Here is a 72,089-nt window from a genome sequence, read left to right on the forward strand (position 1 = left end):
GCGCGTATATGCAGAGATAGAACCAAGGGTGTGTGGCCATCGCGTAGAGGTTGGGGGTCCCCCTTGTGAAGTGCTGGGTTTAGTGGACGTGGTGACTCGGGCGCAGCTGTGGCTGGCGACAAGCGAGCTGATTATGGGTTGGTGACTGAGAGGCAACAGTGGGGCTTGGCATTGGAGCAGCAGCTGCTGGGAGAAGCTGTCTGGCGAAGGGCCCTCTGAGCACGCCTTCGGCAGCGTAGAGAGTCGAGGGCTAGTGCTGTAGAGGGAAATTGCCGTGACACCAGAAACGTGTGAAGGGCGCCGGATGCAGGGCGATGAAGGTGTTGTGCAAGGGGGCTGTAGGAGCCGCCTCTGGCAACTGAGAAGGCCACAGCTATACGCAAGAGAAGAGGGACTAGCAAAGGCTGGGGAGTCACCTAGGAGCTGTTGCGACAATTGGAAGTGCGTAGCGAAGCAAAGGCAAGAGGGCTGGCTACTGGTTGGCTGGCAACACTGTATGAGAGAGTTGGGTCGTCTTGGTGGTTCCAGAGATAAGGGATGGCGACTGTGAGGCTGGCGACTTGCAGAGAGGCCGCCTAGGGAAACTGATAGGGCTGGTGGACTGCTGGACGTGAGTGATGTGCTGTAAAACAGAGAAGAGGCTGTGGTTGCGGGTATGGTTTTTGGCTGGCGGTGAGACCCAAGTGCGAGAGGGGGCCGCTTGGAAGAGAAGGACAGCCGACGGGCTGGTGAGTGGTGTAGGCCGCGTAAGTGAAGACTAGGACTGAGGTGGTGTGGCCTTGGTTCGGTTAGTCAGAGTGGACAGCGTGTGACTGTGGACAGGTGATCTACGAGGGTTGGTGTAGGCCGCGTAGGTGAAGCCGACAGTGGACAGAGAGCAGGGTGCCGAGTGAAGTAGAGAGAAAGGTTGGTGTTGCTGCTTGGTGGTGGGCCGGTAAGCAGGGCAGATAAGCTGCTTGGGTTTGTTGTGAGGCTGGCAGAGGATCAGCACACAGAGAGAGAGAGAGATGGTGGTCAAGTAGCTGCTACTGACGACACATGCAGAAGTGATGGGCTGCAGGTTAGCTGGTGTGGGCGCCTTTTGAAGTGATTCATTCTGGTGTGATTGGTACAGCAGGAGGGCGAGAGGTTCGTGGTGATTGGGGATGTGGTGTATCCTCGGCACAGTGTGACAGGTCTGAGTGTTTTGTTTATGGTTGTGTGAGTAAGGCTTCTGTGTCGAGAGAAGCTTGTATGAAATGTTTTGATTGGGAATATATTGCTGGGTGTTTATCTTGGTCTATGGTGCCCCTGTTTTATGCTGTCTGTCTGGCGTGGGTTGGGTGGTGAAGTGTGAGAAGCGTTCCAGCTGGTGGTGGTGGCTGGTGGTGCCCCCGTTCGTGTGTGTGTTTCCAAGTTTGCGAGGTGGAAGGGCTATAGAGGCAGGGTTTTCTTTCTTTTTTTCACCTCACACCACACATATGGCAAGGTTTATTGGGGGTCTCAACAAGTATGGGAGTATTGTTCTTTCGGCCGTGGCAGTTCAGGGATGCTCTTTAGTGTGGGCAGATTTCCCAACATCATTGATTGTGGATCCGGATTATCCCGTTGTGCCTAGATGGAATGCTTGGATGAAGGACCTTCTGGTTGCAACATGTGTGTTAGCCAATGAGTAGATGAAGTGGATGGGAAAGGTTTCGGGCCACATTCCATTGCTATTTCAGAGTGTGATTACTGCAACAAGAAAGAACCCAATCTGATAATGGGTAGGGACTCTAGTAATGGAGGGTTTATATTGATATTTTGAATCATCAATTGTAGTTTGCATGACATTGTCTATTGTAAATTGATATTTTGAATCATCAATTGTAATGTGCATGACATAATCTATTGTAATTGTTTCATGCATGGAGAGAGGGAGAGAGAGAGAGAGAGAGAGAGAGAGAGAGAGAGAGAGAGAGGAGGGGTGTATCTTGTACCTTATATGTGATTACTGCAACAAGAAAGAACCCAATCTGATAATGGGTAGGGACTCTAGTAATGGAGGGTTTATATTGATATTTTGAATCATCAGTTGTAGTTTGCATGACATTGTCTATTGTAAATTGATATTTTGAATCATCAATTGTAATGTGCATGACATAATCTATTGTAATTGTTTCATGCATGGAGAGAGGGAGAGAGAGAGAGAGAGAGAGAGAGAGAGAGAGAGAGGAGGGGTGTATCTTGTACCTTATATGTTAATTTTGAGTTGCATGGAGAGAGGGAGAGGGGTGTATCTTGTACCTTATATGTTAATTTTGAGTTGCATGGAGAGAGGGGGAGAGAGAGAGAGAGGGAGAGGGGTGTATCTTGTACCTTGTATATTAATTTTGAGTTGCATCAAGAGAGATAAGGATCTAGCATAGGGGTGTAAAGAGATAGAAAATAAGACAGGTGGGTTTAAAAAGAGAGGGAGAGCATGGATGTAAGAGTGAGATCGAGAGAGCAACGGGGACTCAAAATCTTCTCTACTCAACTGACACAAACGGAGTCAGCACTAACCCAAAACGAGATCCCCAATCTTCAGACTCACACACTCAGTAGATTCATCTCCATAAACCTAAAGAAAACAACATCTTCATATAACAGAAACATCAAAACAAAGGACATCACAAACCAAACTCTGTCTGCTTCAGATATACAAACACGTCATTGTCTCAAAGTTCCTGAGACCTAGCATAAACATAAGAAGGTAACACCCAAGAAACTCAAGGATCTCCCTCAGGAAGACCCTGGAAACATCACTTCAAAGCTTAACCTTCAAACAGCTCCAGTCAAGAAGAAATCAAAATGGAGCAAGTCTCTAGCAGAGAAGCTTCTCAAAGAGCCTAGGGGGCACATGTATGTTCTCTATCCAACTCTATGTTCTCTAGCTCACCCTCTACTCTGATCCAAACAATCCTTCTTACTGCATTATCTTCTTGTCTACAAAGCTTTAACAACTGCAGATACTCCACCTACTGCAACCTTCAACAAAACAAACCAACCTACAGGAGACACTCTCCACTACAGTCACACTCTCCACTACAGTCACTCTTTGCACTCTCTCATCTCTTGTCAAAAATCCACTCGAAGAAAATCCACTCGGAGAAAATCACCAAAATCTTCCCCCAATTCTCCTTTTTTTCTCATCACTGCCTCAATTCCTTCCATAAAAAATATCACTTCTCGTCTTCTCCTTCCAAAACCATTAGCGCTGACTACCCTTGTTGCCCATGCACTTTCTATTTTCAATTGCGCATCAGCGCATATCTAATCGGCCATGCAACAGTAATCTTTCCTAAGGTTTCAATCATTCATCTACATTTTATTATCTATTGGGGGTTGAGCATTTTCCTTGAGCACAAAAAATCTTATCATAGTTTGCAGAACCTGCCTGGTTTCAACCACTTATTTGGCAAACACTCTATAAAAACCCTAAAGCTAGCTCAAGTTCTTTCTGGTTAGTCCTCCTCTCTTGATCAAACGAGTACATCACCATCCTCCAAAGCTATCCAACCACACCAAGCCATCCTCCTGTGTTACCATATTATAGTAGTGATGTGTGTGAACACACTTAGGACCGCCGGGGCACTTTTTCCCTCACTAGGAGGTTTTTTCCCCCGTGCATTGTATATACGCCCATTATCTTCTAGGGCTTGTTATCTTTCATTTTTGGGCACTCATAATACACTACTGTGTTGTGCTCAAGCTTCCTCATCTTCTTGAAGTTGTGTGTGCATTCCTGCAACCCTAATTCCAACAATTGGTATCAGAGCAGGCTTCCTCCTCCCGGGCAGCATCACCGGCACCTGCCGCTTCATCTCCTCCGATTGCAACGAGGTTTCACGAGCGTCTGCAGGTTAGTATATGCCGTGGGAGAGCCCGTAGGGCTTGTTTTTTTCAGAAATTTGATCTGAAGTCGTTTCGCCCTCCGTTTTTGCATTCCAAGTACTGCGCAGGCAAAACCGTCCTACTGTGCAGATTTTCTGTCAAGATTAAAATCTGCAGGACAGGTGCCCATTCGTCTGTTTTGGGCTGTGCTACATAGCACAGGTCGATTTTATACAGGTTTACCTCTTCCAGACAGCATTTACATCTAGTAGTGCAGTCATTGGCCATGGCTGACAACAATGATGTATTCCGCATGTTGGCTGCTGAGGATAAGTTGGATGGCACCAACTATCCATTGTGGGCATATATGATGCGACATGTATTGGTAGCAAAGGGGTTATGGAATATTGTGCAGGGTATTGATGCACGTCCTATTGTGGCTGGGAATGCTGCAAACACATCAGAAACAGGTACTGTTGATGATGGTGCAGGCACAAGTGCTGTAGCAGCTGTTCGAGAACCACCACTTTCAGCAGAGCAGATTCGTTGGGATGGTAGAGATGCGCAGGCTCATGCCTTGATTGCGCTGTCTGTCAAACGTACCATTATCCCACATATTCGCTCCTGCAGGACTTCTAAGGATGCTTGGGATGTACTTGCCACATTGTATCAGGCAAGAAATGAGGCTCGTGTTGCTTATCTCCGAAAACAGTTGGAGAATGAGCATATGAACGAAGGTGATTCTATGGATAGCTTTTTGACAAAGATCAAAGATTTCAAAGAGCAGCTCATTTCTGCAGATGAAATCCTGTCAGACAGTTCACTTGTGCAGACTGTTTTGAATGGTCTACCAGATTCTTATCAGGGTTTTGCTTCCACTCTTCGCTTGATGATGAAAGGCAATCCCAATGCCTTATCATTTGAGGAGTTAGTTTCTGTTTTGCTGCAAGAAGACCAGTCAAGGCAAAACAGGAATAGTATGCGTGTCGCAGATCAAGCTTTCGGTGCTAGTCAGAGAAGCGGGAAAGGTAAAGCTGGCTTTTCTTCTAGTAAGCAGAAATCTGCAAATGCTGCGCAACCAAAGAAGGAAGACAAAGATGAGAAGAAGGGTGACAAACAGAAGACATTTTGCAAGTACTGTAAGGGAAATGATCATGTCATCAAAGCGTGTCCTAAGCTGGCTGCGAAAGAGGCTAAGAAGAAAGAGGCTGGTATGGCTGTTGCAGATGCCTCTCCTTCTAACAATGAATCTGCTAATGTTGTGCTAGATACAGAATGGGCATTCAATGCGCAGTGCAGTTATGACCCATCTTTGCATGACACATGTATGTCTGCAGTAGATTCAGATGTATGGTACTTTGACAGTGGTGCCACTAAGCATATCACCTCGCAGCGCAGTTTATTCACTTTCCTTGAGTCTGCTCCCACAGGGAATACTGTCACTTGTGCCAATAACTCCTCTTATCCCGTTAAAGGAGTTGGACAGATTGTGCTGAATGTTGCAAATGGCAACACCTTTACACTTTTTGATGCATTGTATGTGCCAGGGATCAAAAAGAATCTGCTGTCAGTCTCCGCATTTGCCAAAACAGGTTTGGTTGTAAAATTTGTGGATGACAGATGTACTGTTCATGATCTCTCTTGTGGTGACATCATTGTAGCATCTGGTTCACTATGTCGAGGGCTGTATAAGCTCAATATGGATGGCAAATGTGTAGAGGATTCAGCATGTGCTATTATGGATACGCAGGCTATTTCAAATGCAAAACTGTGGCATGCACGTTTTGGTCATCTGAATTTTGCAAGTTTGCTGCGCCTGCAGAAATCTGAAATGGTGTCTTCTTTGCCTAAGCTTGAGGCACCTGTCAAGCATGTTTGTGAGGGCTGCATATTGGGTAAAATGCAGCGTGCTTCCTTTCCCAAAGATGGATCAGTGAGAGCTGAACGCAGATTGCAGCTTGTTCACAGTGATGTTTGTGGTCCCATGCAAACTCCATCATTTGGAAACTACCTTTACTTCGTGACTTTCATTGATGATTTTACCAGGCATGCATGGGTATATCCTTTGAAGGCAAAGTCCGAAGTGTTTTTGTGCTTCAAACAGTTTTTGGTTATGGCTGAAAATGTGTCAGAAAGTAAGATGGGCACCCTCCGTTCAGATCGAGGGGGGGAGTATATGTCTTCAGAATTTAATGCATTTCTGGCTGAGCGTGGGATAAAACACCAATGTACAGTGCCGTATACACCACAGCAAAATGGTGTGGCTGAGAGAAAAAACAGGTCTCTCATGGAAATGGCAAGATGTATGGTTAAGAGTCAAAGTCTACCACATGGTTTTTGGCTTGAGGCTGTCATGTGTGCCACTTATGTACTAAACAGGTGTCCCACCAAAGCATTACAGGTTGTCACTCCATATGAGGCATGGCATGGCCGCAAGCCATCTGTTGGCCATTTACGTGTTTTTGGTTGCCTGGCATATGCATTAGTGCCTGTGCAACATCGCAGAAAATTGGATGACAAAGCTGTCAAATGTATTTTTGTTGGATATAGTGCTGAGAGCAAAGGCTATCGTTTGTATCATCCACAGACAAAGCGCATCTTGGTTAGCCGTGATGTTGTTTTTGTGGAAGATGCAGTTCAGCCCTTGGTTTCATGTACTAAGGAGACAGATATCAGCTCACGTGATGTCTATGATACATTGTTGCCTCTTTTCAGTGGTGCACAGTCAAGTGCAATACCTCATGAGGCAGTTTTTCAGCCTATGCAGGTTTTAAATGATGGCACAGATCAGCCTATATCTGATGCAGATGTGCATGATGCACTTGAGGATGAGAGACAAGAGATTGAGGGCTCTAGGAATATGCCTAGATGGCTGGTGCAGACTTTGCGTGACAGCAAGTTGGATGCCCCTTTGTCTAGTCGCACTCGTTCTGGCTCTCATGGTGCCTCTTATGCGTCAGATTGTTATGCATTGGCTGTTTCTAGTATGTGCGATGAAAGTGAGCCTGTTTCATTTGATGAGGCACAAAGTTCAGAAAATTGGATGGCTGCTATGCAAGCAGAATACGATGCTATTATGAAGAATGGTACATGGTCTTTATGTGACTTGCCCCCTGGCAAGAAGGCCATTGGCACTAAGTGGGTATACAAATTGAAGCGTAAGCCTGATGGCACAGTGGATCGCCATAAGGCTAGGCTTGTTGCAAAAGGTTATGCTCAAGAGAAGGGCATTGATTTTGATGAGACTTTTGCTCCCACATGTCGTATGACCACTGTTCGTAGCATCTGTGCATTAGCAGCTCATAATGGTTGGAATGTACATCAGCTGGACATAAAGACTGCGTTCTTAAATGGAGATTTGCATGAGGAGGTGTATGTATCGCAGCCTCGTGGTTTTGTTCAAAGAGGGCAGGAAAACAAAGTGTGCAGGTTAAAAAAGGCTTTATATGGTTTAAAGCAAGCTCCACGAGCTTGGTATGAAAAAATACATGCATATTTGACTGCACATGGGTTTCAGAATAGTCCAACAGAAAGCACTTTGTATGTTAAATGTGTGGATGGTGTACATCTAATCATTGCTCTCTATGTCGATGACATGCTGCTCACAGGACCAAATGAGAGTCATATTGCTGATTTTAAGGCTGATTTGAATGCCTCTTTTGAGATGTCAGATTTGGGGCATTTGCATCATTATTTGGGGATACAATTTAAGCAGTGTGATGGAGGTATTGCTTTGTGTCAGACAAAGTATGTTGAAACATTGTTGCGGAGATTTGGCCTTGAAGACTGCAAGCCTATTGCTACTCCAATGGAGACAGGTTTGAAGTTGAGTCTTCATGATGCTGGAGATCACTTTGATGTCACACTCTATCAGACAGCTGTTGGTTGCCTCATTTATGTATGCATTACGAGGCCAGACATTCAGTTTGCAGTCTCACAGGTGAGCAGATTTATGCATAGCCCAGGCATTAAGCATTGGCAGGCAGTGAAGCGTATCTTTCGCTATTTGAGTGGTACACAGCATCTTGGGTTGTTTTATCCCAAGGGGGGATCATTGCCGCCAGATTTACATGCTTTTTCAGATTCTGACTGGGCTGGTTGTTATGACACACGCGTGTCCACGAGTGGTTTTTGCTTCATGCTTGGAAGCTCATGCATATCATGGTTGAGCAAGAAGCAGCCTACTGTGGCCACTTCTAGTTGTGAAGCTGAGTACAGGGCAGCTTTCACAGCTACGGTTGAGTGTGTGTGGCTCAGACGCCTTATGGCTGATTTGGGTGTTGGGCAGCCATCTGCCACCACCATCTTCACTGACAGTCAGAGCGCATTGGCAGTTGCGCGGAACCCAGTGTTCCATGCTCGTACGAAGCACATTGAGGTGCACTACCATTATGTCAGGGAGAGACTCTCTGCAGGAGAGATCAGTTTGGCTTATGTGCCAACACAGGATAACCTTGCAGACCTTTTCACAAAGGCTCTGCCTCGTGAGAAGTTCGAAGCTTTTCGCAAAGCTTTGGGCTTACTCCCTTTTGTGGATTCGTCCACATAGCTAGACACTTCCCTATACATGAGTGCTAGCTCTTGTTCACCGCATCACTCCAGGGGGGATTTGTTACCATATTATAGTAGTGATGTGTGTGAACACACTTAGGACCGCCGGGGCACTTTTTCCCTCACTAGGAGGTTTTTTCCCCCGTGCATTGTATATACGCCCATTATCTTCTAGGGCTTGTTATCTTTCATTTTTGGGCACTCATAATACACTACTGTGTTGTGCTCAAGCTTCCTCATCTTCTTGAAGTTGTGTGTGCATTCCTGCAACCCTAATTCCAACATCCTGGATCAAAGAACTGTGCACAGTCTTCAGACCATCCCTTAGTCTTGTCCCTATCATCTGGCTCTATCGCACAAACATAATTACTATCCTGCCCTCTTCCAACCCTTCCAGTCCTATCAGATTTGTTCCCTTCGTATGACTCAGAAGTACATCATTGTTGCACACCTGCACATAGCTCCAAAACTATACTCTCATGTTCCCAAAAAAACTTTCTTGCTTGCACACACACATCTCTATCCTCTCCAACATCAATCCCAACTCCCGTAACATCCTAAACATTTTCAAACAAAGAGCCCAAATTAAAGACTTGTTGCACCTCCTGGTCAGCATCTACAACTTCCTCATCCCACAGTCTAGTCACAGCATCCAAAAATTTATCATCTCCTCAACACATACTCTAGTATTCACAAAGGCATCAACGAGCTCATCATCACTGTCACACACTCTTGTATCCACAAGGGCATCTGCCTGCTCATCACATCCTTGATCCACAGACTCTTTAAACAAATCAAAAACACCCTCCAAAGCATCATCCCACTAGGCATCCTCATCCTTATCCACACCTTGGCAAAGTAGTGCGTATAGTTTCAAACCAAAACACCTTCACAAAGTAGTACATATAGTTTCAAACCAAAACACCTTCTTATAAACCTTTTTAAATTGTTAAAAACACAAAAGTTCATGGTTCTTCAACCATCTCTAATTAATATAATAATTAAACTTGTTCACTTATTTTACATATTTTAATATAAAGTTAGCCTCATAAATGACATCCGTAAGACTTGAAACTCTTAGCACCTTTTTATCATAAAAGTACCATAATAAAGGGGTTTTGTTACATGCAAAATTTATTTATTGAAAAATATCCCAAAAAATGATTACACATCATTCCAATACAAGCATTATATTTGGTAGTCCGCCCTATTAGTTATTCTAATTTATTTATAAAATTACAATGTGTTGAATATTGTTAATATTATAATAACACATAATGTATTTAAAAAAAGTTGATTTAACTATTTTCTAAATCTATATTTTTAACTAAAATTTATAAATAATTATAGATTATTATATTTATATCACTCATTTAGGTAATATTAATACATTTCTTAATTTTTATAATTTTGTTAATACATATTTACCTACCCTAAAGCTCATATTTATTTTCATGTACTTTCTTTAGTTTGTTTATTTGAGGCTCCAAGTTATTCAAGCACCAAATGTTTTTGATTACACATAGTAGAATTGATAGTTTGTTCCCCATCACATGAATACATACTTTTTAAAGCCTTATTACTCATTCATAGTTTGTTTCTAGTCACATGCATACATGCTCTTTGAAGCCTTAGTTCTCATTCATAGTTTGTTGCCAATCACATGCATACATACTCTTTAAAGCCTTAGTACTCAATCCCATCAACTTGAAATATTTAGAAAAGCCTAGAATATGATATTTCTTCCAAAAGAGGGTGGTCAATTAATTTATTCCATAGAAAAGTGTCTACACACACTCTTGATAGAGGTCAAACCACACCAAAGCATAAATATAGCACATGGCTATATGCCTTTCCTCATAACTACATTCTTTGTTGCCATTATAGAGTATTTAAAAAGTATGTTTAGATTATTGCAAAGAGGGATATACACATTGACCATGACACATGGCTCATTCATCCATGACACATGGCTCATTCATCCTTCCTCATAATTACATTCTTTGTGATCCAAGGTATGAACTTAGGGTAGGTAAATATATATTAATAAAACTATAAAAGTAAGAAAAGTATCAAAACTCAATCAAAAAGCCAAATGAGTAATATAAGTATAGTAATCTATAGTAATTACTAAAAATTATTAATAATATATATTTGCATTGGCCATGTTAACAACTTCTTTATAGATTATCTATTGTTATAATATTTATAATATAGATTAATAAATTAATTACGATAACTATTTAGATTAAAAACAAAAAAGTACATCAATGATAGGGTGGATTAGCATATAGAATACCTATATTATATATGAAAAAGAGAATGATAGGGTGGATTAGTTCAAGAATACATGAATTAGATTATAAACAAAAACGTGCATGAATGATAGGGTGGATTATCATACAAAATGTTCTTGTGTTATGTATATAAAAGAGAATGATAGGGTGGATAAGTACATGAATGACAGGATCGATTAGCATATAGATTACTTGTAGTATATATAAAAAAGAGAATGATGTAAGATCAATATTTTTATTTCGAGATTGTTTTCAATAAAAAATGTGTATGTGTAAGAGAAACCCCTTCGTTATGGTACCTAATAATAAAAAAGAAGTTCCTTAATGGCATAAGACTTTGAAGTCTTACCAATGTCATTTGTGAGGCTAACTAACTTTATGTAAAAGTAGTAAACTGGTTTAATCATTATATAATTTGGAGATTGGTGAAGAACCATAAACTTTTGTGTTTATAAAAAATATTTACAAGAAGGTGTTTTGGTATAAATATATATGCACTCTACTTTTCATTAAAATTTATACAAACGTGTCTTGGAGTTAAATGCAATCTTTAAACGTGTCTTGGAGTTAAATGCAATCTTTAAATAAATAAAAATCATGGATCACAGAGAATGTAATTATGAGGAAAGATGAATCAGCCATGTGTCATCCTTAATGGATCTCCCTCTTTACAATAATCTAAACATACTTTTATAAATACTTTATACTTGCAAAGAATGTAGTTATGAGGAAAGATGAATCAGCCATGCGTCATCCTTAATGGATCTCCCTCTTTACAATAATCTAAACATACTTTTATAAATACTTTATACTTGCAAAGAATGTAGTGACCATGTGCTATATTTATGCTAAATGGGGTGGTTTGACCTATATCAAGAGTGTGTGTAGCCACTTTTCTGTTGAATAAATTAATTGACCACCTTCTGTTGAAAGAAATTATCATATTGGAGGCTTTTCTAAATAATTCAAGTTGATCTGAATGAGTACTAAGGCTTTAAAGAGTATGTATGCATGTGATTGGCAACAAACTATGATTGAGTACTAAGTCTTTAAAGAGCATGTATGCATGTGACTGGCAAAACAAACTGTGAATGAGTACTAAGGCTTTAAAGAGTATGTATGCATGTGATTGGCAACAAACTGTGAATTCTACTAATGTGTAATCAACAACATTTGGTGCGTGAATAACTTGGAGCCTCAAATAAACAAACTAAGAAAGTACACGAAAATAAATATGAGCTTTAGCGCAAGTAAATATGCATTAATAAAATTATAAAAGTCAAGGAAGGTATTAATAATATTACCTAAATGAGTGATATAAATATAATAATCCATAATTATTAGTAGATTTTACTTAAAAATATAGATTTACAATAGTTAAGCTAACTTTTTTTCAATAGATCATGTATTATTATAATATTAATATTCAACACATTCTAATTTTTTAAATAAATTAGAATAACTAATAGGGTGGATTAGCAAATATAATGCTTGTATTGGAATGATGTGTTATCATTTTTTTGGGATATTTTTTCAATAAACAAAATTCACATGTAACAGAAACCCATTTATTATGATATTTTTATGATAAAAAGGTGCTCCTAAGGGTTTCAAGTATTGCCAATGTCATTTATGAGGCTAACTTTATGTTAAAATATGTAAAAGAAGTGAACAAGTTTAATTATTGTAATAATTAGAGATGGTTGAAGAACCATGAAATTTTGCGGTTTAACAATTTAAAAAGGTTTATAAGAAGGTGTTTTGGTTTGAAACTATAGGCACTATTTTGTGAAGGTGTTTTGGTTTGAAACTATATGCACTACTTTTCATTAAAATTTATAGTAACATGACTTGGAATTATTAAACCTTCAAGAAATTTGGGTCATTCTACAGTGGAAAATATTGTAATTAGGAGGAAAGACAAATGAACCATGTGTCATACTGAATGCTGCGCCCTCTTGACCATAATATGTTGCACTACTTCTCAGTAAAATTTATACAAACATGACTTGGAATTGTTAAACTTTTAAAAAATTTGGATTATTCTACACTTGAAAAGAGTTTAATTACTAGGAAAGACAAATGAACCATGTGTGTCATACTGAATGTAGCTCCCTCTTTACAATAATCCATATAGATTTTATAAAATACTCTATGCTTATTACAAAGAATGTTGTAGTTATGAGAGGAAAGGCAATATAGCCATGTGCCATGGAGTCCATTGTATATCCCCTTTCTCAACATGCTTAATAAAAATGATGTTAATGTTATTGAAAAGTAGATGTCCCTTTGCAAGGTAATGTTGGATTTGGGATAGTCTTCAAGTGTTTAGCATTTTGGATAGTCTTTTGGTGGTGGTGGGAGTTTCTGGTCTCCTTCTTTGACAATCCACACCATTGGCATCCTCCATGATGTATGCATCTCAAAGTGGCAGTGCATAAGCCAAACTCCTATCATATGTAAAACTCAATTATCGTAAGTTCACTATTTACAAGAAAAATCTTTATAAATGCACTTCACAGTGGTACCCGTCTCATAGATATATCGGCTAGAAACTAGATGGAAAGTGGATGCGTTCCCTAGTTAAAAAGCACCCGTGTGATAAAGAATATGAAATGTCAAAATGTTTCTCGAGAGCAGATGAAATATTGTGACCCTATGAAGAAGAATCGATTGCATGTATGCATGTACTTGTAATGTTGTATACATATACATCACAAGTATACATGTAACACATACATGTATGCTTGTACCTGTGATGTATATAATACTCAAGACATGGAATCAACAATTTGCATGCATGCAAGGTTGATGTATGCAATGAAAGGTATTTATATACACTACAAGTATGCGTGTAGGTGTGTGTATACACGTACATGTATGCATTTACTTGTAATGTATATTCACAAAAGAGTACAAGGAATCAACGATTGCATGCATGTAAGGTTAATGTATGCAATGGAAGGTATCAATACACATTACAAGTATACAGGTAGGTGCAATATACACATACATGTACTTGTTATAATGCATATACTCAAGACATGGAATCAACAATTGCATGCAAGGTTAACGCATGCAATGAAAGGTATTTGTGGATATACGTATTTTATATAGCTGAGTGAGTTTACCTGGATTATCGGAGAGCAACTCATTCTCCTGGTGGGATGGCTATTGTGTTCATGTGGCAGGAGGGTCAACGAGGTTGAAGTGGTCTGGGTCTGATGATGCATTGTAGTTGCCTAGGCCCATGCCCACCACATAGAAGTTATAGCCGTGCAAATGGAAGGGGTGGCTCTTAAAAAATAGGGTTTGTGTGTTTTGGAGCACCGATTGCACGTTGGATTCAAAGTCCACTACTTTAACTTTGGTCCCAAACATTGCAAACTTGTCCTCTATAGAGGGGCCCGTGTAGTTGTAATTGTGGGGTAGGTCCCATTATACTCATTGGAGTGTTTGTATCTAATCCATCGATATAGCCCACAATATATCCGAGAGAATGGAAATGATGCAGTTTATGGGAAACCTTTTGGGTCACATTCCATTGCTGTTTCACAGTGTGAATACTGCAATAGAAAAGAACCCAATCTGATAATGGGTAGGGATCGTAAGCCTCTACGGGGTACAACTGAGAGACCAATGGTTACTCTGCAAGGTATGAAACTATGATAAGATTTTTTGTGCTCAAGGAAAATGCTCAAAGGATGTCCCTATCCTAAATCCCCAAAAGATAATAAAATTAAGACGAATGATTGAAACCTTAGGAAAGATTACCATTGTGTGGTCGATTAGATATGCGCAGATGCGCAATTGAAAATAGAAAGTGCATGGGCAACAAGGGAAGTCGGTGCTAACGATTTTGGAAGGAAGGAGATGGGCTGTGATATTTTTATGGAAGGAATGGAGGCGACGATGAGAAAAAATTGAGAATTGGGGGAAGATTTTGGTGACTATCTCCGGGTGGATCTTTGACGAGAGATGAGAAAGTGCAGAGAGAGTGACTGCAGTGAAGAGTGTCTCCTGTAGGTTGGTTTGTTTTGTTGAAGGTTGAAGGGTGGAGTATCTACAATTGTTGAAGCTTTGCAGACAAGAAGAAAATGCAGTAAGAAGGATTGTTTGGATCAGAGTAAAGGGTGAGCTAGAGAACATAGAGTTGGATAGGTGTGTCCCCTAGGCTCTCTGAGAAGCTTCTTTGTTAGAGACTTGACCCATTTTGATTTCTTCTTGACTGGAGCTGTTTGAAGGTGAAGCTTTGAAGTGATGTTGTTGGGGTCTTCCTGAGGGATATCCTTGAGTTTATTGGGTGTTTCCTTCTTATGTTTATGCTAGGTCTCAGGAATGTTGAAACAATGACGTATTTTCTATATCTGAAGCAAAGTTTGGTTTGTGATGTCCTTTCTTTTGATGTTTCTGTTATGATTCATGAAGAAGATGTTGTTTTCTTTAGGTTTGTGGAGATGAAGCTTCTGAGTGTGTGAGTTTGAAGATTGGGGATCTCGTTCTGGGTCAGTGGGTGACTCAGTGTGTCAGTTGAGTAGAGAAGATTTTGAGTCTGCTGGGTGTCAGCTAAGCATCAGAATATCAACAGAAGGTGTAGGAACCTTGCTTTGGTTTGTTTGAGTTAAAGGGAAGTGATCCCGAGTCACATCTGATAGTTAGAAGTCTGTCAAAGGTCAGGTGTTAGTTAGAAGGCTTTGTGGTCTAAATGGTGTTTTTGTGGTAGCTAGAGTTAGGTTGGAGTCAATTGAGTGTCCACCACATGGTAGGATTCATGTTTGGTTTGCGTGTCTAGAGGGTATAGAAGTTCTAGCTGATGTAGACTAGAGAAAGCCTCCAGCTCAGTCATTTTAGTTGGTTGGTCAGGTATAGTTAGATCTAAAGCAGGTGTGTGTCAGTTGTAGTCAGAAGGGTGTCTATAATGTGATATCCCTTCAAGTTTAGAGCTACCTGAGGGCCTGTGTGTGTCAAACGACATTCGGAGAAGTTTCTTTTTTAGCTAAAGGGTTCTAAGTCAATTGGTTCTGTGTCAGATTGCACTTGTGTTATATATATAAAAGAGAATGATAGGGTGGATAAGTACATGAATGACAGGATCGATTAGCATCTTGTAGTATATATAAAAAAGAGAATGATGTGTGATCAATATTTTTTATTTTGAGATTGTTTTCAATAAAAAATGTGTATGTGTAAGATAAACCCCTTCGTTATGATACCTAATAATAAAAAAGAAGTTCCTTAATGGCATAAGACTTTGAAGTCTTACCAATGTCATTTGTGAGGCTAACTAACTTTATGTAAAAGTAGTAAACTAGTTTAATCATTATTATTATTAGGAGATTGGTGAAGAACCATAAACTTTTGTGTTTATGAAAAAGATTTACAAAAAAGGTGTTTTGGTTTAAATATATATGCACTCTACTTTTCACATTAAAATTTATACAAACGTGACTTGGAGTTAAATGCAATCTTTAAATAAATAAAACTCGTGTATCACAAAGAATGTAATTATGAGGAAAGACGAATGAGCCATGTGCCATCGTCAATGGATCTCCCTCTTTACCAATAATCTAAACATACTTTTACAAATACTCTATACTTGCAAAGAATGTCGTTATGAGGAAAGGCATATGGCCATGTGCTTTATTTATGCTAAATGGGGTGGTTTGACCTCTATCAATTGACCTCTATCAAGAGTGTGTGTACACTCTTTTTTGTTGAACAAATTAATTGACCACCCTCTGTTGGAAGAAATTATCATATTCTAGGCTTTTCTAAATAATTCAAGTTGATGTGAATGAGTACTAAGGCTTTAAAGAGTATGTATGCATGTGATTGGCAACAAACTATAAATGAGTTCTAAGGCTTTAAAGAGCATGTATGCATGTGACTGGCAACAAACTGTGAATGAGTACTAAGGCTTTAAAGAGTATGTATGCATGTGATTGGCAACAAACTTTGAATTCTACTAATGTGTAATCGACAACATTTGGTGCGTGAATAACTTGGAGCCTCAAATAAACAAACTAAGAAGGTACATGAAAATAAATATATGAGCTTTAGCGCAAGTAAATATGCATTAATAAAATTATAAAAGGCAAGGAAGGTATTACTATTACCTAAATGAGTGATATAAATAACATAATAATCTATAATTATTAGTAAATTTTACTTAAAAATATAGAATTACAATAGTTAAGTTAACGTTTTTTCAATAGATCATGTATTATTAAAATATTAACAATATTCAACACATTGTAAGTTTTTAAATAAATTAGAATAACTAATAGGGTGGATTAGCAAAGATAATGCTTGTATTGGAATGATGTGTGATCATTTTTTTGGGATATTTTTTCAATAAAATAATTTCGCATGTAACAAAAACCCCTTTATTATGATACTTTTATGATAAAAAAGGTGATGATCCTAAGAGTTTCAAGTCTTGTCAATGTCATTTATGAGGCTAATTTTATACTAAAATATGTAAAAGAAGTGAACAAGTTTAATTATTATAATAATTAGAGATGGTTGAAGAACCATGAAATTTTACGGTTTTAACAATTTAAAAGGGTTTATAAGAAGGTGTTTTGGTTTGAAACTATATGCACTATTTTGTGAAGGTGTTTTGGTTTGAAACTATATGCACTACTTTTCATTAAAATTTATATAAACATGACTTGGAATTATAAAACCTTCAAAAAATTTACATAAACATGACTTGGAATTTATATAAACATGAGTTGGAATTATTAAACCTTTAAAAAATTTGGGTTATTCTACACTCGAAAAGATTGTAATTATGAGGAAAGACAAATGAACCATGTGGCATACTGAATGCAGCTCCCTCTTGGACGATAATACGCTGCACTACTTCTCACTAAAATTTATACAAACATGACTTGGAATTATTAAACCTTTAAAAAGTTTGGATTATTCTACACTTGAAAAGAGTGTAATTACGAGGAAAGACAAATGAACCATGTGTCGTACTGAATGTAGCTCCCTCTTTACAATAATCCAAATAGATTTTGTAAAATACTCTATGCTTGCTACAAAGAATACTATAGTTATGAGGAAAGGCAATATAGCCATGTGCCATGGAGTCCATCGGTATATCCCTTTTCTCAACATGCTTAGTAAACATGATGTAAATGTTATTGAAAAGTAGATGTCCCTTTGCAAGGTAATGTTGCATTTGGGATAGTCTTCAAGTGTTTAGCATTTGGGATAGTCTTCAAGTGTTTAGCATTTTGGATAGTCTTTTGGCAGTGGTGGGAGTTTTCGGTCTCCTTCTTTGACAATCCACACCATTTGCATCCCCCATGATGTATGCATCTCAAAGTGGCAGTGCATAAGCCAAACTCCTATCATGTGTAAAACTCAATTATCGTAAGTTCACTATTTACAAGAAAAATCTTTATAAATGCACTTCACAATGGTACCCATCTCAGAGATGTATTGGCTAGAAACTAGATGGAAAGTGGATGTGTTCCCTAGTTAAAAAGCACCCGTGATAAAGAATATGAAATGTCTAAATGTTTCTCTAGCAGATGAAATATTGTGACCCTATGAAGAAGAATCGACTGCATGTATTGTAATGTATACATATACATCACAAGTATACATGTAACACATACATGTATGCGGCTTGTACCTGTGATGTATATAATACTCAAGACATGGAATCAACAATTTGCATGCATGCAAGGTTGATGTATGCAATGAAAGGTATCTATATACACTACAAGTATGCGTGTAGGTGTGTGTATACATGTACATGTATGCATGTACTTGTACTCTATATACTCAAGAGTACAAGGAATCAACGATTGCATGCAAGGTTAATGTATGCAATGGAAGGTATCTATACACATTACAAGTATACATGTACGTGCAATATACACATACATGTATGCATGTACTTGTTATAATGCATATACTCAATCTTACATGGAATCAACAATTGCATCATGCAAGGTTAACACATGCAATGAAAGGTATCTATGTATATACGTGTTTTATATAGCTGAGTGAGTTTACCTGGATTATCGGTGAAGAAGCGGAGAGCAACCCATCCTCCTGGTGGGACGGCTATTGTGTTCATGGCAGGAGGGTCAACGAGGTTAAAGTGGTCTGGGTCTGACGATGCATTGTAGTTGCCTAGGCCCATGCCCACCACATAGAAGTTATAGCCGTGCAAATGGAAGGGGTGGCTCTCAAAAAATAGGGTTTGTGTGTTTTGGAGCACCAATTGCACGTTGGATTCAAAGTCCACTACTTTAACTTTGGTCCCAAAGATTGCAAACTTGTCCTCTATAGAGGGGCCCGTGTAGTTATATTGGTATAGAGGCTCGCTGGGAAAATCGGTCTCGAAGGTGTCCGTTGTTGCAGTGGAGGTGGACATTCCCGGCAAGTCAGCAGTATTCTTGCTTTCGTAATATGCCTGGTGCAGGTATGAAGTCAAATGAAGCAAGCTTATACCGATTAGTTAATTGATGTTTGATTACACACATCAAAGATCAATGATGATGTAGTGATTAGTGAATATTGCAGGTATACTAATTTATTCCTTAGATCATGAGGCTTCAAACGATGATTAGCTGCTGCTGTAGAGGCGTTAAGTTGAATATGAGATCTCTTACTTGTAAGATGGAGATGTTGGCGGCGACAAATGTGATGTTGTTGATGGCCGTAGAGATTTTTTGTCCCTCCGGGCCGTAGCAGGTTTGTCCGGCCGGGCATTCTTCAAGCGAGTATCCCACGGTGAAAAGGAAGCTTTGGTTGACGGTCTGGGGCACTAGCGAGGGGTACGCCTTGCTGTTTAAGCTTCTCAAGCTACCCACATAATCAAGGGCATAATCAGAGTCATTAGCGGCCGGAATGAAGGTGGGAAAAGTATAGAGGCGCTGATCGACAGCTTGTTGACTACTGTTGTTGGGGGTCGTGGTGGTGGAATTAGGTGATCCTTCATAGATAAACAAGGCGGTTGTGGTGGTTTTGGGGTATGGGACCTTGTCTTCTCTAGCTGGTGAGTATGCGGATGCAGCCATGACATAGCTATCAATTGCCTGGTCTGCTGTTACTAGCACATCAGCTGTCTGTCCTGGCGCTAGCACTATCACATCTGTTGTATAAGGCTTACACAGTGTGCAGTCTGTCTCCACCACTGTCAACTTATGCTTTGCGACCTGAAAGAACATCTGAAAATTCATGGCCGCATTGATCACCCTCAGTAGATACGTCTCCCCCTGCTTCACCCTCACACTGGTTACATCTGGGGAAAACACCAACAATTCTAATCAAACTTTATTCACGCAAGCTGGTCACAAGTAGATTTGTTCAAAATAATTAATTCGTTTAAACTTTGATCTGCTTTCGGCCTGCACCTTGCTGTGAACAGTTGTAGAGCAAGCCAGGCTGCCCATTGATAGTGGTGGCATCAGACAAGTTGTAGCCTCCCCCATCTGCTAGAGCAAATTTCTCAACATCCAACACGTCCACGTTCCACCACTCTCCTGCAAGATCAAGTTGAAAGGTAAGCATTAATTTACTGTTCTCAACTAGGGGCGGGTGGCATGTACGTGTGCAGCTGCTGCGGCCACATTACAACAATATGTGCTATCTTATCTCTAACTTTACTCTTGCGAGTGATCGAATTAGCTTACCATTGCACAAGGTAAGCCTCAATTAAGTGTTGCTGCTACGAAGGTGCAGCCGCATTATATATATATATATATAGGAAGCTTTTATCTCTAGTCAGTATGGTTGCCTTTAATATAGTTCTAATCCTATGGCTAGTGGAGCAGAGTGATTATGCAATATATATAGTCCAGTACAGATTCACCTAAGCTCTAACCCTTGCGAGTGATCGAATTAGCTTACCATTGCACAAGGTAAGCCTCAATTAAGTGTTGCTGCTACAAAGGTGCAGCCGCATTATATATATATATATATATAGGAAGCTTTTATCTCTAGTTAGTATGGTTGCCTTCAATATAGTTCTAATCCTATGGCTAGTGTGATGATTAGCTGAGCAGAGTGATTATGCAATATATATAGGCTATGATCGATGATTAACGTATTAACATAATGTGATTATGCGATATATATGGCTAGTGTGATGATTAGCTTAACATTGTGATGATTATACTGTATGGCTAATAGTAGTTACCTAGGATGATGGGGAAGTCCTTGGTGGGTTGCACGGGGAAAGGGTACGGCTTGCCGTACTTGGGCAGGATGATGAAGGCGCCGTACACGGTAGCCCGGAGCCAGCTGAGATGGGCGTGCCAGAAGAGCGTCCCTTGCTCTCGTACGACTCTGAAGCTATGTGTGAAATGGGTGTTCGGGCGGACAGGGCACTGCGTGATGTAGGCGGGGCCGTCGGACCAAACTGTGTACATCTGCCTCACTCCATGCCTGCAGCGGTAATAGATAAATATTCAAGCTGATGCAGGCGCATTACGAGATTAATATTCAAGCTGATGCAGGCGCACTACGAGATCAATACAATTTGAAAGGTCATTGATCTACTCATTACAACAGCAGCTGCTGAATAATTACAAGGTAATTTAAGAAATCATGAAGGCCCCAATTAAGGATGATGTAATATACCAGTGAATTGATATGTTTTCCACCACGTGATTAGACACTCTCACGTTAACTGTGTCCCCTTGCCGCACGTAGATAGTAGGCCCTGGGAAGAGCCCGTTCACTGCCACCAGCTGCTTGGTATGGCAAAGGCGAGTAACGTTGGTGTAATGCACCTGATCGATCATAAGCAAACACGATCATAATTATAATTGTATCCTGAATCGATATTCCTGGTCTTATGATTAATTACAGCGGCTAGATTATAAGCATTAATATTCCTATAACTGTACTACTCTTCGTTGATCAGTTTGATCGTTCTATCGTTAATCCTCCTGGTCATAACTACGTCTGCAGCATGATCTAAGCACTGATAATCAAACTCCTATACGTAGAGTTTGTCGATCGTATTTGACTACTACTGATGATGATTAAGTTTGATCTTAACGATCATTAATCGCTCTAATTATAAGTGTTGACCATAATGACCGAAAGCCTAATTTGTGGCTTAATTGAGATAATTGCTACCTTGAAATCAAAATGGTGTGTCATGGTTCCGTCGTCATTGACGACGGAGCCTGCACAGGCTAGACGCACTAGTATAAGCGCCGATCCAAGGAGGAGCAACAAAGAATGAATCTGAAGAATGGAGAAGAATATAGTCATTAAATTTGGGCTGAAGAGAATAGCAAATTGTGGTGTGGTGTAGGATGCGATTAATAAGAGAAAGCCAAGCCAAGCCAAGCTAAGCTAAAAAGAAGAAGTATGATTAAAGAATGTCGATCATGAGTGGATTAATATTGAACCCAGTACAAAGCCTTGATTTATATTGAACCTAGTACAAAGCCTCGATTTATATTGTGATCCGTGTAGCATGCATGGTTGACACGGTTAACCCCGTAAGACAAGGTCGTGGAACTCTGTTAATTAGACCAAGCACAAGCCCCGGTTTTCATTAACAAGATCATCTATCTTCACGCAGCCTGCGGTTTTTGCCATCGCTACTGGGTCCATGCCACACGGACCAGTATTATTAGTTTAATACCGCATTTAAGACAAGCGTGACCTTGGTTGCTTGAAATGTGACTAAACAATGCACAGTTGTTTACTTACTAGCTACTGGATGCCATTTCAAACCAGATAAGCTATATTATTCGTACATTAAATAAATGTACGAATATTGCATTTCAAACCTCATGAGCCATATTCCTACATTTAATACATGTCTTAAGTTGCCCAAGGCGTTCGCTCTAGAGAAGACCTTTGTGTCAGGTGCAAACCAACGTCGCGAAAGCTCAATAACGGTTGCGTAGCATCCTCTCTCTGGTGCCCAACACTCTTTGTGGCACATATTCCACCATGCTTTCCTCATTCATGGGTGGCAAATCATCTTGCACTTCCACCATTGGCCGAACATATGCTTTTAATTGAGAGACATGGAACACATCATATAGCTGTGTAGTTGCTATTTTAAGCAAATTCACCAAAGTCAATCATCCTACGCATGTTGGTGTCATGACAATAGTGTCTCAATATGTCTCCACCCAATCCACTAATACATTTTCGATTGATAAGCGATGCTAGGAGTCAACTTGGTCCACATGGGCTCCAATAGTGTCCTCCAGAATGAACCCATAAATTTGGCATCTCTATTACTCTAATTTGTTGAGGCATTCCATGTATTTTGAACACATACTCTACAAATTTTCTTGCAACCATAAATATGCGACCTTGGAAGAAATGAAATGTGTCATTTCATTAGGGGAAGGTTGAGATATTCTAGGGGCCTTTTAACAACACACATGAAGACCATATTAGGGAGTTTGGGAAAATCCCAATTCCTATTTTGCAGGATAAAAAAATGATAGGCATAGTGAACCCTTTAAAGACTTTGTCAAAACCCCCTTATGTGACATATCATTGGAAAGCTCTTGATGAGTAGTTTCTAAATCCACATTATTCAACAACTTTGGAATTGGTATGCTCAAGATACTCCAAAAAGTAGATTAAAAATGAAATTACCAAAATTTATACATCCAAAGGTAGAGAATTGAAAGCAGGGATTTAATATTCACGTGATCACAAGATTTTTTGTGATAATAACACATGTGAACAAATTATTCACATGTTCTCATGTTACCGTTCACAAAATAATAGGTCACTTGCCATTTGGGAACCCCTTAAAAGCTTGGCTATACATGGGAATAAGCTATTCACATGTTCTTATGTTACCATCTTCACATAATAGTAGGTCAGTGGCCACCTAAGAAGATTTCTTATGCCCGATAAAGATAATTTTTTTAGGCCCTTGTGAAAGCTTTGTGAATATAACATGTGATCACAAGATTTTTTGTGTTATTAACATATGTTATTAACATGTTCACATGTTCTCGTTTACGTCAGTGAAATCCCTGATTGAAAGACCTTGTTATTACATTTTGGACTGAGCAAACTTGTGTACCGCTCGTTAATAAGAAAGATATTTACTATCAAAGAAATGGCAAAGAAATAGAAGGAAGTAGTATTTAGAATATCCTCTACAATTTGTAGATGAACCTCAGGTATAAAGAAAGGAGATTACTCATTCACCAAAAGTATACATGGTTTAGTCTCGAGAGAATTCTCAAGATATTACTAATTCACAAAGTATACGTGGTCTAGTCTCAAGAGAATTCTACACCCTATCTCTCATGTGGGAGAGGAACACTATAGCCAAGAAAGCTTGAAAGCTTAATTATTAAACACTATTCATGAGGATTACCTAAAAATATTCTCTCCCAAAATGCATGAAAGCTTAAAAATAGCTTGAAAACAGACTTTTTTTGCAATCACATATAGAATTTCATGTGTACATTTAAAAACTCCATGAATTTTGACACTTTTTTCAAGATTAAGAACATGTGTGACCTCCATAGATTTATAAACTAGAATTGTTTGACATAGGAAACAACTTAACTTTCAAATGGCATAGAAGGAGTCCAAAAAACTTAAAGAGATATCAATCTTTTTCAATTAAAATTTTATTTTATAAATTTCATGTACGAAAGAGACTTTTTTCATTGACTTTCTTGGAACAAATTTTACCACTATACATAAATATGCACATTATTTATTGGAAAGTAATAAAAAAAGACTAAAATAGATAACAGCATAAGCTCCATAATTTTTGAAAAACCCTAAATTTTTTTTTGAGTCTATTTGTGGACCCAAATAGCAAAGCCAGTATAAATAATACGAAATGAAAGTTTTCCCTACACACAAAGATGAGATAAAACTTTATGAAGGTTTCTAGATTAGTAAACTAAAGTATGTAAAGTAGTAGAGTCATAATAAACTAAATTATGTAAAGTAGGAGACAAGAAAATCTAAACATCTAGAACTTGACCTAGATCTTTCTCAACCTTTGCTTCTTTGTTGGGTTGGTCATTGTTTTCTTCTCCTTATGGAACAAGGAGCATCAAAGTAGGATTCACATTTTCCAAGCTCATCAGAGAGGAATTGCATAGGTTCTTTTGATGCTGACTGGAACTTCTCATTAGTGTTAGTGCAGACTGCTCCCATCTCTTGATCTTCATGTAGTTCCATAGAACCCTTCACATGTATAGGAATAAAGGCTACTTGAATCTCATCCTTTTCAATAAGAGTAGCTAGTGGCAATCACACAAACTACTCTGGAGTAGCTAGAGAGACAATGACATGAAGAACTCTAGACAAGTTAGTGAGACAATGATACGAACTACTCTAGAGTAGCTAGTGCAGGAGCTTGTGACATCAACATTTTGGGGAATGTATTTTGTGCTACTGAGTTTGTTGGATCTATTGTGCAAAAAAGGGTCCACAATTAACATAGTCAAAAAGAGTTGGTGCAATCCTAGATACAAATGATAAAACAATGTAATGTAAACTTATACTACTTGAACTTAGTACGATGAAACATTGAAATATAAAGTTTATAGTACTTGAACTTAGAATGATTACCTATCTATGGTATTACTAAAAAAGCCAGTTCCACACTAAACAAGAGAAGGATTAAGATAGTTAATTCGATTATTACCAGTGTTACTACTTCAAAACTCTAGAGAAACTTCTAGTCTACCACTTGGAAACTTTATTAAAAGGAAACTTTTCAAAATCGTCCAAGATTTCAAGGAGAAAATCTACAAAAAAACAAGGTCTTTCATGAACGAATCGCCAGCCTTCACTCATATTGATCGACATTCTTTAAACATACTTCTTCTTATTATTATTGGTCATGCCAAGTGTTGATGTAGAGAGAAGAAGTGGAGACATTCTCCATGTTAAGCATATTGCTGATAGTAGAGAAACCTTAGTAGGGGATGGCACAAAAGACGAATGAGCATGCATCTTACTTGGCACAATGCCAAGTATACATAAGCCATCTTCTAACCATCTAGCCACACTTGGCCACCATCTAATGTCTCTACTACTAACACTTACTAATATGGTCACATAGCCTATCAGGTACCCGTGTGTATACCACAACAGCCACTCCTTAAGGAGACCTTACAAAATAGAGAACATCCATCACTCTCAGATGGAAACACTATAAGAAAGGAGGGAGGGAGAGAAAGAATTTGCACTCATGATGGAGTAACACATGCACTCAAAGGGAGTACCACCATGGAAAATTAAGCAAGAAGCTCTCAAATTATGAGTATCGTTCATTAATTGTGAATATAGGAACCATTATGCAAGCTTCTGTGACAGTGTATGTGTGTTGCAGATCTAGAAGGGATAGATGAAGGGTGCTACAGCGCCTAGGATGTGATACAAAAGGTTGTACTAGAATTTAGATGTGGTGGAAGATGACAAAGAGAGATGGAAGGTGGCATGTAGCAGAGGAAGAGCGTAGAGAGGTGAGAAATGGACTAAAGGAGAGAGTGGAGGTGGTCTATCACAAGAATGGCACTTGTGAGAATGGGACGAGCTAGAGAGAATAGAGGCGTGCTGTTGTGAGATGATCATATGAGAAAGGGAGGAGCTTGAGAGAACATAGGTCTTGTTCTGAGAAAAGCACATGTGAGTAGGGGACGATCTGGATAGTGCAGCTTAGGAGAGGTGAAGTGGAGCTTGGGAGGCTGAGGGGGAGAGAAAGAAGGAGAGGTAGTGAGGGCAGTTGTGGGAGGAGATATGAGGGAAGATGCAGGGAGGTGCTGAAAGGTAGGGAGGAGGGAGGAGAGAGGGAGGTGTTGAAAGGGAGGGAGGGAGGAGGGATGAGAGAGGGAGATGCAGAAAGGGAGAGAGGATAGAGGGAGGAGATGCTCAAAGGAGGAAAAATAAATTATGCACATGCAAAAGAGGGAAAGTGAGATATACAAGAAAGAAGAATTTCCAAATTTGGAAATTGATATGTGTAAAGTGACAATTAGCTGCTTTCAAAAGTGACATCCTAGTATCAAAAAGTGACTAGTAGATTTCAAAAATTACATTTTAGCCTTTCAAAGTGACATTTTATAGCACCCAAATCTTTGATCACAACCCAACATTTTTTCCAAGTTGGCATCCTCCCATTAGACCCTTTACTAACCCTCTTTTAAATCATTAAGAGCATATTAGGGGGGTTTGAAAAAATTCCATTATTTTGGTAATTTTATTTTGAATCTACTTTTTGGAGTATCTTGAGCATACCAATTCCAAAGTTGTTGAATAATATGGATTTAGAAACTACTCATCAAGAGCTTTCCAATGATATGTCACATAAGGGCTTTTGACAAAGTCTTTAAAGGGTTCACTATGCCTATCATTTTTTGATCGTACAAAATGGGAATTGGGATTTTCCCAAACTCCCTAATATGGTCTTCATGTGTGTTGTTAAAGGGTCCCTAGAATATCTCAACCTTTCCCTAATGAAATGACACCTTTCATTCCTTCCAAGGTCGCATACACGGAATCTATGGTTGTAAGAAAATTTGTAGAGTATCTATTCAAAATACATGGAATGCCTCAACAAATTAGAGTAATAGAGATGCCAAATTTATGGGTTCATTTTGGAGGACACTATTAGAGCCCATGTGGACCAAGTTGACTCCTAGCATCGCTTATCAATCGAAAATGTATTAGTGGAGACATATTGAGACACTATTGTCATGACTCATGCCCTGCGGTGTATGATTAAATGAGAAATCAGGACTGTAGTCGTAGGGCGGTGAGTCACCCATGGCCTGTTGGACAAAAAACCATATGACAAACTTGTGCGAAATGAAAATTACACGGTAAACAATGAAAGAACCATATGACAAACATTAACAATGATAAACAACATTGGTAAAACTATATCAACTTGCTCCTACAGTAGTGATTATGATGGTAAACATTAACAAGCTACCTTTGGTGAATTTGCTTAAAATAGCAACTACACAGCTATATGATGTGCTCCATGTCTCTCAATTAAAAGCATATATTGGGCCAATGGTGGAAGTGCAAGATGATTTGCCACCCATGAATGAGGAAAGCATGGTGGAATATGTGCCACAAAGAGTGTTGGGCACCAGAGAGAGGATGCTACACAACCGTTATTGAGCTTTCGCGACGTTGGTTTGCACCTGACACAAAGGTCTTCTCTAGAGCGAACGCCTTGGGCAACTTAAGACATGTATTAAATGTAGGAATATGGCTCATGAGGTTTGAAATGCAATATTCGTACATTTATTTAATGTACGAATAATATAGCTTATCTGGTTTGAAATGGCATCCAGTAGCTAGTAAGTAAACAACTGTGCATTGTTTAGTCACATTTCAAGCAACCAAGGTCACGCTTGTCTTAAATGCGGTATTAAACTAATAATACTGGTCCGTGTGGCATGGACCCAGTAGCGATGGCAAAAACCGCAGGCTGCGTGAAGATAGATGATCTTGTTAATGAAAACCGGGGCTTGTGCTTGGTCTAATTAACAGAGTTCCACGACCTTGTCTTACGGGGTTAACCGTGTCAACCATGCATGCTACACGGATCACAATATAAATCGAGGCTTTGTACTAGGTTCAATATTAATCAAGGCTTTGTACTGGGTTCAATATTAATCCACTCATGATCGACATTCTTTAATCATACTTCTTCTTTTTAGCTTAGCTTGGCTTGGCTTGGCTTGGCTTTCTCTTATTAATCGCATCCTACACCACACCACAATTTGCTATTCTCTTCAGCCCAAATTTAATGACTATATTCTTCTCCATTCTTCAGATTCATTCTTTGTTGCTCCTCCTTGGATCGGCGCTTATACTAGTGCGTCTAGCCTGTGCAGGCTCCGTCGTCAATGACGACGGAGCCATGACACACCATTTTGATTTCAAGGTAGCAATTATCTCAATTAAGCCACAAATTAGGCTTTCGGTCATTATGGTCAACACTTATAATTAGAGCGATTAATGATCGTTAAGATCAAACTTAATCATCATCAGTAGTAGTCAAATACGATCGACAAACTCTACGTATAGGAGTTTGATTATCAGTGCTTAGATCATGCTGCAGACGTAGTTATGACCAGGAGGATTAACGATAGAACGATCAAACTGATCAACGAAGAGTAGTACAGTTATAGGAATATTAATGCTTATAATCTAGCCGCTGTAAGTAATCATAAGACCAGGAATATCGATTCAGGATACAATTATAATTATGATCGTGTTTTCTTATGATCGATCAGGTGCATTACACCAACGTTACTTGCCTTTGCCATACCAAGCAGCTGGTGGCAGTGAACGGGCTCTTCCCAGGGCCTACTATCTACGTGCGGCAAGGGGACACAGTTAACGTGAGAGTGTCTAATCACGTGGTGGAAAACATATCAATTCACTGGTAATTATTATTATGATACTTCGAGACGAATGGTATATTAAATCATTCTTAATTGGGGCCTTCATGATTTCTTAAATTACCTTGTAATTATTCAGCAGCTGCTGTTGTAATGAGTAGATCAATGACCTTTCAAATTGTATTAATCTCGTAATGCGCCTGCATCAGCTTGAATATTTATCTATTACCGCTGTGCAGGCATGGAGTGAGGCAGATGTACACAGTTTGGTCCGACGGCCCCGCCTACATCACGCAGTGCCCTGTCCGCCCGAACACCCATTTCACACACAGCTTCAGAGTCGTACGAGAGCAAGGGACGCTCTTCTGGCACGCCCATCTCAGCTGGCTCCGGGCAACCGTGTACGGCGCCTTCATCATCCTGCCCAAGTACGGCAAGCCGTAGCCTTTCCCCGTGCAACCCACCAAGGACTTCCCCATCATCCTAGGTAACTATTAGCCATACAGTATAATCATCACAATGTTAAGCTAATCATCACACTAGCCATGTATATCGCATAATCACATTATGTTAATACGCTAATCATCGATCATAGCCTATATATAGTGCATAATCACTCTGCTCAGCTAATCATCACACTAGCCATAGGATTAGAACTATATTGAAGGCAACCATACTAACTAGAGATAAAAGCTTCGTAGCAACAACACTTAATTAATTGAGGCTTACCTTGTGCAATGGTAAGCTAATTCGATCACTCGCAAGGGTTAGAGCTTAGGTGAATCTGTACTAGACTATATATAGCTAGAGATAAGATAGCACATATTCTTGTAATGTGGCCGCAGCAGCTGCACACGTACGTGCCACCCGCCCCTAGTTGAGAACAGTAAATTAATGCTTACCTTTCAACTTGATCTTGCAGGAGAGTGGTGGAGCGTGGACGTGTTGGATGTTGAGAAATTTGCTCTAGCAGATGGGGGAGGCTACAACTTGTCTGATGCCACCACTATCAATGGGCAGCCTGGCTTGCTCTACAACTGTTCACAGCAAGGTGCAGAGGTCGAAAGCAGATCAAAGTTTAAACGAATTAATTATTTTGAACAAATCTACTTGTGACCAGCTTGCGTGATTAAAGTTTGATTAGAATTGTTGGTGTTTTCCCCAGATGTAACCAGTGTGAGGGTGAAGCAGGGGGAGACGTATCTACTGAGGGTGATCAATGCGGCCATGAATTTTCAGATGTTCTTTCAGGTCGCAAAGCATAAGTTGACAGTGGTGGAGACAGACTGCACACTGTGTAAGCCTTATACAACAGATGTGATAGTGCTAGCGCCTGGACAGACAGCTGATGTGCTAGTAACAGCAGACCAGGCGATTGATAGCTATGTCATGGCTGCATCCGCATACTCACCGGCTAGAGAAGACAAGGTCCCATACCCCAAAACCACCACAACCGCATACTCACCGGCTAGAGAAGACAAGGTCCCATACCCCAAAACCACCACAACCGCCTTGTTTATCTATGAAGGATCAGCTAATTCCACCACCACGACGACCCCCAACAACAGTAGTCAAGCTGTCGATCAGCGCCTCTATACTTTTCCCACCTTCATTCTGGCCGCTAATGGCTCTGATTATGCCCTTGATTATGTGGGGAGCTTGAGAAGCTTAAACAGCAAGGCGTATCCCTCGCTAGTGCCCCAGACCGTCAACCAAAGCTTGCTTTTCACCGTGGGATACTCGCTTGAAGAATGCCCGGCCGGACAAACCTGCTACGGCCGGACAAACCTGCTACGGCCCGGAGGGACAAAAAATCTCTACGGCCATCAACAACATCACATTTGTCGCCCCCAACATCTCCATCTTACAAGTAAGAGATCTCATATTCAACTTAATGCCTCTACGGCAGCAGCTAATCATCGTTTGAAGCCTCATGATCTACGAAATTAATTAGTATACCTGCAATATTCACTAATCACTACATCATCATTGATCTTTGATGTGTGTAATCAAACATCAATTAACTAATCGGTATAAGCTTGCTTCATTTGACTTCTTCATACCTGCACCAGGCATATTACGAAAGCAAGAATGCTGCTGACTTGCCGGGAATGTCCACCTCCACTGCAACGGACACCTTCGAGACCAATTTTCCCAGCGAGCCTCTATACCAATATAACTACACGGGCCCCTCTATAGAGGACAAGTTTGCAATCTTTGGGACCAAAGTTAAAGTAGTGGACTTTGAATCCAACGTGCAATTGGTGCTCCAAAACACACAAACCCTATTTTTTGAGAGCCACCCCTTCCATTTGCACGGCTATAACTTCTATGTGGTGGGCATGGGCCTAGGCAACTACAATGCATCATCAGACCCAGACCACTTCAACCTCGTTGACCCTCCTGCCCCATGAACACAATAGCCGTCCCACCAGGAGGATGGGTTGCTCTCCGCTTCTTCACCGATAATCCAGGTAAACTCACTCAGCTATATAAAACACGTATATACACACATACCTTTCATTGCATGTGTTAACCCTGCATGATGATGCAATTGTTGATTCCATGTAAGATTGAGTATATGCATTATAACAAGTACATGCATACATGTATGTGTATATTGCACCTACATGTATACTTGTAATGTGTATAAATACCTTCCATTGCATACATTAACCTTGCATGCAATCATTGATTCCTTGTACTCTTGAGTATATACAGTACAAGTACATGCATACATGTACGTGTATACACACTACACGCATACTTGTAGTGTATATAGATGCATACATCAACCTTGCATGCATGCAAATTGTTGATTCCATGTCTTGAGTATTATATACATCACAGGTACAAGCATACATGTATGTGTTACATGTATATGTATACATTACAAGTACATGCATACATGCATTCGATTCTTCTTCATAGGCTCACAATATTTCGTATGCTAGAGAAACATTTTGACATTTCATATTCTTTATCATCACGGGTGCTTTTTAACTAGGGGACACATCCACTTTCCATCTAGTTTCTAGCCGATACATCTCTGAGATGGGTACCATTGTGAAGTGCATTTATAAAGATTTTTCTTGTAAATAGTGAACTTACGATAATTGAGTTTTACACATGATAGGAGTTTGGCTTATGCACTGCCACTTTGAGATGCATACATCATGGGGGATGCAGATGGTGTGGCTTCACCAATCTCCAAATAATATAATGATTAAACTAGTTTACTACTTTTACATAAAGTTAGTTAGCCTCACAAATGACATTGGTAAGACTTCAAAGTCTTATGCCATTAAGGAACTTCTTTTTTATTATTAGGTATCATAAGGAAGGGGTTTATCTTACACATACACATTTTTTATTGAAAACAATCTCAAAATAAAAAATATTGATCACGCATCATTCTCTTTTTTATATATACTACAAGTAATCTATATGCTAATCGATCCTATCATCTCTTTTTTATATATACTACAAGTAATCTATATGCTAATCGATCCTATCATTCATGTACTTATTCACCCTATCATTCTCTTTTATATATATAACACAAGTGCAATCTGACACAGAACCAACTGACTTAGAACCCTTTAGCTGAAATAGAAACATCTCCAAATGTCCTTTGACACACACAGGCCCTCTGGTAGCTCTAAACTTGAAGGGATATCCCATTATAGACAACCTTCTGACTACAACTGACACAGAGTTGCTTTAGATCTGACTATACCTGACCAACCAACTAAAATGACTCAGCTGGAGGCTTTCTCTAGTCTACATCAGCTAGAACTTCTATACCCTCTAGACACGCAAACCAAACATGAATCCTACCATGTGGTGGACACTCAGTTGACTCCAACCTAACTCTAGCTACCACAGAAACACCATTCAGACCACAAAGCCTTCTGACTGCTAACACCTGACCTTTGACAGACTTCTAACTATCAGATGTGACTCAGGATCACTTCCCTTTAAACTCAGACAAACCAAAGCAAGGTTCCTACACCTTCTGTTGATATTCTGATGGTTAGCTGACACCCAGCAGACTCAAAATCTTCTCTACTCAACTGACACACTGAGTCAGCAGCACTGACCCAGAACGAGATCCCCAATCTTCAAACTCACACACTCATAAGCTTCATCTCCACCACAAACCTAAAGAAAACAACATCTTCTTCATAACAGAGACATCAAAATAAAGGACATCACAAACCAAACTCTGTCTGCTTCAGATATAGAAAATACGTCATTGTGTCAACATTCTTGAGACCTAGCATAAACATAAGAAGGAAACACCCAATAAACTCAAGGATATCCCTCAGGAAGACCCCAAGAACATCACTTCAAAGCTTCACCTTCAAACAGCTCCAGTCAAGAAGAAATCAAAATGGGTCAAGTCTCTAACAAAGAAGCTTCTCAGAGAGCCTAGGGGACACACCTATCAAACAATCCTTACTACTGCATTTTCTTCTTGTCTGCAAAGCTTCAATAACTGTAGATACTCCACCCTGCAACCTTCAACAAAACAAACCAACCTACAGGAGGAGACACTCTCCACTGCAGTCACTCTCTGCACTTTCTCATCTCTCTCGTCAAAGATCCACCTGGAGATAGTCACCAAAATCTTCCCCCAATTCTCAATTTTTTCTCATCACCGCCTCCATTCCTTCCATAAAAATATCACAGCCCGTCTCCTTCCTTCCAAAACCGTTAGCACCGAGACTTCCCTTGTTGCCCATACACTTTCTATTTTGGATTGCGCATCTGTGCATATCTAATCGACCACGCAATGGTAATCTTTCCTAAGGTTTCAATCATTCATCTTAATTTTATTATCTATTGGGGATTTAGGATAGGGACATCCTTTGAGCATTTTCCTTGAGCACAAAAAATCTTATCATAGTTTCATACCTTGTAGTAACCATTGGTCTCTCAGTTGTACCCCGTAGAGGCTTACGATCCCTACCCATTGTCAGATTGGGTTCTTTCCTGTTGCAGTATTCAGAGTGTGAAACAACAATGGAATGTGACCCAAAATGTTTCCCATCCACTACATTATTTCCATTCTCTCGGATATATTGTGGGCTATATCTACTTGGTGGATTACGTACAAACACTCCAATAAGTATAATGGGCACCTACCCCACAATTACAACTACATGGGCCCCTCTATAGAGAACAAGTTTGCAATGTTTGGGACCAAAGTTAAAGTAGTAGACTTTGAATCCAACGTGCAATCGGTGCTCTAAAACACACAAACCCTATTTTTTAAGAGCCACCCCTTCCATTTGCATGGCTATAACTTCTATGTGGTGGGCATGGGCCTAGGCAACTACAATGCACATTCAGAACCAGACCACTTCAACCTCGTTGACCCTCCTACCATGAACACAATAGCCATCCCACCAGGAGAATGAGTTTCTCTTCGCTTCTTCACCGATAATCCAGGTAAACTCACTCAGCTATATAAAACATGTATATACACAAATACCTTTCATTGCATGCGTTAACCTTGCATGCATGCATGCATGCAATTGTTGATTCCATGTCTTCAGTATATGCATTATAACAAGTACATGTATGTGTATATTGCACCTACATGTATACAATTGTTGATTCCATGTCTTGAGTATATGCATTATAACAAGTACATGTATGTGTATATTGCACCTACATGTATACTTGTAATGTGTATTGATACCTTCCATTGCATACATTAACCTTGCATGCATGCAATCGTTGATTCTTTGTACTCTTGCGAATATACATTACAAGTACATGCATACATGTACATGTATACACACACCTACACGCATACTTGTAGTGTATATAGATACCTTTCATTGCATGCATGCAAATTGTTGTTTCCATGTCTTGAGTATTATATACATTACAGGTATAAGCATACATGTATGTGTTACATGTATACTTGTGATGTATATGTATACATTACAAGTACATGCATACATGCAATCGATTCTTCTTCATAGGGTCACAATATTTCATCTACTCTAGAGAAACATTTTGACATTTCATATTCTTTATCACGGGTGCTTTTCAACTAGGGGACGCACCCACTTTCCATCTCGATTCTAGCCGATATATCTCTCAGATGGGTACCATTGTGAAGTCTATTTATAAAGATTTTTCTTGTAAATAGTGAACTTACGATAATTGAGTTTTACACATGATAGGAGTTTGGCTTATGCACTGCCACTTTGAGATGCATACATCATGGGGGATGCAAATGGTGTGGATTGTCAAAGAAGGAGACCAAAAAATCCCACCACCACCAAAAGACTATCCAAAATGCTAAACACTTGAAGACTATCCCAAATCCAACATTACCTTGCAAAGGAACATCTACTTTTCAATAACATTTACATCATGTTTATTAAGCATGTTGAGAAAAGGGATATACCGATGGACTCCATGGCACATGGCTATATTGCCTTTCCTCTCATAACTACAATATTCTTTGTAGCAAGCTGTTGCATTTTTTTCCGCCCTTCCACTATGTTTTGATGCATGAGCATATGCGTGGCAGCATGCGCATATTGAAGAGTGATGCCTTCACTTCGTACCCTCACTTGGTTTTGGCACACAAGCATTTTTTTCACAAGCAAGAAGCTAGCATCAAGGCGCCGCACTCAAGCATGTGTGGGACTAAGGGCTTGGCCCACTTTAATTTTTAAAGGCTTTAAACCTTAGCTTACTGGGCTTGGCCCACTTTAATTTTTAAAGGCTTTAAACCTTTGCTTGCTGGAAAAAAATGACGAGCAACATTGGAAATGAATCGCCGCCATGCATGCCTGAAGCGAAGCATCGCCAGCACATGGACTGCACACAAGAGAGAGAGTGCAGCCATTTTCGAGGCCCGCCCTTGTGCTACGAGCAAGGGAAGTGAGACAAAGCTCTGCTAATCGCCGCACGCATTTGCTTGAGGAGAGAGAGCTGCGCTCATCGAGACCACCAAGCCATCTGTGTGAGAGCAAGTGCAGGCACCCTGTTCTGGTGTCCAGAAGAAGAAGAGTGAAGGAGAGAAAGTGAATGATTCATCTCGGCCACATTACAGGGAAATAAACTTCATATTATATATATTTTTTCAAGCTTTTCTTTATAAAAAAATGCGTTAAAAGAGACTGTTCTCGCTTTCACTTGACCAAGAGAATAAAGGAAGGAAAAAAGCATAATAACATTGTTTCTTTTCCTTGCATGTGAAGAGGGAAGTGGAAGAGGAGAAGATATTTGCAACAAAGAAGCAAGTGTGATTTTTGGTAACAAACAATAGCATAGCTTCGCACTCACACACTCACATAATCACGTGTTAGCAAGCCTCGTAAGTTGTTTGTATTCAAAAATTGAAAGCATTGTAAAATTCAATTCTTGAGGGCCGTGAGGGCATTGTTTCTTGTGGATGGCATTATCGGCGAGCGCGCAAAAGCTTCATCAACATCAAGCAAAAAGTGGCTAGATAAGATCTCTCTCTTTTTCTCATATAAAAGCTACATAAATTTGCTTTATGAATCAAGCACCGTGCATGTGAAATTCAATAAATAAAGCACATTTCACTCTACATTTTGCCTCGTTCATTGGTGTCGTGGTGTCATCTCGCTCTTTTGTCATTTAGCACAAAGCTTGTTTAACATTTGTATGTGTATACATCATCGGCACTCCATCATTGCAGCGTCGTACTTGTCAGAAAGATCCATAGCACACAGTCCTATCTACTAGTGCCTTCTCCTTTGGGGTGTTGGGAAAGTGTAGCTCCATTCTTTGTTGGATATCTGGGGGGGTTGTCAGGTTTTGTCCTCTTTGCCTTGCTCGTCCAGATATTTCCCAGACAGTGGCACGCCCGGTGGGACCTTGACTTGGTCTTGGTTCCGCGACACCAACCTACTTGGAAAGGGAACTTATGCAAAGTGCCAAAGATTGGCAAGAGAGCTTGAGAGAGAGTGACCGAGCTAAGAGATACCATTAAAGGGAGAAAGCCAAGCAACACCTACTTCAATCTAGCCCCACACTAGCACTTTTCCATTACAAAGTTCACCTCCTTCGCCATCATCGAGGGGGAGTTCACCTGGAATCGTAATTTCTATACCAATTCCAATTATGTCTCAACCACCACTTCCTCCTCCATTCGCCATTCAATCACCTTTGGTTTTGCCACCAAATTTGGTCCATCCCGATGCACCCCTCATCCCATTCCCCACATTCTATGGGACACCGTTGCTTGTTTGACCTCACACATCATCGAGGAAGGGCATGTGATGAATTACTTTAGCACTACACTCAAAGGTGAGGCCTCAAATTGGTTCGCCAAGCAACAACCAAACTCCATCCCAAACTTTGCCGATTTTGCGCAAAAATTCTTGCCTGAATTTCGCAAACCTCCAAACTTCTTCGCATTTTTTGAGCAATTACACTCATTCAAGCAAAATCACCCACATGAGACCATGGAACAAGCGGCCGAGGTTTAGAAACTTTGTCGATCATTACACTCCCGTTTTTAACGTCGACCCACTCACCATCATGGACTCGTTTCTACGAGGCATACACCCTAGCATCCAAATTTTGGTTAGAGCTCAAGCCGCAAATGACTTGAATATGGCCATCACTTTTGCCATTAATGTGGAGAGCTCTTATCGATGTGTTTATGAGCCACAACAGGCCACGTCTCCATCTCTCTCGTATTATCCATGGCTAGCACCACATACTCCCGTTTTGCCCTCCCCACAACAACCTTGGTCAACCTCGTCGTATGTGCCTCAACTTCAACTAACTCAACCATTCCAATTCCCATCCGTTGTACCACCTCACCTTCAAGTGACCTTACCACCTCTTTTGCCTTTAGCACCCCCACCTTCTTCTAGCGTCGTGGCTCCCCTAACCTCTTCACAAAATCATGTTCCTGCCCTTCATGCTCCATCACCGTATGTGACTTACCCTAATTCTACTTCTACCACTCCACCACCAGCACATCACAAGGGGGGGGATGGGTATGAAAGCACCGCGTCTAGTATTGGGGATTTGAAAAACATGATGACAAATTACATGAACCAACTTAATGAAAATGTGAAGGCTGTGACTCTTGATGTGAATTTTCTAAAATGCCAACAAAACTTGTTGTCTACACGTCGCCCTGAGCCTAATCCCACCAACATGGTGTGTTGAGCTTGTCATGTATCTGGCCATCTTTCCAAAGATTGCCCCACTATTGTTTGCACTTAGGAGAAATGTTTGGGTAGGGGGCACACAGAGGATATGTGTTACATTAAGATGTGCCATTTGATGAATAGGAGCACCACTTTGCCACACCCCGGCCCCATTAATCATCGTATTGGTGCCGAGAAACCCCCGGGCCCTAGTTGGACACTTCTTCAAAGGGGGTCTCCTAGTTCTCCAGCAGTTGCTTCATCTAGTGCACAACCTATGACCACCGATTAATATGATTGAGTTAGATTCATCACCCGTGCGAGCCATCACACGAAAGGGGAAAGAGAAGGTTGTTGATGAGGAGGGAGATCCCAAACTTGTTGTTGCTACCCACCCACCCACCCATGTCGTTGTTCCTATTGCCGACCCTTTACCTCGACCTCACCACTCTCGTCCACGCCCTACTCCAAGTAAGTTTTTTTCCCCCATCCTTTATTTTGACCTTAATCGAGTAGAGCTCACCATGTCCCTTCCACAATACCTTCTCACTTCTCCTTCTAGCCGAGCCTTTTTGAGGAGGTACTGCAGAGCTTTGAGTTCTTCCCAGGGAGCGGGTCCTAATCTTCCTGTTGTTCAGAAAGTGGATTCCCTTCTTGCTGAGCGTGAGTGTCCTCGAGTGGAGTGCATGATCCACTAGCTCGTGATTCCACATGCTATTGTTGATGGAGAAGCAGGCGTCAATGTTTTGAGTTATTCTACCTTTTCCAAGCTGGGGTTATCTTTCAATGGAGTTCCTGCGACTAGTTTACGTATGGGTGATCATCAACCAATGAGAGCTAAGGGTTTCATCCAAGGTTTGCCAGTCTCACTGTTGCTGGGTGTATGGTGGAGATTGATTGTTATGTTTTGTAGCTTAGTTCAGGACCTGGCCAGTACCAGCTTCTTTTAGGGCGACCTTGGATATGAAAGACTGATTATGTTATTGACATTCCTAGAGAGCGGTTACTTCTTGGTAGAGGATCTTCCTGAGCGGTTCTTCCTGCTTACCCTTCTTCTATTGTGAGCCTTGGGGTTACTACTACTGATGTTGAGAGTGATGAGGATGATGACCGGAGTTCTACTTCTTCATGTACACCGAGTTCCTATTGCATTTACCCTGATTCTGTTGAGATCACCCTTGATGATGATGAGGAGACTCCACCTTTGGCCAGAGAGGAGGATACTGTGAGAGTTCCTATAAAGGGGGATGAGAAAGTTGTGCTTTTGGGAACTTCTTTAGATCCACCGTTGAGGGAGGAGATTATTGCTTTATGTCGGGAGTATTAGGACATTGGGTAGTCTTCTAAGGGTTTTCAAGTCATCCCATCCTTCCAGCCATAATTTCTCCAGCAAAATGTCCTCCGGCTATCCCTGAATGTGCTTCATCCAATATCATAGACGGAGCTTCTCTCCTCATTCTATCCACCATGACCCGTCGATTGATTCACTTGTCTGATGTTACCTTTCTCACTATGGATCCTAGCCATTTTCTTGTGTGCTATTAAAGGGCCCCTAGAATATCTCAACCTTCCCCTAATGAAATGACACATTTCATTCCTTGCAAGGTCGCATACACGGGATCTATGGTTGCAAGAAAACTTGTAGAGTATGTGTTCAAAATATATGGAATGCCTCAACAAATTATAAGTAATAGAGATGCGAAAATTTATGGGTTGATTGTAACATACCTCCGAGATTAACCAAGTTATGATTAAAGATAATCCTAAGTTTTGGATGCCACAGATTTCAGTAATGAATTCCAGCAGGTTTTCAGTGGTTTTTTCGCAGTAAAAATTCTAAGTGTTAAAATTACGTGAAAATTTAAGATTGATTTTTCAATTAGTTAGTATGCTCAAAGGAAGTCTTTAACTGTGTAGATGGACATGCAAATCAAAATTTGATAAAAAAGTAAAACATGGCCTATTTTTGGAGGCGACTTTCACATACATCTTATTTTGGCAATTTTGCTTGCGTTGGTTTGTAGACCACATGCATTTTGGTAATTTTAAGTACCCACACGACTAGTATCTCGTAATTATGCACGGAGTTATACTTGCAGATTGCAGCCCTAATAGCAGATCTGAGAGGCTTGCCAAATCTACAAGCAGCTCGTCCACAACTTCTGGAGAGTAGACATGGATTCTAAATCAATCAAAATATCATCAAATATATCGAGGAAGTACACAAACACTCTTTCTATTATTTTTCTTTAAATTCTTTTGATATGAAATAAATAAATCGATAAGTGTATACGAGAGAAACTATAGGGTGTACTTAACGATGAGTAATTCTTAACTTTTTTAATTATACATGGTCATCCTAGTCTATAAGACTCATAGCATAAACACTTTTGGTGGGGTAAAGAATTAGAAGATAGAATATTTGACTAGTTTATGACTAGATTCTAGGAATAATCTTCATTAGGGGCTATTTTGCAAAGAGTCTATCTGTTTGTGTGTTTAGAATGAGATTTTGAGATAAACACGAAAGTTTTAGAGGACAAGAAACTCTACAAGAGTGTAAGAGACTATAGAAAGCCAAATTCCTTTCGTTTTTGAGTTATTCGAGGGGCATTTGGCTATTTTTTACAGTTTCATGCTGAAAACACAACTTTGGCTGTTTGGAATGCTCTCAAAGAGACCTTAGAACTCATTTTTAGAGAACCATCACTGAGACATGCTTTATAGAGCATTAGAGAACCATCACTGAGACATGCTTTATAGAGCATTAGAAGTCCTAAAACTTTATAGTTTTGGCCTTTCTCTAATTCTACATAGATTGAAAGATATTACTCTCCCAAAGAGACCAGTTATTAGGCTTTGTTTTGAGATGAATGTTTGATATGCACGTGTATGACTGATTGATATGCATGTGTATAATGAGACTCAACATGAGATTTTGAGATTCAGGCCGACCGTCCTTAGACAGGGAACGTCGGACAAAGAATGTGATTTATGCCCTCTGGGAGCCATTTGGTAGAACCCAGAGTGGACGAGATTTACTAGAGGCATACTCGGGATAGCCGCGATGTCCTATGTGGAGGTTGGGTGGACGGGCATCAGAGAAAGCCCTAGATTGGCTGGATTTTGGTCATTATGAGACAGACCATGTTCTCGAGCATAGTGATGATGATAGAATCTTGAGATAGACACATACATTGTGACTGATTGAGATGCTATGTTGTAATTGATAGAGAATTATATCATGTGAATGTCTGTTTGAGATTCTATGATTCATTGCTTATGTGATAAGAACCTTGCAAATGGCATGCATGCTTGTTTGATATTTGAGAAGGTTGATTTGATTGTGTTGCTATGTGGGAATAGCATGATTAAGTGATTTAGATTAAGTTACACAATTAAGATATGATTTAGATTCGAGACTGTCACATTCATTTTGGAGGACACTATTTGAGCCCATGTGGACCAAGTTGACTCCTAGCATCTCTTATCAACCTCCTATCAGCCAAAAATGTATTAGTGCAGTGGGTGGAGACATATTGAGACACTATTGTCATGACACCAACATGCGTAGGATGATTGACTAGTTGCCTTTGGTGAATTTGATTAGAATAGCAACTACACGCCTATATGATATGTTCCATGTCTCTCAATTAAAAGCATATGTTCCGCCAATAGTGGAAGTGCAAGATGCCACCCATGAATGAGGAAGGCATGGTGGAATATGTGCCAGAAACAGTGTTGGGCACTAGAGAAAGGATGATACGCAACTGCTATTTGGTGGAATACCCATCAAATGAAGGGTTTATGCAATGAAGAGGCCTCATGGCAACTTAGCTCGGTCTTGGAAGGTCATGAGGAGATTTTGGATGCATTTGGTAAGCTAAATCGAGGGTGACAACAATGATTTAGCCTATTAGAAATTCATGCAAAACATTGTTGGAGAGCTTCATATACTACTTAAGAATGAAGATATTTGCATTAAGAAAAATGTGGACTTAATGTACGATCATGGAGAGCAAGTTGGGGCTGTTTTGAGGGCAAATGATGAAGTTTACAACCATTGGAGTCCATTTACAAGTATACAAAGTATGATGATGCTCTCAAATTTGGATTGGATAAGCCCATGTATTCATTCATTTTTGGATTATTTGGTTCCTACGCATGTGCATTGTCTATTAGATGAAATGTTTCAAGGCAAAACCTATAGGTGGGGATGGTTTTTAAGAAAGTGCCTATGGGCTATCTACTACCACAAGCACGAGAGGCTACCCAAGTATATGGATACTAATGAAATGTTACTAATCACTTTAGTAATCATAATCAAGGTTTAAAGCTTTCTTGGCTATGGTGTTCCTCTCCCACATGAGAGCTAGGGTGTAGGCTCCTCTGGAGCCTAAACCATGTATACTCTGGTGAGTGAGTAATGTAGTTCTTTCTTTCAAGTCATATACGTAAGGTTCATCTACAAAATGTATACTCCTCTTGAGCCTAGACCATGTATACTTTGGTGAGTGAGTAATCTCCTTTATTTCAAGTCATATACCTCAGGTTCATCTACAAAATCTAGACTCGAGTACTCTAAGTAATGTTGAAATATACAAGTGAATGGGTGTGTGTGCGGGAACAAGCCCTTAGCAGGAGGCTGTAAAAGAGAGTTTATAAATGAGTGGGTAGCAGTGAAAAAGTGAGAAGTATCTACTAGAAGAGAATAAAGGGTAGCATGAGAAGATCCTTTTACCCTGTGGTGGTGGCACATTTGTTCCAGAAGTAATCATCGCAAACAATCAAAGGTGAGATAGTAAACAAGAGTCATTTTGGATGGTGGGTCAGGGGTAAGCATAATATCAGATAGCCTAGCTAAATGGCTAGGGATCACTATCATGCAGCCCGCTCCATTCCAGATTTGTATGGCTGAACAGAGAAGGGTCTGACTTGTTGGAATAATCAAGGGAGAACAGATAGAGGTGGCGGGATATAGCTTCATTGTTGTGTTCATTGTCCTCAAGATGACTAAGATAGCAAGTGCATATCCCATGCTCCTAGGAAGGCCTTGGCTCTGGAGTGGAAGAATAAAGCATAACTAGGAGATGAAAAATATCACTATCAAAAGAGGCAAAAAGAAGGTATGCATCTTGGTGGGCAAGAAGAGACAGGCTAAGCCCAAGGAACCAACCAATGCATGCGTAGAAGATGATGAACAAGAGCATATCTTGAAGGAGAATCCAGACCTGCTTTCCCTATTTGAAGTGGATGTAGAAAGGATCATGCAAAGGTATGACCCGGAGCTCCTAATAGCTCATCTTGAGGTGATAGTCAATAAGGAAAGTGTGTGTGAGGAGGAAGAGGACACTCAGGATGATGTGAAAGAGCTACAGGAAGAACAAGAAAAAGCCATGATGGCACTAAAATAGAAAGAAGTTGAGATCACAAATAGAAATATCAAGGTGCAGGAAGACAAGCTTGAGGAGGTGAATCTGGTGGATGATCAGTAACCCAAAACAATTAGGATTAGTGCTACATTGAATCACAAATTCAAAGGGAGGCTCCTTGAATTGTTAAATTCCTATAAGGATGTCTTTGCTTGGAACTATTCAGACATGAAAGGGATTGAGCCCAATTTCTATCAGCACATGAAAGGGATTGAGCCCAATTTCTATTAGCACAAATTTAACTTGAAAGAATATGTAACCCCTATAAGACAGAGTAGATACAAGATGAACCCAAACTACGCCAAGTAGGTAAAAGAAGACATTGGCAAATTACGGAAAGTAGGATTCATCCATCTTGCGGATTGGGTAGAATGGCTATCACCGATAGTCATTGTTCCAAAAAAGAATGGGAATAGGCTTAGGGTGTGCATTGACTACCGCAAGCTGAATACTTCCACTATATCCGACCCATTCCCACTTCCTTTCATTAATACCTTGTTGCTGGATGCAATAGCAGGACATGAAACATATTCTTTCCTGGATGGATTTAGTGGGTACACTCAAGTGCAAATGGCCCAGGAAGGTAGAGAAAAAACTACCTTCATGATAGAATGGGGAGCATTTGCCTCCAATGTGAAGATATTCGAGTTGAAAAATGTTCCTGTTACATTCCAAAGGATGGTTCAGGAAATATTCTATGAATATATGACCACGTTCATGAGGGTGTTTTGTGGATGACTTCAGCATGTTTGAGAAGAAAGAATAACACATTACACACCTCACAATGTGCCTAGAAAAGTGCAAAAGGGCCAGGCTTAGACCAAATCTAGCCAAATATGCCTTCAATGTAACCAGTGGATCTCTCTTGGGACACACAACGTCTGCAGAAGGACTGGCGGTGGATCTAGCCAAGGTTACAGTCATTATAAAGCTGCAACCTCCCAAGAATGCCAAAGAGCTTTCAAGGTTCCTAGGGCTAATCAAGTGGCACAGTAGGTTCATGATGTTCCTAGCTAATGTGGCAGTGCCCTTATATAGCCTAACGGTGAAGGATGCAAAATATGTGTGGTCCATATCCTATCAAGAGGCATTCTGGAATCTGAAGAGGATAATGTCAGCTGCGCCCATCCTGCAACAACAACCTAACTATGACCCGATGTTCCATGTGTTTGTCAATGCCTTGGATGTAGCCATTGGCAGTGCCTTGATGCAGGAAGCACAGGAGGGATGGTACAGACCAATGTACTATGCAAGAAGGAGACTGCCCAGATTGCAAAAGAACTACTCCACTATAGAGAAGTCACTAAGAATGATCTACTCCATCAAGAAGTTCAGGCACTACTTACTGAGTAAGATGTTTAAGTTTCATGTAGATCATAAAGCTCTCCTGTATTTAATAAACAAACCAGGCTTGGCAAGGAAGTTGGCCAAATGGATTCTCTTGTTGTATAAATTTGAGTTCAACATAAGGCACACCCCCGAAAACAAGCATGCAGTGGGGCAGATTTTCTATCACGACTGGAAATAGGAGAAGAACTAGATGGAGTGAAGAACGATTTCCTAGAAGCATAGCTTTTCCTCATAGAAGGAGAAAGGCCCAACTGGTATGATGAAACGCTACAATTCTTGTCTGACCTATCCTTTCCAAAATGCTACAATTCCTGTCTGACCTATCCTTTCCAAAGTACATGTCCAGATATTAGAGGAAGAAGCTGACTCTCTGGAGTAAGTCATTCATGATGGTGGTTGGGCAACTGTACAAAATAGTCACCCAGATTCTCAGAAGATGTGTCCCCGAGCAGCAGGTTGTGTTAGCAGAAGCACATCAAGGTGGAAGCACTGGGCATTCTTTTTGAGAAGTCACAGGACAGAAGGTATTCCAAGTAGGTTTGTGGTGGCCAACTATATTAAAATATGTGAATAAAATCTCAAAAGAGTGGGACATGTGCTAGACGATGGGGCAACCAAGTGATGCAGACAGAATGCCCCATACTCTAGTCCTACAACTCAAGTGATTCCAAAAATGGGGTCTAGAATTTGTCAACCCATTTAAACCAGCTGGCAAACACGAAACAAATACATTTTGGTGGCTATTGAATATTGCACAAAATGGGTAAAGGCATCATCTATGGTGGTAGAGTTTCCTTACGAAACCATAATGACAAGATTTGGATGCCCTATTGAGATAGTCAGTAATCAAGGGACCCACTTCATCACTGAAGTGATTAGGAAACTGATGGTATGATAATACACAAGAAGTCAACAGTCTACTGCCTACAAGCCAATGGGCAGGCAGAGTCCACCAGCAAGATCCTCCACGGAATCTTGGTAAATGAGAACAGGAATGATTGGGACACAAAACTACACTCAGCATTATGGGTATTCCGAACAACCTACAAGAATGCAATAGGATTTACACCATTCAATATGGTGTATAAACTTGAAGTAGTAGTGCCCATGGAGTTCCTAATACAAAGTCTCAGGATAGCAGGGAAAGGCTCTCTCTGGAAGAATCAGAGAAGTACAGGATTGAACAGCTCCTGAAGCTTGATGAAAGAAGACTACATAGGACATGGACAGTGGAAATTATGCAAAAGAGAAGAAACCTCTAAGTAGATAGGGAACACAAAGTTCAAAATCTTTGAGGTAGGAGATGCAGTACTGTTGTTTACATCACGAATGGGACCCCACTTGGGAAAATTGAAAATGAGATGGACGAGCCCATACAGGATCGTCGCGTCACAGGAAGATGGGGATAGGAACTTTTGAGCTAGCGAGTGTGGATGATGAAAAACTCACAAAGTTTGTAAATAGATATAGGCTGAAGCCCTACTATGGAAAGATGCCAGATGAAGGGATAAAGTCTCCAGAAGAGAATCAAAATCTGGGTCTAGAATTGATTGAGGAACCAAAAACCGTGTCCGCAGGGTCAAGAAGAAGGACAAGATTCCAAAGATTTTAAAAATGCCAAAGAGTATTACCCAAATTTAAATTCACCAAGGAGCCAGGTGGCAGTGTGGTGCAAAAACGAGAAAGTCAAGGTTGCCACCACAAAAAGGGGATCATGGACGTGTAAAGGCCATTAATAACCTCAAAAAGGGCACAGAAGGGATTGATGGTCAAAAATTGAGGGAGATCTAGGGAAATCATGGAAAGATGACACAATTATGGCCGCCCTTGGGAAGGGTGCACCTCACGACAAATGGCTAAATGCCTCTCCATCAAACACATAGTTTCCAAATCAACTTTTGAAAAGATACCTTGCATGGTTGGCTCTCTTCCAACTTTCAACTCTCTTTCTGCTAAACTCTTCTCACTTCCTTGCCTTCCTACAAGCCACCCCACTGTCCCTAAAGAAGGAGACATGGTGCTGGAATTTAAGCCACTATCATCATAGTGTACAAGGAGGTTGACAAACATGCACAATGGTGGCTGGAAAGGATGGGGCTCAAAGAATTCGCAGAGCTGCCATGGGAGGAGCTCTAGTAGAAATACATAGTAGCAAAATAGATAGAGCACACACAATTACACTTCTATCAGGGGAGAAGAGGGCCTTGGATCCCCTCTATGTTGCTGCAGAGGTGTTCAAGCTACCAGTAGAAGGCGAGGGCAAGATCAAGGTAGTAGACGACGATAATCTTGTGAAGGAATTTGATCCTATGGAAGGGAAAGCAAAAGAATTCAAGATCACAGGGACAGTAGATGAGGACCAACAAAAGCATATGCACTTTTTGGTAGAGATGATCAATCTCACCCACAACACATACTACATGTCCTGAAAAGCGTATGGACTAGTGAAGGCTATAGACTATTCAACTTGGTCCACATGGACTCCAATAGTGTCCTCCAGAATGAACCCATAAATTTGGCATCTCTATTACTCTAATTTGTTGAGGCATTCCATGTATTTTGAACACATACTCTACAAATTTTCTTGCAACCATAGATTCCCTGTATGCTACCTTGGAAGAAATGAAATGTGTCATTTCATTAGGGGAAGGTTGAGATATTCTAGGGGCCCTTTAACAACACACATGAAGACCATATTAGGGAGTTTCGAAAAATCCCAATTCCTATTTTGCACGATCAAAAAATGATAGGCATAGTGAACCCTTTAAAGACTGTCAAAACCCCCTTATGTGACATATCGTTGTGGAAAGCTCTTGATGATTAGTTTCTAAATCCACATTATTCAACAACTTTGGAATTGGTATGCTCATGATACTCCAAAAAGTAGATTAAAAATCAAATTACCAAAATAATGGAATTTTTTCAAACCCCCTAATATGCTCTTTTAATGATTAAAAGAGGGTTAGTAAAGGGTCTAATGGGAGGATGCCAACTTGGAAAAAATGTTGGGTTGTGATCAAAGACTTGGGTGCTATAAAATGTCACTTTGAAAGGCTAAAATATAACTCTTGAAATCTACTAGTCACTTTTTGATACTAGGATGTCACTTTTGAAAGCAGCTAATTGTCACTTTACACATATCAATTTCCAAATTTGGAAATTCCCTTTCTTGTATATTTCACTTTCCCTCTTTTGCATGTGCATAATTTATTTTTCCTCCTTTGAGCATCTCCTCCCTCTATCCTCCCTCCCTTTCGGCATCTCCCTCTCTCATCCCTCCTCCCTCCCTTTCAACACCTCCCTCTCTCCTCCTTCCTCCTCCCTACCTTTTAGCACCTCCCTGCATCTTCCCTCATATCTCCTCCCACAACTGCCCTCACTACCTCTCCTTCTTTCTCTTCCCCTCAACCTTCCAAGCTCCACTTCACCTCTCCTAAGTTGCACTATCCAGATCGTCCCCTACTCACATGTGTTTTTCTCACAACATGACCTATGTTCTCTCAAGCTCCTCCCTTTCTCATATGATCATCTCATAACAACACACCTCTATTCTCTCTAGCTCGTCCCATTCTCACAAGTGCCTTTCTTATGATAGACCACCTCCACTCTCTCCTTTAGTCCATTTCTCACCTCTCTAAGCTCTTCCTTTGCTACCTGCCACCTTCCATCTCTCTTTCTCATCTTCCACCACATCTAAATTCTAGTTCAACCTTTTGTATCACATCCTAAATGGAAGGAAGTATTACTTAGAGAACCCTAGTCTAGATTTTTAGATGAACCTTAGGTATATGACTTGAAAGAAAGGAGATTACTCACTCACCGAAGTATACATTGTTTAGGCTTAAGATGAGTCTATATTTTGTAGATGAACCTTAGGTATATGCCTTGAAAGAAAGGACTATATTACTCATTCACCACACTATACATGGTTTAGGCTCAAGAGGAGTCTACACCCTACCTCTCATGTGGGAGAGGAACACCATAGCCACGAAAGCTTTAAATCTTGATTATGATTACTAAAGTGATTATCAACATTTGATTAGTATCCGTATACTTGGGTAACCTCTCGAGCCTGTGGTGGTAGAGATAGCTCATAGGCACTTTCTTACAAACCATCCCCACCCATAGGTTTTGCCTTAAAACATTTCATCTAATAGACAATGCACATGGGTAGGAACCAAATAATCCAAAAACGAATGAATACGTGGGCTTATCCATTCCAAATTTGAGAGCATCTTTATGCTTTGTATACTTGTAAATGGACTCCAATAGTTGTAAACTTCATCATTTGTCCTCAAAATAGCCCCAACTTTCTCTCCATGATCGTACATGAAGTCCATGTCATTTTTATTAATGCAAATATCTTCATTCTCAAGTAGTATGAGGCTCTCTAACAATGATTTATAGGAATTTCCAATAGGCTAAATCATTGTTGTCACCTTCGATTTAGCTTACCAAATGCATCCAAAATCTCCTCATGACCTTTCAAGACCGAGCCGAGCTGCCATGAGGCCTATTCATTGCATAAACCCTTCTATATGCTTTTAATTGTTGAGAGACATGGAACACATCATATAGGTGTGTAGTTGCTATTATAACCAAATTCACCAAAGATAACTGGTCAATCATCCTACGCATGTTGGTGTCATGACAATAGTGTCTAAATATGTCTCCACCCAGTCCACTAATACATTTTCAGCTGATGAGCGATGCTAGGAGTTAACTTGATCCACATGGGCTCCAATAGTGTCCTCCAAAATGAACCCATAAATTTGGCATTTCCATTACTCATAATTTGTTGAGGCATTCCATGTATTTTGAACACATACTCTACAAATTTTCTTGCAACCATAGATTCTGTGTATGCGACCTTGGAAGGAATGAAATGTGCCATTTCATTAAGGGAAGGTTGAGATATTATAGGGGACCTTTAACAACACACATGAAGACCATATTAGGGAGTTTGGAAAAATCCCAATTCCCATTTTGCAAGATCAAAAATGATAGGCATAGTGAACCCTTTATAGACTTTGTCAAAACCCCCTTATGTAACATATCTTTGGAAAGCTCTTGGAGAGTAGGTTCTAAATCCACATTATCCAACAACTTTGGAATTCGTATGCTCAAGATACTCCAAAAAGTAGATTAAAAATCAAATTACCAAAATAATGAAAATTTTTTAAACTCCCTAATATGCTCTTCATGATTAAAACGAGGGTTAGTAAAGGGTCTAATGGGAGGATGCCAACTTGGAAAAAATGTTGGGTTGTGATCATAGATTTGGGTACTATAAAATGTCACTTTGAAAGGCTGAAATGTAACTTTTAAAATCTACTAGTCACTTTTTAATACTAGGATGTCACTTTTGAAAGCAGTTAATTATCACTTTACACATATCAATTTCCAAATTTAGAAATTCTCCTTTCTTGTATATCTCACTTTCCCTCTTTTGCATGTGCATAAGTTATTTTTCCTTCTTTTTGAGCATCTCCTCCCTCTATCCTTCCTCCCTTTCTACACCTCCCTCTCTCGTCCCTCCTACCTCCCTCTCTCCTCCCTCCTCCCTACCTTTCAGCACCTCCTTGCATCTTCCCTCATATCTCCTCCCACAACTGCCCTCCCTACCTCTCCTTCTTTCTCTCCCCCTCGGACTCCCAAGCTCCACTCCACCTCTCTCCTAAGCTCCACTATCCAGATCCTCCCCTACTCACATGTGCTTTTCTCAAAACATGCCCTATGTTCTCTCAAGCTCCTCCCTTTCTTGTATGATCATCTCACAACAGCACGCCTCTATTCTCTCCAGCTCGTCCCATTCTAGTTAAACCTTTTGTATCACATCCTAGGCTCTGTAGAACCCTTCATCTATCCCTTCTAGATCTGCAACACACATACACTATCATAGAAGCTTGCACAATGGTTCCTATATTCACAATTAATGAATGATACTCATAATTTGAGAGCTTCATGCATAATCTTCCATGGTGGTACTCCCTTTGAGTGCATCTGTTACTCCATCATCATGAGTGCAAATCCTTTCTCTCTCCCTCCTTACTTATAGTGTTTCCATCTTATAATATTAACAATATTCAACACACTGTAATTTTATAAATAAATCAGGATAACTAATAGGGTGGATTAGCAAATATAATGCTTGTATTGGAATGATGTGTGATCATTTTTTTGAGATATTTTTCAATAAACAAATTTTACATGTAACAAAAACCCCTTTATTATGGTACTTTTATGATAAAAGGTGCTCCTAAGAGTTTTAAGTCTTACCAATGTCATTTATGAGGCTAACTTTATATTAAAATATGTAAAAGAAGTGAACAAGTTTAATTATTAAATTAATTAGAGATGGTTGAAGAACCATGAAATTTTATGTTTTTAACAATTTAACAAGGTTTATAAGAAGGTGTTTTGGTTTGAAACTATAGTGAAGGTGTTTTGGTTTGAAACTATATGCACTACTTTTCATTAGAATTTATATAAACATGACTTGGAATTATTAAACCTTCAAAAATTTTGGGTTACTCTACACTTAAAAAGAGTGTAATTACGAGGAAAGACAAATGAACATGTGTCATACTGAATGTAGCTCCTCGGGGGGGTCACTATATGTAAATCCTCTATATCACGTGCATTCAAGGCCTATTTAAAAAGTCCCTTATCTGTGAATTGTTTGGTGAATATAATGTATCCTTTCCTATTCAAATCTATAATTTTTTTAAAAAATACAATAAATAAATCCCCTCTGTAAATATATTTTTGTAAGTTTTAAATATTTAAAATGTCCTTCTGTTGAACACACGTGATACTTACATATTTATACGAGTGACCCCCCCGAGTGTAGCTCCCTCTTGACAATAATACGCACTAATTCTCACTAAACTTTATACCAACATGACTTAAAATTATTAAACCTTTAAAAATTTTGGATTATTCCACACTTGAAAAGAGTGTAATTACAAGGAAATACAAATGAACCATGTGTCATACTAAATGTAGCTCCCTCTTTACAATAATCCAAATAGATTTTGTAAAATACTCTATACTTGTTATACGAAGAATGTAGCTATGAGGAAAGGCAATATATAGCCATGTGCCATGTACTTCATCAGTATTTTCCTTTTCTCAACATGCTTAAACATGATACAAATGTTATTGAAAAATAAATGTCTCTTTGCAGGGTAATGTTGGATTTGGGATAGTTTGAAAGTGTTTAGCATTTTGGATAGTATTTTGGCAGTGGTGGGAGTTTTCGGTCTCTTTCTTTGACAATCCACACCATTTGCATCCCCCATGATGTATGCATCTCAAAGTGGCAGTGATAAGCCAAACTCCTATCATGTGTAAATTTCAATTATGGTAACTTTAGATGAGGACAGACAGAAGCGTGGTTGAGAGGATGAATCTCACCCACAAGCCATACTATATATCAAGAAGAGTCTTTGGATTGGTGAAAGGCAGCGGAGGCGGGGACGAAGGTGGCTTGGGAGGAGGTGCTCTACAACAACCTTAAAGACCAAATTGAGAATGCCACCTACCCAAAACAGAGACAAAGATCAGCCCCAACCTAGAGGAGTTGGGTAGGAGATAGAGGGAAGCAGGTAGGATGGAGGAGATGCAAAGACAACTATTGGGACTCCAGAGGGAGAATGATGAGACAAAAAGAGAAATGGTAATGATAAAAGGGGTTTGGCTAGGAATGAGGAGGTAAACATGCAACTCAAAGAAGCGATGGATAGGGCTAAATAAATCCAAGCAAGGGCCAAGGGTCAGATCATCTTAATCATAGAAGAGCACATAAAAATTAGAAGAGAGGTGCAGGCCAGAGCGGACAAAGACAAAGTGGAGCTAGTGAAGGCGGAAGCAAGACTAGCAGTTCTGGACGCAAGAAGCTCCCACAGGTGTACAAACTAGAAGTGGAGAAGATGGAACAATGGGAAAGCCACACAGTGGAAGACCTAAAGGAGGTGTGGCGTGAGTATCTGAAGAAGCTAACAGAGGAAATGCAACCCCCCACACCTACCTACAGGCAGATGGTTCCCTTCTAGGATGGAGATAGAAATCCGAATGAAGGATCCAAAAATCCAAACATAGAAAAACTAGTAGGATCCGATCCTACAAAAGCCTTGGGAGTTGCAAAACATAGCCAAGGGGACAAGGATGCAAGACCCAATGGAGTAGGCAACAACAAACAAAAGAAACTACAAGTGAAAAATGAGCAGGAATGAAACTAGAGGCATGTAAGAAAAGATTCACAATGCTCAAAGGTACAGTCCAAGTAGCCTGAGGGAAAGGGAAATAAGCTGATATTTTACAAAGGATCATCAATGGATATAATCCCTGATGATGAGCTGCAAGAACATTCTTGGTCAGCCCATGGAAAAGCTGGAAGAAAGGGCAAGTGATGAGGCCTCTCTTAGAGCCCAGATTGAAGAGCTGGATGGTCTGTTGGTGGAATACAAGGAGCAACAAAGGTAGAACGGGTTGACGATAAAATCACTCAGGAAGGAAATCGAATCCAAAACCCATGCCAACAAGAACACAAGAGGAGGAGGAGGTAAAATGAAGGTGAATGAGTTGAACATCACTTTGATGCCCCTGTTGATATAAAGAATAGGAAGGATCAGTTGGATGCCACAAGAAAAACACATGAAAAAGAGCTAAAGGCATCCATGGCGACTGAGCTCGGGAAAAGACAAGAGCACGTGGAGGCATCAAGGAAAGCACATGTTGCAGAGGTGAGAAACAAAGATAAAATCAGCTAGATGCCACAAGTAAAACACATGCAGAAGAGCTGAAGGCATCCATGGCCAAGCTTAGGAAAAGATAAGAACAAGTGGAGGAATTAAGGAAAGCGCATGCTGCAAAGGTCCATAGCAAAGATAAGATGATTGAAGCCTTCCAGGGCTAGGCCAAAAGGGAGAAAAGGGAAAAAGAAGCCCTACAACAAAGACTCTAGGAAGAAAGGATACAAAAGGGCACAACCATGTGGAAAGAGACAACCCTCAATCAAATGAGGAGCTTGATTGAGCCTGCCAACAAGCAGGTAGGTGCTGTGCAACCATCTATCAAAATTCATGAACCAATTAGATGTGTCACAAATAAATAAAAAAGGGCAAAGAAGCTCCCAGGCAGTAGAGTAATTGCACCAAGAAAAAGCCCCTCATCTATATCCTGAGGAGTGCAAGGAAGTTGCAAGGTATTATGACACAAGGATCCGGGTGAGGAGGCAACAACCCATGCACAAGGCAAGACTGCCAGTGGCCCTCACCAACAACGTTACCTAATAGAAGAAGAGAAGGCACACTCTAGACTGGAACCAATAGGAAGACCACCATACGGGTGGAAGTGGAGTCAAGGGGGAAGGGAGAGACCAAGAGAGACCCAAGACTCTGCTAGAAAATGATGCCATCATCCTAGAGCAAACAAAGCCACGTACTTTTGCAGCGGGGATGGCCATTGATGTTGATACCATGTTGAAAGAACGGTAGAGGAGAAGGAGACACACACACAGGAGCAAACCCTAATGTATATTGCAAACCCTAACCATAGAGGGAAGCCATGTCCACTCTCACACAAAGCATAATGCACTACTCCATAATCCACACAACACACAATGAGTTGTGTCCACACTCTACTAACCCTAGCTAATGTCCACACACTATGACCAGCTGGACACGCGGTCATTTATGTCTCACACATGTTCCTACCTAATCTGCCAGCACATAGCATAGCTGGCTCACACTGACATATCGAGCTTGAATCTCAACAGCCCCTCTCAAGCTCATAATGTACTGCCGATGAAGATGTAGATGAGCTTGGGATATCAAGACTCTCAACACTCCCCCTCAAGCTCATCCCATGTACTCCCAACATAGTCCGGAAGTACTCGAACTTCTCCCTGCTAAGTGGCTTCGTGAAGATATCAGCCACCTGCTCATCAGTCTTCACATAGTGAAGATCAACTGTACCATCCAGCACCTTTTCTCTCACAAAGTGATAATGGACCTCTATGTGTTTGGTCCTCGCATGAAACACTGGATTCTTTGCCAGCTGTATACTGCTCATGTTGTCACAATGTATGACAACTTTCCCTTCAAGAGGCTCACATAAATCTGCCAAGAGACTCTTTAACCAAACAGCCTCGCAAGTAGCAATGGCTGCACCTCTGTACTCAGCCTCTGTACTGGATAAAGCAACTGTAGGTTGCTTTTTGCTACTCCAACTCACCACAGCACTTCCAAGTGTAAAAGCATATCCACTAGTAGACCTCCTGTCATATGCGCTACCTGCCCAATCAGCATCTGTGTAGCCATGAATGTCCAAGCTTTTACCACTCTCATAAAATAGACCATAATGTGCTGTGGTCTTCACATATCTCATGATGCGTCTCACTGCATCCAAATGTGGTTTCCTGGGGCTCTGCATAAACTGACTGACTAGTCCCACTGCATAACTCAAATCTGGGCGTGTGATAGTCATATATATGAGACTACCAACCATCTTCCTGTACATGGAAGGATCATCCAATTCCTCGCCATAATCAGCCCGCAATTTCACATTTTGCTCCAATGGCGTACTCATAGGTTTACACCCTGTCATGCCATACTTTGCCAACATATCCAAGGCATATTGGCGCTGTACTAACCAAGTACCTGCATGATCTTTCACCACTTCAATGCCAAGGAAGTATCTCAACTCACCAAGATCTTTCATGTCAAATTGCCCACTCAAAGCTTTCTTGACATGCATCACATCTGCACCATGATCACCTGTAATAATCAAGTCATCCACATAGATGACTAGTAACACAATCCCATGCTGTGTCTTCTTCACATACAGTGAAGAGTCTGCTGTAGAAATCTAGAAACCAAGTGAGATAAGATAGCTACTTATCTTATCACTCCAGGCACGTGGTGCTTGCTTTAGACCATACAATGCCTTTTTTAACCTGCATACGTGAGTAGGATATCTAGGGTGTACATACCCTTCTGGCTGTGCCATGTATACTTCCTCTTGTAGATCTCCATTCAGAAATGCATTCTTAACATCCATCTGATGCATTTCCCAGCCATTAGCTACAGCCATAGCAATGACTGCTCTCACTGTGCCCATCTTAGCCACTGGGCTAAACGTCTCATCATAATCCAATCCATGGGTCTGTGCATAACCCTTTGCTACCAATCTTGCCTTATGTCTTTCAATAGAACCATCAGATTTGCACTTCACTTTGTAGACCCATTTACATCCAATAACATTCTTGTCCTTTGGTAGGGCAACCAAATCCCATGTATCATTATGGACCAATGCATCCATCTCTATGTCCATTGCTTTCTCCCATACATGCTCTCCAATAGCCTCTGTGTAGCATGTAGGTTCCACATGCTTTACCATAGATGTCATGTATGCATAGTGCATAGCAAAATCTCTGTATGTCAACCTGTCAACAGGATATCTGGCCCTCTGGGATCTCCGCAATGCATGCGGGTCACTCTGTACACCTGTGACTCTAGCATGTGGTGGCACATATCTATCCTGTCTAGCACCAGCAGGTGTGCGTAAAACAGGTATGCCAAGCTCCTCATCCAAACTTTCAGAACTGGATGACTCATATCCTGTGATTCCGATTCCTTCAACTTTCTTTTTGCCTTTGTCCATAGCACTACTCCTAGTGCTTACGCTCTCATGTCTCAAACGTCCTGACCATGGACGTACACTGCTACTCTCAGCTTCTGCTGTCTGCTGGCCCAGACATATTGGTAGAACTAGAACTTGCTTGTGATGGCAAGTTCACATGTACATCAGCCTCAAGTGACTCAATAACACCCTCATCTTTTGCTTTATACCAACTAGCAAGCTCATCAAACACCACATCACGTGAGATGACCACTTGTCTAGTTTGTGGATTATAACACTTGTAGGCCTTCCGATCCTGTGCATATCCAACAAATATACATTTCTCTGCCTTAGGATCCAACTTTCTTCTCCTTTCATCAGGCACATGAACATAAGCTATGCATCCAAAAACTTTAAGATGTCCAATGTCTGGCCTGTAACCTGTGAGCCGCATCTCTGGCGTGCTTCCATGAATGGCTGCTGTAGGTGTTTTGTTCAATATATATACTACAGTAGCACATGCTTCTGCCCAATAGTAATCTGGCATGCTCTTTTCATTAAGCATTGCCCTTGCCACTTCACATATAACTCTATTCTTTCTCTCAGCCACACCATTCTACTGAGGTGTATACCTGCAACATTAGGAACTCAATGGAGTCTTTTTGGGCCCTTTAATTTGCCATGAGGTTATGGAAACGTTTAACTTTTTGACAAATAGGAGCCCGCCATGTAAGCAAAAACCAATGGTTTGTAAGAGAGGTGTAAGAGTGGTCAAAGGGTGCACTTTTTCCCCCACAAAGGGGAGGGGGCAATTTTACAATTTTCGGACCTCCATAACTTCTACATACAAGCTCCGATTTGAGCGGAGATTACAGATCCGTGATCTACGCATCAAGAGCTTTCCATAGATATGTTACATGATATGGTTTTATCCACTAGATTTTAAATTCCATTTTCTCCCCAAATTTCAAATTCGAATAAAATAGCCGTTTTGAAGCTTCAAATTAGAAAACGTTTCTTCTTAAGAGAAAAGGTTTGACTCCCTTAAACTGCCAAATAAAAGGGCCCAAGAAGACTCCATTGAGTTCCTAATGGTCAATTGTCTCCTTATTCCATGCTTCCTCAAGAAGTGCTCAAAAGCTTTTGAGATGTATTCACCACCTCCATCTGTCCTCAGACATTTAATCCAACAGCCATACTGCTTTTCTGCAAAAGCTTTGAAATCCATGAATTTTTCCAATACTTCACTCTTCTCCCTGAGAAAGTATATCCATGTCATCCTACTAAAGTCATCAATGAATGTAACATAGTATAAGCTGCCTTTGATAGATGGGTTTTGTGCAGGACCCCATACATCACTGTGCACGATCTCAAGTGGCCTGTTACTCATATTTCCTTCTCTAGGAAATCTCAACCTTGCCTGCTTCCCAAACTGACAGGCTTCACAAACATGCATATGTCCATCATATTTGAACCTAGGCAATCCATTCACAATGCCTCTTGTTGGCATGTTCTTTAATCTCTGTATATTTACATGGCCAATCCTCTTGTGCCACATATCAATATCCTGTACCACATTCTTGCTCTTTGAGAACATGGCTGATTTTAGCTCAGGAATTCCAGCATCCAGCTTAAACAGTCTTCCTTCTTTCTTGCCTTTAGCAATCACTCTACATCCATGTTTGAAGTCTTCAACAAAGCATCCATGCTCGTTGAATCTAACCTGTAATCCCTGTTCCACCATTTGACCAACTGAGGCCAAGCTTTTAGTGATTGAAGGCACATACAGCACATCTGACATAGACTTTGTCTGACCATTATGCATGACCAATGGTACACTTCCAACATGTGTAATGACATGCTGGGTATCATCACCTGTTTCCACATAGCCTTTGACATCCATTGGCTTCATGTGCTCAAACCATTCACCATGGCATGTCATATGATTTGATGCTCCTGAGTCCATGTACCATGTATCATCATTCTCAGCATTTGTTGTCATAGAACCCACAACATGCTTCATGGCAAACAAATGATTTGCAGCTCCATCATTGCTACTTGATGCATAGTTGCCACCATGTTGTGCATAGTTTCCACCATGATGACCACCACGCTGTGCTCTTCCCCCTCTCAAATCATTCTGTTTGCGAAAGCAATCTCTCGCCATATGACCATATTTGCCACAATAATGGCATTCCACATCTTGCATAGAATTTTGTTGGCCTTGCCAACGTCCTCGACCACGGGGGGTACCTCTACCTCGCTGAGGTGCATAACCACGACCACCTCGAGCACCATAAGAAGGCTGAAAATTCTTTTGTGAAGGTCTATCCTGCCATCCACGACCATTACCACCACGTGATGCAAATCTCCCCCTGCCTCTATAACCTCTCTGCGAGTAAAATGCCTGATTTCTGCCATCATCATGGCTAGTAGATGCATCCTGAAATGAATCATTGAGCTTGATTTCCTCAACCAACAAGAGGGAAACCAACTCATCGAAGTCGGGTAGACCTGTACTCCTCACTGAGATAGATGTATCGAAGGATTTGTATTCCTTGCCAAGACCACGCAAGGTAATATCCACTAAATCATCATCAGGCATGGGGGCATTTATTGTGGCCAATGCATCTGCAAACTTCTTGATTTCTTGCACATAATCATGTATGCTCCTTTTATTCCTTTTCACATTGTGTATCTGCTGTCGCAATTGAGACTTGCGAGCACTCGTATCTGTATCAAACATTTTGACCAAAGTATCCCATGCATCTTTGGGATTCTCAGCATCCTGAATGTGTATGAGCATAGCATCAGATATACATATAGACAAATAATGCAGCACTTTGAATGCTCTCTCTGACCACTGCTTATGAGCAATAAGCTGCTGCTGCTGCTGTGTAGGTTGCCGAGGTAGCTTTGGCTCTGGCTCAGCACCTGTAATGAGATTCCAGAATCCTTTCCTTTTCAAGAAACTCTTTATCCTGTACTTCCATGCCTGGAAGTTCTTCCTATCCAGCTTTTCACCAACAATCTGAACTGGATTGTCAGACATGTTCGCTCAATGCATACGCCTTCCGCACACTTCAAATCTGTAAGTGAGCCTTCCTCAGCTCAACCACACTCCAATGAATGTTGCAGATACTCCAAGATAGCCAATAAACTCCAAATTTGATGTAGAAAATCAACCTGTAATCATCTGAGATGAACTGACTCACGCAGTGCGGAATACCCTGTATTGACACGCCTTCCAAGGCTCCAAATCGCAATGTAATGGTGCAATCAAGTCTAGGAAACTTGCATTGACACCTAATGAACCTCAATGTTGAGTATCAACTCCATCTGACATGTGTAATTATCAACTTTTGAAAACCCCTTTTTCTGTTTTTGAAAAAAACCAGAAAAACTAGTAATGATTTGGCTCTAATTTCTTCAATATTCCACCAAATTGAGCAACCAGTCATTCATTGGCTTAGCAATAGTGTCCATCAACTCCATGTAAGAGGAATTTGTCCAATTGTAAAACACCAAAGATTAATTGCTCGATTAAAATGCTCTGTTTCTCTGCAACCAGTGGACAGCCTGTTTTAATCAGCTCATTCCCAGCTCAATTAAGCATCATTTGTCAAACAAATCACATAGACCTCTTCTCCAAGATGTAAATCATCCAATTGCTAAGGAATTTGTGGAATATATCAAGCACCAAGTGAGAATTTGATCTCCTCGTGGTGAAAAAACCAGAATTCTGCACTGTTTTCCCTGTATGGGCTGCGCCGCCTGCTGTAGAGGTGTTTGGGAGTGATTGAAGTGACAATTGAAGTTATATTTGGGTGCCCAACACACTTGGGTATGTGTGCAACCCACCAATGCTTTGATTTTCACCAAAAATAGGCTCCAAATGCATCAATTTTTGACTTTCTTCTCTCTGTTTTGTGAGAGCTCAAAAAACCAGTAATTTCTCTCAATTAAATGCATGTAAGTTGCTCCAAAATCATAGTAGGGCTTGCATAGAAGTTGCCAATACATCTCTCATTGTCAGATACATGTTGGCTTTGCCAGAATCACACATATTTCCACCATACATCAATGTTGTCAAGCTTTAATGGAAAGCTTCAAAAACCAGAATTTTTCTTTGCTTTGATTTGCTCTATTTTGCTTTGCCTTTGCCTGTTTCACCTGCAATCCGCTCAAGGATGTTTAGAAGACCTTACCCGGTAGGCCAAGCTCTCAGATCTGATAGTATTTGGTGTGCTCCAAGCTTCATAGCTCCAATGGCAGCTTCACAGCTTCTTCTTCTCCCTCTTCACTCACTCACTCATAAACCCTAATAAACAGCACAAGGCTCTGATACCATGTTGAAAGAACGGTAGAGGAGAAGGAGACACACACACAGGAGCAAACCCTAATGTATATTGCAAACCCTAACCATAGAGGGAAGCCATGTCCACTCTCACACAAAGCATAATGCACTACTCCATAATCCACACAACACACAATGAGTTGTGTCCACACTCTACTAACCCTAGCTAATGTCCACACACTATGACCAGCTGGACACGCGGTCATTTATGTCTCACACATGTTCCTACCTAATCTGCCAGCACATAGCATAGCTGGCTCACACTGACATATCGAGCTTGAATCTCAACAATGGAAAGGGACAAGTACCCATATGCCAAGCCCATTGACGTATAGTTTCGATGAGCTGGTGAGAGGACTGGAGTTGGGGCATACCTGGTTGAGCAATAGGAAGAGGGATTAGGAGCCCAAGTATGCCTAGGAAAAGCCCATAAAGTTTGTCTCAGGAAGTCTCGCCAATGGATGGAGAACCGGATGAAGAAGGCTAGAATAGGCCTTCGAGTTTCGGACCCGGATTCTGGAGATAAAATTTTGGTTTTGATTTTTTCAAAAATGAATCAGTACTAGACGGCACTGACAATAAGTCATTGTGGTCTTCGATGCTGGCACAACATCCACCGTGATTGCCACAGGTGTGGGGGCCATCCAGCTGTTTGGCCACCGCTCACCCTGGCAACCAGCCTCGTCGCCTAGTATATCTGTTGGGCAACAAACTCTCGAAACATGAATCTTCTTTCTTGTATCAACCTTATAACCGAGTCTCTCCAATGGGTAGTTCCCCAACAAATGTAAAGGAGTAAAGGGAAACTATCTAGGGATGAGAGATATAGGATAGAGAAGAGAGTCGAGAGGACAACTAGGTGTGATACAACATTGTTCTATGGGCTCAGGCTTTTCTCTAGTGATACAAGTGATTTATCTGTGCAATTCTAGATTTTTTATACTGTATAAGTCTATTTGATTCCTAGTTTGTGTTGAGAACTTTCTTCTGGATATGTCTTCTCATTTGGGATCTGTATTCATAGTCATTCATATCTGAATGGGATTCCTATCCTTAAACTGTATAGCTGTCTCTTTCTGATGTCCTGCTAGGTTAGCTTTGATCTCCAAAATCTCTGACCACCCACCTAAGAGCTCTCCTGACCACAGCTAACATCTAGCTCACCAAAAACCTCTCTAGCTTAATTCTAAGCTTACTAGAAACTACTTCCAAAAACCACCACTTGTCCCCAGTTAGAAAGTTGTCTTCCAGGATCCTTTGTTGTCCATCAACATCAGCTAACTCCACAGCCACAACCCCAAGACCTTCCTGGGCACCCAACTGTCCCTCTTCTAACCCTTCTCTGATCTTCACCTACATGAAAACTGCCTCAGTAGTCTAACATAGAACCGGCTTACTTGGAATTTGAGCTAAAACAAAAACTTCTCCAAATGTCCTATGACACACACAAGCCCTCAGAAAGCTCTAAACTTGAAGGGATATCACATTAACCCATCTGTTTTGTTGAATGAGGACTTGTATCACACGCAATTAGGGGTTCACCTTAGGGCCAAGTGTTGGGCACGTCGATCAGCGCCTCTATACTTTTCCCACCTTCTTTTCGGCCGCTAATGGCTCTGATTATGCCCTTGATTATGTGGGGAGCTTGAGAAGCTTAAACAGCAAGGCGTATCCCTCGCTAGTGCCCCAGACCGTCAACCAAAGCTTCCTTTTCACCGTGGGATACTCGCTTGAAGAATGCCCGGCCGGACAAACCTGCTACGGCCCGGAGGGACAAAAAATCTCTACGACCATCAACAACATCACATTTGTTGCCCCCAACATCTCCATCTTACAAGTAAGAGATCTCATATTCAACTTAACGCCTCTACAGCAGCAGCTAATCATCGTTTGAAGCCTCATGATCTACGAAATTAATTAGTATACCTGCAATATTTCTTTTATTCTAAAAGTGTAATTCCTACTAAATTGAATTTATGCATAAGAAGATGCATAAAAGATTGATTTTAATTCAAAAGTGTCTTTCTCATCTAAATTGAATTTATGCATAAGAAGATGCATAAAAGATTGATTTTAATTCAAAAGTGTCATTCTCATCTAAAATGAATTTATGCATAGGAAGATGCATAAAAGATTGAATTTTAATTCAAAGTGTCATTCTCATTTAAAATGAAATTATGCATAGGAAGATGTATAAAAGATTGATTTTTATTTTGAAAGTGTTAGTATCCTTAAATGGAATTTATGCATAATTAGATGCGTAAAGAAATTTTATATCAAATATAAGAATTCTCTTATATTCTATAAATAGATATGGGAAGGGATAGGATGTCATAAGACGTATATGAGAAGAGTTATGATGTGATAAGATGAGTTAGGATGTGATAAGATGAGTAAAGATGTGATAAGAGATCTATGGGCTGAGTTAGGATGTGATAAGATGAGTTAAGATGTGATAAGAGACCTATGGGATGAGTTAGGATGTGATAAGATGAGTTAAGATGTGTATGGGATGAGATAAGAAGTGTATGAGATGAGATAAGATGTATATGGGTTGTGATAGGGCGAGAATGATGTAAAAGAATAGATGTGAAGGCGTACGAGGCCATATGAATGGAAATGTAGAAATAGATGAATGTAGATGTGGATGTATGAAGGTGAAAGTGGATGTATGCATGAAGATGTATATGCATAGATGTGAATGTGGATGTAGATGTATGCATGAAGATGTATATGCATAGATGTGAATGTGGATGTAGATGTGGATGTATAGATGTGAATGTGAATGTGGATGTAGATGTGGATGTATAGATGTGAATGGGAATGTGGATGTGAATGGGAATGGGAATGTGGATGTGAATGGGAATGTGGATGTGGATGTGGATGTATGTGAATGTGGATGTAGATGTGGATGTATAGATGTGAATGTGGAATGTGGATGTGAATATATGTATGTATGTGGATGTAGATGTGGATGTATAGATGTGAATATATGTATGTATGTGGATGTAGATGTGGATGTATAGATGTGAATGGGAATGTGGATGTGGATGTATGTGAATGTGGATGTAGATGTGAATGTATAGATGTGAATGTGGAATGTGGATGTGGATGGATGTATAGATGTGAATGTGGAATGTGGATGTGGATGGATGTATGTATGTGGATGTAGATGTGGATGTATAGATGTGAATGGGAATGTGGATGTGGATGTATGTATGTATGTGGATGTGGATGTATGAATGAGGACGTGATAGTGGATGCATGCATGGTGTGGATGTATGGATGTGGATATGGATGTGTATCTATGAATGTGGATACGGGATGTGGATGTATAAATGAGGATGTGAAAATGGAGGTAAGCATATAGATGTGGATGTATGGATGTGAATGTGGATGTGGATGTGGATGTATGGATGTGGATATGGATGTGAATATATGATATGTGATGTGAAGGAATCTGAAGTGAAGAGATGGAAAATGATGTGATTGGATGAGTACATATATAAATGGAATGTGGAATAAGTAATGTGGATTAATGAGGAATAATGTGGAAAAATGAGAGTTAATATAGAAACTGTATTTATAAACTATTGTAAATGCTGTTTGTAAATGGCTGTTTTATGTCAAGAATGCTGGGGAAGCATATTGACTGTCTTGTGATTAAGGTCGTGGAGACCTAACTGTTAAAGTTGCAACTGCTGAGACAGAGAGTCAATGGAGGACGTCTCGCATAGCAAGGTCGACCGAGGTCTTGACCAGCCTCGGTTCGATTAAAAATGGTGAGCTTCCAGTACGGTGGATGAGGGACCAAGGAAGCGGCCTATGAGTGAAGCACTAGGTCACCTGCGAAGGATCCTAGAGAGGGTGCTGACCATACGGTGCTCGTCGCCTAGGATACCCACACGTGCGTCGAGGAAGATATTGGAACAAGGAGTAAGAGATGTTTTGTGAAACCGGGCATGGATCTGGTTGATTGACCTTGTTGGTCTTCAATGGATGAGTCCATGGCTCTTTATATGGATCTGTTGGTTGATCTTGCTGATCTTCAACGAGAGTCCATCTTGATTTTTACAAGTGATTATATTGCCGAGTATTATGGGCTAGGAACTATTGAAAAGGCCCCTGTGTGGACAGGTGGTGAGCGTTCTAGTTGCCAATGATGCCATAGATACTCTGATGAAGGAATGATAGGAAATTATGAATCAACCAGATAAATTGGAAGATTGTGATCAGTGGTACTATGGTTTCATTAAAGGATTGTTTTAAAGTTATGCTAAGAAAAAGGCAATTTCATATTGGGTGTGTAAGTGGTGTGGCTAGTTTTATGTTTGCATGAACTTCTGGCTAGGGGGCCTTGGAACTCTTTTCCTTGGTACCCGGGACAAAACCTAACCAAATTCCAAATTGGATCCCATCACTACAGTGGTTGGGCGGTTGGCTAACCCATGGGATCGGATGGGGTTAGGCTGGACTGATGGATCCGTAAATCGAGACTCAATTTCTGTTATTACGATAGATAAAGTAAATCCCGGATAGTAATTGTTCTATGGATAGGAATCAACAGATGTGCCTCTTGATGGGAAAAAAAGCGTTGATCCCAATGATCCAAGTGCAAGTTTCTTCCTTGATCCGACCGAGTATCTTTATAGGTGCAGTCGGATCAGCGTGATCAGTAATGATCTTGACTATGTTAGAGTACAAAGTTATCTTGGTGGAATCGCCCGTGCTTTCCGTGTAAGGGAAGTTTTTCCAGGTTTGGTTTGGAAAAACCGACGGATTAGTCTCTTGTCCGGATATCCGTGGGGTGGACGAGGCCCCGAGTGTGGGTCCCTGCCCCACGCATGAAGTGCTACTTCCGCTGCTAGTACTCTGAATCCGTTTGCTCGGTGGGAATAGGGGGATCTCACAGTTGGTATCAGAACATTTGGTTAATAAAGATCAACTGAGAAGACAAATATGTCAAAAATTTATCAAGAAACACAAAAAGGTTATAATTGTGTGATATAATTCATACGATTTGATATTCAAACTGAAATTCATACGATTTGATATAATTCATACGATTTGATATTCAAACTGAAATTCGTAATTTGGTAATTGGGTCTGCAGATGAAAGTACCACAATTATATAGAATCCCTGACTTGCTTGAGGCCTAGACATGATGGTATTTACCTTATAATTCCAAGGGCCGTGACTACCGTATATACCGAGAGTATAACTGCAGCTCTTTACTGACAGTATATACGAGTAAATCTAAGACTTGAAATTATAAGCGTTAATGCTATCCAGATGATGATTTTGAATGTGGTTGATATGATTTTTAATTCTGTTTGAGAATTGATGAATTGAATTGGATTCTGATTGAAAATTCTGATTGAGAAAATGATGATTTCTGAAATTAGTTGAAATATAATAATCTGAACAAAACCACAATGAGGATGAATGGGACGAGTCCCTATGATGATATTCATAACTAGAATGATGATAATGATTTCAGCAAATCACTATGAGATTAGTGGGTTGTGCTGTCAAATTGTTACTGTTAACACTTGACCGGTAGATCAAGTTAAGGGATGACAAATTGAGAACTTGCTTGATTGAAATTTCCGTGGAGGAATGTTCAGAAGGAAATTTTTCTATTTAATGGACCATTATCATGTTAAAGATATGAATGATATGATCTGAATGAATTGTTATGAGTTCTATATAAGGGATATTTATCCCAGTATTCCGTTGGGTTGACCAAAATATAAGGAACCCCAGAATAAAATTGGATCTTAAGAAAAAGAGTTGTCCTCTACTTTGCGAGATGAGGACATCTCGCACTTTTTAAGTGGGGTAGAATGTAAGATTCCTCCCCAGCTTTTGAGGTATACAGGAGTAAGAATCTCCCTTTCTGATCTTATAATTATTTCCTCTCTAAAATAAAAGAAAGTTTCTGTTTATAAAAGGAAGACCCTTTCCCTAGAATACTTCTCAGGAGTCCCACCTGTTTTAGGGATTTAGAACAATGAGTTCAGAAGTGAGAATCGGTGTTTTGGATACCAAGGTTTTGGTTTTCATTCGAGTACGGCCCAAAAGAAGTTCTTTATCTCTTGAGGAGTATAAGAAGTTATCCCCCAGATATTGTGAGCCTTATATCTGAATTCAATGAAAGTAGGTGACTTAGCCTACGAACTTCTTTTATCCCTTCATCTCAAAGTTCTTAATGTATTTCATAGAAATATGTGCCAAACCCAAATCATGGAAAGACGGTAAAACTTCAGTGGTGGCAAGTTACCGTTGGCTTCTAAGTTACGCTAGCTCCTTCCTTTATATAAGTCGTAACTTTTACTTATCGCTCACAATTTCCATCGATCTCCTTCTTCTTAATCTCCTTCATGGCTTGGCAACAACAGGAATTAGTTTTATCCATGATGATTTCTCACCTTCAAGACACAAGAGAGTTTGTGAAGAAAGATTTTATAGAACAGTATGAGCACTCACTTTTCCCTCACTTGGGAACTTCTGTAGCGCAGACAAAATGGCGGACCTATCAAGACATAACTAGGGTAACACCCTGGGGTCAGCAGCACTTTCGTAACAATGTCCGCTTGGCCATGGTTATTGAAGCTTTGGGTTTGGGTCCCCGATACTACTGCGTCATGAGATCAAGACATCTTGGGTTTTCTGAGCGGGTCTTCTTACTGGCGTGTTTTCTTCCTCATCAGAAGATATGTCTTTACCCCGTTTTTGGCTTGCCTCTCTCAGAGGTCCTTTTGTCTAAGAACACCTCATACCACTGAGATAGGTGCGGCAATAACCAACAGAATTATTCCCATAGATGAGTTACCTTATACATGCGCAGCTTGTGAGTGCTGCTTTTGTGATCATATGATGGACGGGCTTATGGAAGTGTAAAGAGTTCTTCTATCTTTACTGTATAAGTTCCGAGAATGAATAATGTTTAAATCTTGTTCTTATTTTGAATCTTGCTCTCTTTAAGACTTTTCTTGGTGGTTAATCTTGATTAAAATTTTTCTCTAAGTCTCATATTCGTGCATCTTGTGAAATTATCCCAGTTTGCGAGATGAGGACATCTCACATTTTTTAAGTGGAGTAGAATGTAAGATTCCTCCCCCAACCCCCTTTTTGATGTCTAGTATCTTCCCCTTTTTGATGTCTAGTATCTTCCCCTTTTTGATGTCTAGTATCTTCCCCTGTAATCAATCCCTCTTCAGAAATATAAAGACCTTGTTTCTAACTGTTTTAGCCTAGAGAGAGAAAATTATTCTAGAGAGAGAATATTCAGATTATGAATATTTTTGGATAGAAAAATAACTCATCTTATTAAAATAAGTTCCCCTGAAACAGAAATTCAAAAAAAAAATTCCAATGTGCAATTGGAATTAATTGGAAATGGGTATAATGGACCTTAGTCTAAGGGTCTAGATTTTCAGAAATTTTTGGATTATGGTCCAATTAAGGTTCCTATGGGCCAATAGCATCAATCCATGTGTAGGGAGGAGATAAATCCAATTTGTAAAAGAAGATACCCAAAAAATGAGTAAATGCTCACATAAGATGAAGAGTTGAAAATGTACAAGGTTTATTAGTAAAAAACTATGATCAATATTAAAAATATGAGATATTTTGGGTATCCAAAAATGAGTAAATGCTCACATAAGATGAAGAGTTGAAAATGTACAAGGTTTATTAGTGAAAAACTATGAGCAATATTAAAAATATGAGATATTTTGGGTATAATGATTCCATTTTGACACATATGTAAGGAAGGGGAGTTCTTTAAAGGAGGTGCATATTTCACATAAGATGAAGAGTTGAAAATGTACAAGGTTTATTAGTAAAAAACTATGAGCAATATTAAAAATATGAGATATTTTGGATATAATGATTCCATTTTGACACATATGTAAGGAAGGAGAGTTCTTTAAAGGAGGTGCATATTTCACATGCTTGAATGAGTTTTAAACTCATAAAAATTGAGATATTTCATCTCTCCTCTCTCCTCATTCAAGTCTAGTTCCAAAAAGTTAGCTTAACTGACCTAAAAATGGTCAAAAAGTGACCAAACTGACTTGGAAAATTCTAGAATCAGTTTGTTTGATTAGGAGCTCAATTTTTCCTATAAATAGAAGCCTCCCCTTGTTGAAAAAAAGATAGTGTTTATGCATCGTTACTCTACTCCACCTAAGCCAAGAACTGTGAATTCATTTAATAATTCACTAGTTTTTGGAGTTTCCCTCTTTCTCCAATCCCCATTAGTGGCTCCATCAACATACTTAACCAATTGATTGGTTGGGGGCCTCTACCATAAACAAAGAATCAAGCAAATTATAAGGTAATTAGTGAATTTTGATTATTTTCTATAATTTCTCAATGTTTCTCTCTTCTCAACCCCTCTCAAGCTTGAGAAGCTTAATTGGAATGGTTTTTGAATGCTATTCAAGTTAATTGATGAATGTTAGTGAAGAGTTACATAATTTGATGAATGCTATTGAAGTTAATTGATTAATGATAGTTAAGAATTACATAAATTTTCATTTATGTTTAATTCTAATGGTTTTTATGTAATTTCTCTCTCTCACTCAAGAAATGGTCATACTCATGACCCATTCTCAATCCAAATGAAGCTTTTCATAAAGCTTTTCCTTAATCCAAGATTAAGCTATGTATGAGGCCAAATTAATGGTTTTTTTATATGCTTTTAGTTTATGTATATTGATGATTCAATCCATTATGGATTGATGATCCAATTAGAGACCATTCTAATTATTTCCTTAATGATAAGCTTTATCTCTTAGAAAAATTGAGATTTATCAGTCATAGCAGCGGAGCTATGGTAAAATTTTTATAAAAATTATGCATAATATAATTTTATTCAAAGCATAAAAAGAGGACTTCCTACCATATTCTAGGAATTATCATCCTAGATTAATTGAAAGATATTCATTGTAATCATAGAGAAATTGATATTATGCATAATTGATTTTCATGCATAGAGGTATGCATAAAAGATTATTATTTTAACATAAAAGTGTTACTTTTATCAATTTTCATTTTCATGCATAGAAGTATGCATAAAGGATATTTTTTTTAATATTAAAAGTGTTACTTTTATCATTTTTAATTTCCATGCATAGAAGTATGCATAAAGGATATTTTTTTAATATTAAAAGCGTTACTTTTATCATTTTTAATTTTCATGCATAGAAGTATGCATAAAAGAAAATTTTTATATCAAAAGTGTTACTTTTATCATTTTTAATTTTCATGCATAGAGGTATGCATAAAAGATGATTATTATATTGTAAAAATGTTACTTTTGTCATAATTGGTTTTGATGCATAGGGTTATGCATAAAAGATATTTTTATACTAAAAGTGTGATTTTCATCATAAATAGATTTTATGGATAAATTAGATGCATAAGAGAAATTCTTTTATTCTAAAAGTGTAATTCCTACTAAATTGAATTTATGCATAAGAAGATGCATAAAAGATTGATTTTAATTCAAAAGTGTCTTTCTCATCTAAATTGAATTTATGCATAAGAAGATGCATAAAAGATTGATTTTAATTCAAAAGTGTCATTCTCATCTAAAATGAATTTATGCATAGGAAGATGCATAAAAGATTGAATTTTAATTCAAAGTGTCATTCTCATTTAAAATGAAATTATGCATAGGAAGATGTATAAAAGATTGATTTTTATTTCGAAAGTATTAGTATCCTTAAATGGAATTTATGCATAATTAGATGCGTAAAGAAATTTTATATCAAATATAAGAATTCTCTTATATTCTATAAATAGATATGGGAAGGGATAGGATGTGATAAGACGTATATGAGAAGAGTTATGATGTGATAAGATGAGTTAGGATGTGATAAGATGAGTTAAGATGTGATAAGAGATCTATGGGCTGAGTTAGGATGTGATAAGATGAGTTAAGATGTGATAAGAGACCTATGGGATGAGTTAGGATGTGATAAGATGAGTTAAGATGTGTATGGGATGAGATAAGAAGTGTATGAGATGAGATAAGATGTATATGGGTTGTGATAGGGCGAGAATGATGTAAAAGAATAGATGTGAAGGCGTATGAGGCCATATGAATGGAAATGTAGAAATAGATGAATGTAGATGTGGATGTATGAAGGTGAAAGTGGATGTATGCATGAAGATGTATATGCATAGATGTGAATGTGGATGTAGATGTATGCATGAAGATGTATATGCATAGATGTGAATGTGGATGTAGATGTGGATGTATAGATGTGAATGTGAATGTGGATGTAGATGTGGATGCATAGATGTGAATGTGGATGTAGATGTGGAGACCTAACTGTTAAAGTTGCAACTGCGACGGAGAGTCAATGGAGGACGTCTCGCGTAGGAAGGTCGACTGAGGTCTTGACCAGCCTCGGTTCGATTAAAAATGGTGAGCTTCCGGTACAGTGGATGAGAGACCAAGGAAGCGGCCTATAAGTGAAGCGCTAGGTCACCTGCGAAGGATCCTAGAGGGTGCAGACCATGCGGTGCTCGGGCTCTGGGTCGCCTAGGATACCCACACGTGCGTCGAGGAAGATATTAGAACAAGGAGTAAGAGATGTTTTGTGAAACCGGGCATGGATCTGGTTGATTGACCTTGCTGGTCTTCAATGGATGAGTCCATGGCTCTTTATATGGATCTGTTGGTTGATCTTGCTGATCTTCAACGAGAGTCCATCTTGATTTTTACAAGTGATTATATTGCCGAGTATTATGGGCTAAGAACTATTGAAAAGGCCCCTGTGTGGACAGGTGGTGAGCGTTCTAGTTGCCAATGATGCCATAGATACTCTGATGAAGGAATGATGGGAAATTATGAATCAACCGGATAAATTGGAAGATTGTGATCAGTGGTACTGTGACACGAAGTTGGGGTTTGGACTTTGGTCACTTCTCAGAATCAAAACACACTTGTATGAAACCTCACAGACTCCTCACCTCCCTTTCTCTCCCTAGATTAGGATAAAGATATACACATCAAAGGTGAGATCATAATTCATGGAAGGAAAGATGAAAGGCTCCGGAGAAGCAAGAATTTCTGCCAGTCTTGCAGCTCCAAACAAAA

At 39.9% G+C, this 72,089-nt stretch overlaps 2 pseudogenes; one reads left to right on the top strand and one right to left on the bottom strand.

The window, feature by feature from the left end:
- Positions 1 to 8,734: 8,734 nt before the first annotated feature.
- LOC147618333 (laccase-4-like) lies at positions 8,735 to 22,268 on the bottom strand (annotated as a pseudogene).
- Positions 22,269 to 28,105: 5,837 nt separating this feature from the next.
- Positions 28,106 to 35,516, top strand: LOC147618334 (laccase-4-like; annotated as a pseudogene).
- The last annotated feature ends 36,573 nt before the right edge of the window (positions 35,517 to 72,089 follow it).

This window comes from Cibotium barometz, chromosome 35 (assembly GCF_041138505.1).
Source record: "Cibotium barometz isolate CiBa-2024 chromosome 35, ASM4113850v1, whole genome shotgun sequence".
Taxonomy (NCBI): domain Eukaryota; kingdom Viridiplantae; phylum Streptophyta; class Polypodiopsida; order Cyatheales; family Cibotiaceae; genus Cibotium; species Cibotium barometz.